The 72,089-nt window shown below is 42.9% G+C and overlaps 1 protein-coding gene and 1 long non-coding RNA gene across 3 annotated transcripts; both read left to right on the plus strand.

Moving 5' to 3' along the window:
• The first annotated feature begins 16,615 nt into the window (after nucleotides 1–16,615).
• On the plus strand, nucleotides 16,616–18,367 carry LOC129627307 (uncharacterized). Its single transcript, XR_008702540.1, has 2 exons — nucleotides 16,616–17,573; nucleotides 17,692–18,367. It is a non-coding gene; the product is annotated as an uncharacterized LOC129627307 (long non-coding RNA).
• Nucleotides 18,368–28,249: 9,882 nt separating this feature from the next.
• Nucleotides 28,250–35,978, plus strand: ZNF706 (zinc finger protein 706). Of its 2 annotated transcripts, none has more exons than XM_055546511.1 (4): nucleotides 28,250–28,316; nucleotides 32,255–32,391; nucleotides 34,890–34,997; nucleotides 35,674–35,978. In XM_055546511.1, the coding sequence occupies exons 2-3, from the start codon at nucleotides 32,257–32,259 to the stop codon at nucleotides 34,983–34,985; spliced, it is 231 nt and encodes a 76-aa protein (XP_055402486.1). In that variant the 5' UTR covers nucleotides 28,250–28,316; nucleotides 32,255–32,256; the 3' UTR covers nucleotides 34,986–34,997; nucleotides 35,674–35,978. The 2 variants fall into 2 exon arrangements, with proteins under 2 accessions (XP_055402486.1, XP_055402487.1); XM_055546512.1 differs by lacking the exon at nucleotides 28,250–28,316 and adding an exon at nucleotides 28,367–28,662.
• Nucleotides 35,979–72,089: the final 36,111 nt, after the last annotated feature.

The following is a 72,089-nucleotide window of genomic DNA, read 5'->3' on the forward strand; positions in this document are numbered from 1 at the left end:
TCAATCCCTGGTAGATGAACTCAGATCCCATAAGCTGTGCCTCATGGCCAAAAATAAAGACATTTATGCCACTGTTGGGTTTTTTTGTTGCTTTTTCTCCCCCCTGCAACTAAATGGTGGAATGCAAGAATACATCAATACCACTATGGTGTGTATAGTAAGTGCCACTGACTTGACTGGCACTAAAGCACCGGCAGTTTTACCCATCAATGTTTATGCATCATCCCTGCAAACCAAAATGAGATACTACTTCAGGACCCGAAGGATGGCTATAATCAAAAAATTGGAAAATAATAAGTATCAGTGAGAATATAGAGACACTAGAACCCTCCCACGTTGCTGGTGGAATGGTAGGTTAAGCGATTGGTTTCTAGGTGAAGTGGGGTGGGGCGAGCCATCCCAGATAAGCCAGCACTCTAACTTGGCTGTGCCAGAAACCACTTAGAGCACAAAGAGAAAAGTGGTAGATGTGTAAAACAGTTTGGCTGCTGTGGAAAACAGTTTGGCAGTTCTTCAAAAAGTTAAACACAAAATTACCACGTGACCCAGAAATCCACTCCCAATTGTATACCCCAAAGAATTGAAGAAAACAGGTGTTCAAACAAAAACTTGTACACAGATGTTCATAACTGCACTATTCACAGTTGCCAAAAGGTGGGCACCACTCAAATGTCCACCAACCAATGCATGGATAAACGACATATGGCAGGTCCATGCAATGGAATATTATCCAGCCATAAAAAGGAATGAAGTTCTGATACGTATTACAACATAAGGGAACCCTGCAAACATGTTAAAGTGAAAGAAGCCAGACACAAAAGGACGCATATTGCATGAATTCCATTCATATAAACTGTCCAGAACAGACAAACAGAAACAGAAGGCAGATGAGTGATGGTCAGGGGCTGGGGGAGGCGGAAACGGAGGCTGACTGCTTAGCAAGGACAGGATTTCCTTCAGGGATGATAAAACCTTCTGAGACTAGATAATGATGCTGACTGCACAACACTGTGAATGTACCAGAAGCCACTGAACTGTACACTTCAAAATGGTTCAATGGTGAATTTCATGTTATTTGATGTTGTGTTTTTTAACCACAATTCAAAGAAAAAAAAAGTCCTTCCTAAAGGTTGTATAATAACAAATGAGTCCCAGAGACAGTTTAGCAAGTGAACTAGCATAGGGCTGTAAGTCTATAGTCCTGTCACTATTTTAGAAAGTAACATGTCAACTACAAATTGGCACTTACCAAGAGCATTGCCAATGACCGAACAACAAAGGTGTATGCCATCTGCCTCTATGGAGACTGAACCCCACGCTGCTATAGCTGCTACCTTCAACAACCCCTGAGGGAGTTTGGGGGTGTGAGGCACTCTGCACCCCAGGGAATCTGGTGGGATAGATCTTCAGATAGGTGGACGTTTTTAGGAACAGATTTTATGATCTCAGTCCTTCAGTTCAGTTCAGTTCAGCCGCTCAGTCCTGTCTGAGTCTTTGCGACCCCATGAATCACAGCACGCCAGGCCTCCCTGTCCATCACCAACTCCCGGAGTTCACTCAGACTCATGTCCATCGAGTCAGTGATGCCATCCAGCCATCTCATCCTCTGTCGTCCCCTTCTCCTCCTGCCCCCAATCCCTCCCAGCATCAGAGTCTTTTCCAATGAGTCAACTCTTTGCATGAGGTGGCTAAAGTACTGAAGTTTCAGCTTTAGCATCATTCCTTCCAAAGAAATCCCAGGGCTGATCTCCTTCAGAATGGACTGCTTGGATCTCCTTGCAGTCCAAGGGACTCTCAAGAGTCTTCTCCAACACCACAGTTCAAAAGCATCAATTCTTCGGCACTCAGCTTTCTTCACAGTCCAACTCTCACATCCATACATGACCACTAGAAAAACCATAGCCTTGACTAGACGGACCTTTGTTGGCAAAGTAATGTCTCTGCTTTTGAATATGCTATCTAGGTTGGTCATAACTTTCCTTCCAAGGAGTAAGCGTCTTTTAATTTCATGGCTGCAATCACCATCTGCAGTGGTTTTGGAGCCCAAAAAAATAAAGTCAGCCATTAAAAAGAATACATTTGAATCAGTTCTAATGAGGTGGATGAAACTGGAGCCTATTATACAGAGTGAAGTAAGCCAGAAAGAAAAACACCAATACAGTATACTAACGCATATATATGGAGTTTAGAAAGATGGTAACAATAACCCTGTGTACGAGACAGCAAAAGAGACACTGATGTATAGAACAGTCTTATGGACTCTGTGGGAGAGGGAGAGGGTGGGAAGATTTGGGAGAATGGCATTGAAACATGTAAAATATCATGTATGAAATGAGTTGCCAGTCCAGGTTCGATGCACGATACTGGATGCTTGGGGCTGGTGCACTGGGACGACCCAGAGGGATGGAATGGGGAGGGAGGAGGGAGGAGGGTTCAGGATGGGGAACACATGTAAACCTGTGGCGGATTCATTTTGATATTTGGCAAATCTAAAACAGTTATGTAAAGTTTAAAAATAAAATAAAATTAAAAAAAAAAAAGATTAAAAAAAAAAAAAAAATAAAGTCTGACACTGTTTCCCCATCTATTTCCCATGAAGTGATGGGACCGGATGCCATGATCTTCGTTTTCTGAATGTTGAGCTTTAAGCCAACTTTTTCACTCTCCACTTTCACTTTCATCCAGAGGCTTTTGAGTTCCTCTTCACTTTCTGCCATAAGGGTGGTGTCATCTGCATATCTGAGGTTATTGATATTTCTCCCGGCAATCTTGATTCCAGCTTGTGCTTCTTCCAGCCCAGCGTTTCTCATGATGTATTCTGCATAGAAGTTAAATAAGCAGGGTGACAATATACAGCCTTGACGTACTCCTTTACCCATTTGGAACCAGTCTGTTGTTCCATGTCCAGTTCTAACTGTTGCTTCCTGACCTGCATACAGGTTTCTCAAGAGGCAGGTCAGGTGGTCTGGAATTCCCATCTCTTTGAGAATTTTCCACAGTTTATTGTGATCCACACAGTCAAAGGCTTTGGCATAGTCAATAAAGCAGAAATAGATGTTTTTCTGGAACTCTCTTGCTTTTTCCATGATCCAGTGGATGTTGGCAATTTGATCTCTGGTTCCTCTGCCATTTCTAAAACCAGCTTGAACATCAGGAAGGTCACGGTTCACATATTGCTGAAGCCTGGCTTGGAGAATTTTGAGCATTACTTTACTAGTGTGTGAGATGAGTGCAATTGTGTGGTAGTTTGAGCATTCTTTGGCATTGCCTTTCTTTGGGATTGGAATGAAAACTGACCTTTTCCAGTCCTGTGGCCACTGCTGAGTTTTCCAAATTTGCTGACATATTGAGTGCAGCACTTTCACAGCATCATCTTTCAGCATCATCTCAATCCTTGCATCTCTTCATATCTAGAGAACCACTAAATCCTGTCATGGTGATATCAGATCCTCTTGACTAACTTTTTAAAAAGCCTTTTGTAAAACGAGTGCTTCATGGTATTGAACTCCCTTTAACCAAAACCTTATATATTGTCTTTCCCCCACTGCCGCTTTGGAGCAGTCTCTCAGAGCTATCTGAAATGCTGCCTCCTGGACTGCAGTTCTCATTTTGCCCCAAATAAAACTTAACTCACAACTCTCAAGTTGTTTTTTTTTTAGTAAACAAACAAAATCCTAAAGACACTACCAGAAGTCTACTAGAGCTCATCAAGGAATTCGGAAAAGTTGCAGGATACAAAATTAATATACAGACATCTGTAGCATTTCTCTACACTAACAACGAAGTACAAGAGAAATTACAAAAATAGAAGGAAACACAGTGCACGAGGTTCGATCCCTACCAGGAAAGCAGTATACTGACAGAGCCTAGGCTTCTAATAAACTTGACTGAGAAATCCATGGGACAGAGTGACACAGCTGTCTTTGTATGCACAAACATATTGACTGAAAAAAACAAGCAACACCACGCTGGAAAAGGAGATGGAGCAAATCAAAGCACATCAAAGCACACAGATATCACAGTTAAAACACACTTTGAAAATATTCTAATTTTAGCCACTTTTTAAAAAAATGGAAGTTCCAGAAAAGTTATGACCTGCTTAAGGGAATATGGCTGGTTAGTGGAAGAACGTGGCCCCGAGAGAACAAACATCCTGTGTCTTTCCACCTCCTGATCTTCACAGTCAGGGCAAATCCTTAAATATCTTTTAGAACTGCTGTGATCTGAAAGCTTGTTAAGCCAGGGATGACGTATTTTCCCTGCATGTCCCCTCAAACCCACATTCAAAGAGAAGCGTGCTATCTACACTTTTACAGGAGCTCTTATCTTTGTGCTTTAAATGCTGGTTTGTGTCATAGCCAAGTTAGATTGCTGGCTTATCTGGGACAACTCACCCCACCCCTTACCCAGAAACCAGTCACCAAACCTAGCAATCCTCACTTTGGAATGTCTGGTGAACCTGAGTGCGCCTCTCTTCCCGTCATGATGCCTTAACCTTCCACTTGGACTACTTCGGATATCTCCTAAGTACCCAGAGTTACCTATGGCTGCATCCGACACTGACTCCAAAGACTCGTGAGACTTAGATGGGAACAGAGATTGTTTCCTTGCAAAGGGTGAAGAATCTGGGCCTGATTCCAGATTTACAGCGGCCATGAAAATAAGCTGTAAATTAGCTTAAAAGACTCTGACCCCAACAATGGCAACTATGACAAAGTCTTGATACTTTATTCCTTCAGATGCACAGAGAACAATTTCGACTTCGTGTTACAAACAACACTGAATTCTCCAGTTTCCTTGGCAACCTGCAGTTCTGCCCTCAGTAACAGTCAAAGACTAGAGGCTCCCATTTGCTTCTAGCTCTAAAAATTCTCATTCTATGAATATCTGGAGGTTTAGAGAGCCTACCAAAGGGAGACTGATGCAAAAGTCTTAAACTTAACTCTTAAGCTATTAAGCTTAAACTACTAAACTTAAACAACTAAAATAGAAGCAGGGACAAAGATGGCTGCTGCTTTGACTGGTGGAGGTAATCTCTTGGAATTCAGGGAAAAGACAGACCGTGTTTCTCCATAGGCAGAACAGGGTTATCAACAGCAATCCTAAGTTAACTGAACTTCAAATTATGCTTCACTCATTCTGTTAACTAAGGCAGAGTAATGAGTGCATATTGTTGAAAGTTTTCTTTCTAGAATGGCTGCAAACTATAAATGTCAGGAATTTGTCATGTTTCAGAGAAAACCTCCCTCTCTAGCACTGTTCTCCACTAATGCTTGATGAGCTGTTACTGTTCGAACCGTTAGGGGCACCAGCTTGAAGCACAGACATTCAGACCACAGAGCAGAGGTTCACCCTGGATCTGATCTAGCCCCATCTGGAGGGACAAGGGGAGAAGTAGGAAAAACGTCAAAGAGCAAATAACCCCAGGGGTGGAGGAGGGGAAGTTGGTAAAGCAGAAGATGTGTTGAGAACATGACTGACCATGAGCTGATAATTACTGAAGCTGCATGCTGAGTTTAGGGGTTTATTATGTTATTCTATTTCAGCATATGTTGGAAATTTTTTTCTGTTAAAAATTCTCTAGTAGCTCAGTGGTTAAGGTTCTGCTTTCCAACGCAGGGGACACAGGTTCAATCCCTGGTCGGGGAACAAAGATCCCACATGTTGAGGAGTAACTAAGTCTAGTGGAGGTAAGTAGAGAATCCAGAGTACCCCCAATGAAAACCCAGTGCAGCAAAAGATATGTGTGTGTGTGTGTGTGTGTGTGTGTGTGTGTGTATGTGTATGTGTAAGGGGTGAAGAGAACTGAGAAGTCCCTGGCTTCCCTTGTCTCTCTGCTCTCCACTGCTCCACGCTCCAGCCATAGGAATATTCAGCCCCTCAGAGCCCCATACTGAATACCCAGGCAGTCACGTGCTCAAACTTCCACTCAGAAGCCCATTTTCTCCATTCTCTCTTCCTTATCTTAGCTGACTCCCACTCAACCTTTGAGCCCAGCCGGGCTTAAACAAACAGCATTTGCTCTGGGAGGCCTTCCCTGACACCCCTAGACCAAGCCTGGGCCCTGTTTGGGGACCCCCACGGCACCTTATCATAGCACTGTTACAATCTTTTGTAATTGCTGTCCTCGTTAATTGTCTGACTTTCCTGGCTAAGCTACAAGCTCTGTGCACAGGAGTGTTTCTGTCTCTTTCCCTGTTTTATCCCCAGAGCCCAGCACACACTAGACACTCAGTAAACATTCACAGAGTTGACTCATTGGAAAAGACTCTGATGCTGGGAGGGATTGGGGGCAGGAAGAGAAGGGGACAACAGAGGATGAGATGGCTGGATGGCATCACACGACTCGATGGACATGAGTTTGAGTGAACTCCGGAGTTGGTGATGGACAGCGAGGCCTGGCGTACTGCGAGTCATGGGGTCGCAAAGAGTCAGAAATGACTGAGCGACTGAACTGAACTGAACTGAACTGAACTAAAACATTCACAGAATTAGTGAATAAAAAAAATTCTGCAGTCTCTAACAGAGCGGCTGGCACAAACGTGGCCTCATGTAGGGTCTAACGGGGCTTCCCTGGTGGCTCAGATGGTAAAGAATCTGCCTGAAATGCAGAAGACCTGGGTTCAATCCTTGGGTTGGGAAGATCCCCTAGAGGAGGGCATGGCAACGCAATCTAGTATTCTTGCCTGGAGAATTCCCATGGACAGGGGAGCCTGGCGGGCTACAGTCCATGGGGTCACAGAGTCGGACACAACTGAGCAACTAAGCATAGCACAGGGTCTAACGAGGGGAGAGGGAGAGGGAGTGGGAGGTATTAAAATATGTTAATACTGTTAAATGAAATGAGGGAAAGAAAGACCCTTCTTACCCCATGAGCTTACTCTGCAAGCACAAGAAGTTCTGAGTAATATAGGTAGCTTCAGATATAAAATGTTGGCAGCATAATCTCCTTTGATTTGTTCAGAGGAGTCCTAACCTAACCAAGGGATAGTTATTGTATATATAAAAATGGAAACATCTTTATGTACATGCCTTTGCAAATTCTTCCACAACAGCATTTTAACATTTTTTCTTCCATTTATTTTTGGCTGCACTGGTTCTCGTTGCTTTGTGAGGGCTTTCTCCAGGTGTGGCAGGTCGGGGGCTGCTATTCATTGTGGTGCTCTGTCTTCTCATTGCGGTGGTTTCTCTTGTGGAGCGCAGGCTCCGCTGCACCCCCACTTCAGTGGCTGCAGCTCCCAGGCTCTGGAGTGAGCGCTCACCAGTTGTGGCACCTGGACTTAGTTGCTCCAAGGCATGTGGGATCTTCCCGCATCAGGGATCGAAGCAGCGTCCCCAGCACTGGCAGGCAGAGTCTATCCCCTGTGCCACCAGCGAGGTCCCCAAACAGCATTTTTACAGTAGTTTTGCTGGATGGATATCCTTATTTTTGAGCATTTAAGTTAATCATAATTTTTTATTATTTTAACCACTGTTGTTATAAAAATGTCTGTATTAGCAGTTACATTTTTATGCTAAATAGTTACTTTCTTGGAATAAATTGCTTATCAATGTTTTTATATTGAAGAATATAATTATTATCAAGGCTTCTGATAGCTTTCTCAGACACTCTAGTTCCATGTTCTTAATCTGCGAAACTGAGCAAATCCTTAACTCTGTCCTGGAACTGGGGTCCTGCTCTGTGCCTTTCCCGGTAGGTGGGACCTTGCCCTTCATCTGCAAGCCTTCCAGGGGTCTACTTCCTGGCTGCCTTTATCTGTCATGACTAGAGGTCATATAGCCTGTCTGCCTGCCTGTCATGGCTCCCTTTCCAGACTACTCTGAGCCCTGGGGCAGACCATTTTTTCGGAGCCATATTAGACATTAGACATTGATATTAGACATTGCCCAGGATCACCGCTAGACTGTCTTTCCCTACTGCCCTCATTGTGGGTGAACACACAAGCCCCAAGTCGTGACAATCCTTGTAGCTGTTATGGAATATTTCCAGCTATCTCTGCAACTTACATAATACTGCTTCCTTGGTCATGTACACTGAAATGTAATTTTCAATTGTAAAGTTGTTCCTTTAATAAAACATGATCTTCTTTATAATGTTCAACTATGTGGCATGTCTTCTAGGATGCCTTGTAGGAAAAACTGCCCGAAACTACTAAAAACTCATTAAAAGACTACCAACTCTAATCATCCTAATCACAAAAAGAATGGTATTTAACTTGTTTTTTTAATGGCTTTTTAAAGTTTTATTTATTTTTTAATTGAAGGATAATTGCTTTACAGAATTTTGTTGTTTTCTGTCAAACCTCAACATGAATCAGCCATAGGTATACATATATCCCCTCCCTTTTGAACCTCCCTCCCATCTCCTTCCCCATCTCACCCCTCTAAGTTGATAGAGCCCCTGTTCAAGTTTCCTGAGCCATACAGCAAATTCCCTTTGGCTATCTATTTTACATATGGTAATGTAAGTTTCCATACTTTCAACATACATCTCACCCTCTTCTCCCCTCTCCCCATGTCCATAGGTCTGTTCTCTATGTCTGTTTCTCCATTTGCTGCCCTGCAAATAAATTCTTCAGTACCATTTTTCTAGATTCCATATATATGCGTTAATATATGATATTTATCTTTCTCTTTCTGACTTACTTCACTCTGTATAATAGGCTCTAGGTTCATCTACCTCATTAGAAATGACTCAAATGCATTTCTTTTATGGCTGAGTAATATCCCATTGTGTATATCTACCACAACTTCTTTATCCATTCATCTATTGATGGACATCTAGGTTACTTCCTTGTTCTAGCTATTGTAAATAATTCTGCAATGAACAATGGGATGCATGTGCCTTTTTCAATTTTGTTAACCTGCTTTTTTTAAACAGTTGTTTATTTTTTAATGTTTTGGTTTTTTTGGCCCTGAGGCATGTGGGACTGTAGCTCCCCAACTGGAGATCAAACCCACAACCCCTGCATTAGAAAGTGAAGTCTTAACCATTGGACCACAGGGAAGCCCCTAAAAAAGTTATATGTAGTAAAATAGATATAACACGAGGTTCACTCTCTTAATCACTTTTAAATGTTTAATTCAGTGGCATCAAGCACATTCACTGGAGAAGGGGACGACAGAGGATGAGATGGCTGGATGGCATCACCGACTCCATGGACCTGAGTTTGAGTAGACTCCGGGAGTTGGTGATGGACAGGGAGGCCTGGCGTGCTGCGATTCATGGGGTCACAAAGAGTCAGACTCAACTGAGCGACTGAACAGAACTGAACTGAAGTACATTCACAATATTGTGTAACCATGACCACTATCTATTTCCAAAACTCATCACTCCAAATAGAAACCCTATAAATATTACACAATAACTACCCATTCCCCTCTCCCAGCCCTGATAATTTCTACTTTTTATTTCTATGAACTTGTCTATTCTAGATACTTCATATAAGTGGAATCATACAATACTTGCTTTTTTGTGTCTGACTTCTCTCACTTAGTATATTTTCAAGATTCATCCATGTTGTGTCATGCATTTGAATTTCATTTTTATGGCTGAATAATATTCCACCATATGTATATGCCACAGTTTATCCATTCATCTGTTCATGAGCACTTAGGCTGTTTTCACATTTTAGCTACTGTGAATAATGCTGCTACTATTAAAATGCCTAGCAACTCTGTGCTGTGTGTGCTTAGTCATTCGTTCATGTCTGACTCTTTTCAACCCCATGGACTGTAGCCCACCAGGCTCCTCTGTCCATGGGGATTCTCCAGGCAAGAACACCGAAGTGGGTTGCCATGCCCTCCTGCAGGGGATCTTCCCAACCCAGGGATCAACCCAGGTCTCCCACATTATAGGCAGATTCTTTACTGTCTGAGCCACCAGGGAAGTCCCTAGCAACTCTAATTGTCTTAACTTAACAAAAGAATGGTATTTAATCTGATCTTATAATTCACTTTTGTCACAAACATTCCAATTTCTTATAAATATATACATGGAAATTCAGTTCAGTTCAGTTCAGTCACTCAGTCGCGTCCGACTCTTTGCGACCCCATGAATCGCAGCTCACCAGGCCTCCCTGTCCATCACTAACTCCTGGAGTTCACTCAGGCTCACTTCCATCGAGTCAGTGATGCCATCCAACCATCTCATCCTCTGTTGTCCCCTTCTCCTCCTGCCCCCAATTCCTCCCAGCATCAGTCTTTTCCAATGAGTCAACTCTTTGCATGAGGTGGCCAAAGTACTGGAGTTTCAGCTTTAGCATCATTCCTTCCAAAGAAATCCCAGGGCTCATCTCCTTCAGAATGGACTGCTTGGATCTCCTTGCAGTCCAAGGGACTCTCAAGAGTCTTCTCCAACACCACAGTTCAAAAGCATCAATTCTTCGGCGCTCAGCTTTCTTCCCAGTCCAACTCTCACATCCATACATGACCACTGGAAAAACCATAGCCTTGACTAGACAGACCTTTGTTGGCAAAGTAATGTCTCTGCTTTTGAATATGCTATCTAGGTTAGTCATAACTTTTCTTCCAAGGAGTAAGTGTCTTTTAATTTCATGGCTGCAATCACCATCTGCAGTGATTTTGGAGCCCAAAGAGATAAAGCCTGACACTGTTTCCACTGTTTCCTCATCTATTTCCCATGAAGTGATGGGACCAGATGCCATGATCTTCGTTTTCTGAATGTTGAGCTTTAAGCCAACTTTTTCACTCTCCACTTTCACTTTCATCCAGAGGCTTTTGAAAGTTCCTCTTCACTTTCTGCCATAAGGGTGGTCCCATCTGCATATTTGAGGTTATTGATATTTCTCCCGGCAATCTTGATTCCAGCTTGTGCTTCTTCTAGCCCAGTGTTTCTCATGATGTACTCTGCATAGAAGTTAAATAAGCAGGGGGACAATATACAGCCTTGAGGTACTCCTTTTCCTATTTGGAACCAGTCTGTTGTTCCATGTCCAGTTCTAACTGTTGCTTCCTGACCTGCATATAGGTTTCTCAAGAGGCAGGTCAGGTGGTCTGGTATTCCCATCTCTTTCAGAATTTTCCACAGTTTATTGTGATCCACACAGTCAAAGGCTTTGGCATAGTCAATAAAGCAGAAATAGATGTTTTTCTGGAACTCTCTTGCTTTTTCTATGATCCATTGGATGTTGGCAATTTGATCTGTGGTTCCTCTGCCTTTTCTAAAACCAGCTTGAACATCTGGAAGTTCATGGTTCACATATTGCTGAAGCCTGGCTTGGAGAATTTTGAGCATTACTTTACTAGCATGTGAGATGAGTGCAATTGTGTGGAAGTTTGAGCATTCTTTGGCATTGCCTTTCTTTGGGATTGAAATGAAAACTGACCTTTTCCAGTCCTGTGGCCATTGCTGAGTTTTCCAAATTTGCTGGCATATTGAGTGCAGCACTTTCACAGCATCATCTTTCAGGATTTGAAAGAGCTCAACTGGAATTCCATCACCTCCACTAGCTTTGTTCATAGTGATGCTTTCTAAGGCCCACTTGACTTCACATTCCAGGATGTCTGGCTCTAGGTCAGTGATCACACCATTGTGATTATCTGGATCGTGAAGATCTTTTTTGTACTGTTCTTCTGTGTATTCTTGCCATCTCTTCTTAATATCTTCTGCTTCTATTAGGTCTATACCATTTCTGTCCTTTGTCGAGCCCATCTTTGCATGAAATGTTCCCTTGGTATCTCTAATTTTCTTGAAGAGATCTCTAGTCTTTCCCATTCTGTTGTTTTCCTCTATTTCTTTGCAGTGATCGCTGAAGAAGACTTTCTTATCTCTTCTTGCTATTCTTTGGAACTCTGCATTCAGATGCTTATATATTTCCTTTTCTCCTTTGCTTTTCACTTCTCTTCTTTCACAGCTATTCTTTTTGAATAATCAGCTTTAAACAGAATATCAAGCTAGCCTAATTTTATTTTAACCTTAGTCCAGGATTTATTTGAGGGAAGTTTGCAAAATACAGAAAGATCAATATAGGTTTATTTAAAAAAAGAGGAGATTTAGAGAAAACAAGGATGGCATTGTGAAACAAAGCCAGGGGTAACACACAGAAATATAATATGCCAGAGATTATTGCAAAGTTGATAGGCCACAATTCCTAAGCTTCCCAGTGACCAAAGAATCAGTCATAAGAGTCATAGGGTCTATAAGATAAGCAAGCATTCATTAATGAGGTGCATTTCAGGGCAAGTATACTGATGTCTACAACTTAACTTAAAATTCATTAAAAAAATAAGGATGGACTAGGACTTCCCTGGTGGTCCAGAGACTAAGACTCCACTATCCGGATGCAGGGGCCATGGGTTCAATCCTGGTCAGGGAATTAGAGCCCACGTGTGGCAACTAAGGGTTCACATGCAGCAACTAAAGACCCTGAATGCCAAAACGAAGATCAGAGATCCTGTGTAGCGAAACTAAGACCCAGTTCAGGCAAAATAAACAAAAAGATAAGTACTTAAAACATAAGGATGGACAGAGGGTTAGGGGTATGCATGATATGTGACAAAGCAAGTCAAGTAACACGTGAATGGTGGAATCTCCGTGGGGATAGACAGTGATGTACTGTATAAGTCTTTCAGCTTTCCTGGCTGATTGAAAGTTTTTGCCCTTAAAAAACCCCAAAGAAGTCAGAGACTTTAACCAAGACTCTTATCCAAAGTTACAACCACCCTATTTCTGCTTAGAAACAGGCCAAAGTAAAAAAAACAAAAACAAAAACAAAACACATGTAATGATAATAATTCTTTTAAAAGAGTTTTAAAAGAGACCTGGGTATCTTTGGGATGGATTTTTATTACTAACCCATGATGGGCTCGAAAAGTGTTTATTAACAGTGTTTGTCAGTCATTTGGAAAAATTCAAATGAGATAAATCATAAAACATACACATCAGCGGACATGTTCATACTCGACACAACTACTGCAGTGTTAAGGAACATCCACCAGGGGGCAGAGAAATGGAATCATGGAAAATGTGCACGTTTCTAATTTAAGTGAATAAGGGAAAGTATCTTCTTACTTCTGTTAACAGAAAAGCTTTGCAGGCTTTTAACACGAAACTCATTCTACAAGACACAGAACTAAATGTGCAGTCTAAATCCAAACTCCAACCTATGCCTGAGGATGTTTGCTTTTTAAAAAAAATGGTTCTTATTCTAATTTGCTATGCTCATTGGCACAATTTCCCTCTCTTTCAGAGGTTATCTTTTATTTATGTGTGAGAGAATGACTATGCAGTTATCCTTTCTCACTGTTCACATGAGGAGCCAAGCGCATCCATCACCCTCGATTGGTCTCACAGCGCTTTCAGCCTCCCCGCTATCGCCAGAATTTCGGAACCTCGGAGCTTCTAAATTCTTTACCACTGTTAACAGATCTTTAAATACTCCGCCTCCCAAATGCTTAACCTGCTGTGATGATGATTTTAAAGTGCCTATATAAAGAGAAAAAGAAAAAATACTCCCCCTGGGGGAAGGGATAGCCAGGGAGTTTGGGATGACATGTACATTTAAAATGGATAACAAACAAGGACCTACCTTGTAGACCTCTACTCAGTGTTATGTGGCAACCTGGATGGGAGGGGAGTTGGGAATGGATACATGTATATGTATGTGTGTGTATATATATATATATGGCTGAGTCACTCTTCTGTACACCTGAAACCATCACAACATTGTTAATCAGCTATACTCCAATATAAAATAAAAAGTTTTTTTTAAAAATACTTTCTACATGCACTTGCAAAGAGGCTAATATGTAGACTAGACAATTTGAATTATTCATAGAATTCAACATGCATTTTATACATAAGATCAAGCTCCTGATTCCATTTGAGCAGGCCTTGACCTGTCTTCTGTAATTTTCCAGAGGGATTTTTAATTGGTCTGCACACTGAATTAAGACAATCCCTCTCCATTTCCCTCCTCTGATATATGCTTTAAGATGGCAATGAAGCAATGATGAGTTAAGAAAATATCAACAGTTGCCTAACTTATTTTTTGTCTGGAAGGAAGAAGAGGATGAATAAGAAAACAGAAATAAGATTGGGGAGCCAAGAATTCTGTTTAGCAAATAGACTGATCCTCTTTTTGGAGGATGGAAAATGACTCTTAGTAACTCTGCTGATGCATCACGTTACCAAGATGCTCAAGAGATTTTTGACATAAAGGAGTCAGTGACATGGCCTGTGGAGTATTCAGCTATGCATGCATGCTCAGTCACTCAGTCGTGTCCAACTCTTTGTGACCCCATGAAGCCTGCCAGGCTCCTCTGTCTGTGGAATTTTCCAGGCAAGAATGCTGGAGTGGGTTGCCATTTTCTCCTCCAGGGATTGAACCTGATCCAGGGATTGAACCCACATCTCCTGCATTGCAGGCAGATTCTTTACTGCTGAGCCACAGGGAAAGCCCCTGGAGTATCCAGTTTTAAGATGCAAAATATCAACCAACTGCTCTCTAAAACTAACTGCACTGATACCACCAAAACTCTGCTTTAACATTAAAATCCTATAGCCTATTTAATATTTTGTTGAAAGTACATCACAGGCTTTTTTTTTAACCTGACAAATGCCATCCTCTGGGAACAGAAGGTGAGGACATTCTCACCATCTCAGGGCTTTTGAGTCTCCGTTTGACTCGTCTAGCAAGTCGACTCATTCCTTTCCTAACTAGGCGGGAACCAGACATATTGGTGTGATTTAGAATCACACCCTGCTTCAGATGCTTATTCAGCTGCATTTCCAATATTTTGGACCTGCTACTGCCAGTCACATTTCAATACGTGTTTATGATCTGCAGTTTTAACTCTGCCACTTCTTGGTCACAGTTCAGGCTGGAAATGCTGTGCCAGCTGAAAAATACACTGTAATTACAATAATAATACAATAGCAAAAGATAGCTTGTCTGACAATTAAAAAACTTAGGATCATCATGTTATAGCAAATTTTATTGAATAGCAAGAAAAATCAGGGATTAGAATATGTAGATTTTCTCCAAAACTTTTGATCTCAAAATATGAAAAATTATCTTCCTATTTCTCTCAATTTCTTCCTCTTTCTTTCCCCATATCTTTTTTCCCCAAAACTTAAAATATTCCTTTTTCTTTTTTTTTTTAAAAAAAAGGCCAATTTTCAACTTTGTTAAATTAGGTTTTATTCTATACAACTGTTTTTTAACATTGTACTCTGTATTTCCCTCCAGTTAATTGGGTTATTTTGTAAACCAGTCAACTACTTGCAGTGAATATATACCATCAGACAAAATATCGGCTTCTGCTAAGTATCACAGAGATGTTATTATACATGCAAAAAAATGTAATAACTGGGACTTCCCTGGTGGTCCAGTGGCTAAGACTCTGAGCTCCAAAGCTGGGGGCTTAGGTTTGATCCCTGTTCAGGGAACTAGATCCCACATGCCACAACTAAGAGTTCAACTAAAGATCCTGCTTGACTCAACGAAGACCCGGCACAGTAAAATAAATTAAAAAAAAATTTTAATCTAATGACAAAACATAATGAGGTAGCATGACTTGCCCAGCTAATGGGAAAAAAAATTACATCTCCGAAACAGAGTGATAAGTAAGGATAATTGACTAGATTCTACGGCTAAGGGGACAAGGCCTTGCATCTAGTCCCCTGGAGGGCCAGATAATCATGCACTATTATGATCACAGTTTCTAGTGAGCCAACATCTGACACGTGTAAGCCATAAATCAAAAGATGGATGAGGGAAGAGAAGGATCTGTGTATATACATCCATCCCCACTGACAGCAAGAGAGCTGAAAGCTCAAGTCCTACTGAGGCCAATCGGTGGTGAAAGGACACGCTAAGGAAGGTTGATACAAATGCACGTGTACCTTGGCAATTCCAACTATGCCAACCATGATGACACGTCCTGATGACTACACTGGATGAACCCACACATCATATTGCATTTGTCCCAAGGGACACATCATTTGTTTATTAAATACATCCCTCTCTTATTTGTACTTAAAATTCCGAGCCACTAAAGATAGCTCTCTTTAAGGTTAACCGATTCATGTTCCTTGTTGCCTTTCTGAAATTATAAGATGAAAAAAAAAATTAAATGTCAGCTAAATAAAACTAACAGTTAAGTATTTGGGTACGCCAAATCTACTTTGGGAAAAAGAAGTGTATAAAATACAAATTTTCTCATACATCATACTTAAAGTTATAATCATATTTTTAAAATCCAACTGTTACTCCAAGTCCCTAATTTTTTTCAGATTAAGAAACAAGAGCCAGAGATGATAAGTGATATCCCTGTGCAATCCAGATGAGTAACAGGGTATAGTCATGATAACAGAAAGAACCGTGGTGCCCATGTTAGCCATTGCAAATCTGAGGGCTGGTATCAGCGGTTCTCAGCCAAATGGAAGAGAAATTCAGGAATCCATTCCTGAGTGGGTATGGTGTGGGGAGGCAAGGCCAAGTTTGGAATCAGATAGATATGGATTCTCAATCCTAGCTCTTTTACTTACTAGTTCTCCTTCTGTGTGATAATAATAAAATTAATTTCTTGGAGTCTCAGGTTCTTCATCAATAAATTGGGACAATCAAGGACTTCCCTGGTGGTCCAGTGGTTAAGAATCCACCTTCCAATGTAGGGGACATGGGTTCAGTCCTTGGTTGGGGAAGTAAGATCCCACATGCTGCAAAGCAACTAAGCCCATGGGATGCAAACTACAGAGTCCACGCGCTCTGGTCCCATGTGCCATAACTGGAGAGAAGCCCATGCACAACAAAGAGCCCACATGCCACAATTAAGACCTAAGGCAGCCAACAATAAAATTAAAAAAAAAAATTGGACAATCAGACATACTGTGAAGGTCTGATGTGAGGATTGGAGCCACACAGCATGAGCCCAAATTATAGCTGTTGTTATTTATTATCACTAAGAGGCTTTGAGCAATAAGAAATTTTATGTGGGAAGATGATACTGGGGACCCAGCTTCAGTAGGGCTTGTTCTATGGCTATTTGTTCCAGGAGAAACATGTCGAGCTACAGTGATTACCTGTCCTTCTCCTCCCTATCTCCACATGCCTTTGCAACTCTGTACTATGAGTCATTGTTTTGAGCATTTGGTTTTGTCTAGGAGTCTGGTGTGTGATCATGAAGCAAAGCTACACGGTCCACATAGGGACTGAGCTAGAAGTCTGGGTGATCCTTTGTAAGGTGTCCTAAGCTAGTGAACCAACCAACCAACCAGTGCTCTATGGAGCATGTGTAATAAGGAAGAACATCTTGTATTCTATTGCAAACGTTTTGTATTCTATCACAAGTTAATCACTAAAAGGATGTTGCCTGTAAGCTTAAATCATACATAATGGCCCATCTCTGGGAACTCTGCTTCCGAGGTAATAAGCATTAAGCTAAAACACCTTCCTTTAGCTCTCATGAAACATGCTGACCAGGACCACCTGTGGATGATCGCAGGCAGGAAGAAATTAACACACCTTCTGGAGGCTGATGGAAACCAGGAAGTGTTTGACTTTACTCCCTCCCTTTTTAGTATAAAAGAAGCCTGATTTCTAATTCAGGTAAGATGGTTCTTTGAGGGTCATGAGCCCATCATCTTCTCAGGTTTCCTGCTTTCTTAATAAAGTCCTTATTCGTTGCACCAACAACTGAACTTTCAATTATTCCCTGGTGGCGCAGTGGAAAAGAATATGCCTGCTAACGCAGGGGACACAGGTTCAATCTCTCATCAGGGAAGATTCCACATGCCACCGCGGAGCAACTAAGCCCATGAGCCACCACGATAAAGCCCACACTCTAGGGCCCATGAGCCGCAGCTACTGAAGCCCACACGCCCAGAGCCTGTGCTCCACAATGAGAGAAGCCACTGCAAAGAGAAGCCCACGCGCTGCAAAAAAGAACAGTCCCCTCTGGCCGCAACCGGAGAAAGCCACTGCAAAGCAATGAAGACCCACCACAGCCAAAAATAAAAAAGTAAATAATTAAAGCAGGACAAGCTTAGACTCGGTAACACGTGGAGGACGTGGACCACCTCCCTCTTCCCAGTTCACACAGACAACAAAACTGAGTGTACGTCACCATCTCATTTGTACCCGTGGGATTTTTTATTTTTTAGAATTTATATGTGAGGTTCTTTAAATCACATAACATTAAATTCCTTTGGATTTTTTTTAATGTTTTTTGATGTATTCATTTCCACCTCTGACCTAAGCGAATTCTATACTTATAAATCTATTGACCAACTTAGAACAACTAGAGTTTAATTTTTTTGAGCAAAAATACAAGAAAATCTCAGCCATTATGAAACTACAGGGAATGTCACTGAATGCATACTTTCATTAGCAATCAACAGTTAGTACTTCAAACACTAGTTTTTTCCATGGGATTGTAATTTATAGAGGTGACGGAATGAAGATATATAGAGGTCAATGCCATCAAAAGAAATGATTACTTACATAATCAGAGGACAGGGCATGCCATAGCACATGGGGCTACTTGAGGATGACTTGATTTTGGTCAGGAGGCAGAGCAGGAGCAAGGGGTGGGGGTGGCGGGTGGTGGTAGGGGAAAGCCTAGGCCAGAGCCCTCACTGGGGTTTGCGTGGGAATGGCGAGGCAGGGCAGAGGGGACATTTTAGAATTAGCCAGTATGAATGATTCCAGCAGACTTTGGGTGAGAGGCTTGGTCTCTAGTTGCCTGGTTCCTGGCCTTGGGTTGACTTAGGTTGGGGAAGTATTGGTTTGGTGTGTAATTTAGGTAAGAGAGTGGTTTAGGGTGTTGCATCCAACAGGCATTTTCCTAGGCAAGTTGTTACTATCTTTGGGAATTAGCCCTGGGATGTGCAGTCTCTAGCTGGGGCTAGAAGGCCCCCCAGGTATTAAAGCTTCATAATATACATAAAATAAAACATGATTAATACAGTCATGGAAGTTTCAAGCAAGTATTTTCCCTTTCATGCTACTTTTTACTCATCACTTAGTGCTCTCCTATGGTACTTAGAAATTACATCTTCATTTTGTATGTCAATAGCAAGCAGCCTTACTTTCAAATTTTCATCTGGATGGAATTTTAAGTGATTTTTATGTTGCCTTTCATAAAGAGTTCTTTTAAAAGACCCTGAAGTTCATGTTGAGTCCTTAAGTTCAAAAGCTAGAAGGAGTCTTAGACATCACTCAGACCAGCTCTTTCATTTTATATCTGGGGAATCAGTCATTAAAAATTCTTCTGAGTCTTAATGGCTTTACTACTATAAAATCAAATTTAGACTATAATTATCATGTAATTAAAAGCATTAGTAACCATTCTCAGCCAAAAAGTGGTTAAATTTCAGAGCGTAAGTAAATTTTTTTTTCTTTTTCTTTTCTTATCTTCTCCAAAGTGATAGTTCAAAGTGGAGACATTAGAAAAAGTATCTGCAGATCATTAAAAGTTAGGAAAAAACTACAAAAGTTATTCTTAGGACAGATTTCTCTCCATGGGATCATTCCAACTTCACTAGGGCACTCAGCAGACTTCAGACATCAAGACCATTGGCCACACCAGGAGAGCTTTACAGCTGAAACCAAAGCAAAGGCCCTCAATCAATAGGTAATGAATCTGTGTCTTCAGAAGGACTCACTCCATTCTTGACTCCTTATTTTATTTTGGTTTTCCCCCTGCGTAAGTGTAATAATGGAAAGACGGCAAGCCAGGCACATTAAATTTGGATACTCTTCCTCCTTTGCTCATTCAGCTGTTCTGTCTCATTCAGAGTCTCATGATAAGGATGGCATGCAGAGAACTAGAAAAATGAAGTGGGGCAACCTGGGGCATGTCCTCATGGGGAGAGAAAAACGGAGACTAACTGCAGGAGATGCCAAGGGTGCTTCGCATTCATTTCTTTTTCTGAAGCCCTGTGATGACAAACATACTGCCTGAAAACAAATGTGGATGGAAAAATATTTGAAATAAAAATCATTAATAGAGTTTTTGTTTTATCACAGTAATATATGCACACCACTAGTCCTACAAGACTGGTTATGAAAAACAGCACTTTCCTACCTGCCAAATTGTCTTTTCAGCCACAGGTACTTGTAATTCTTTCAGCTGATTCTCTGGGTGTTTATCTCTATATCTCTGAATATTTATACTACTATTTCTTGAAAGTTTTTTTGTTCCCAGTTTGGGGCATTATCTAGGGACTTGAGAATTTCATTCTCTTTCAGCCCGTCCCCCTACATGGCCTCACTACACAGAGCTTTCTCATTCTCTCATCTTCCCAGGAAAGTTGCATATGCATCAATAGTCGTAACTGTGATTAGTTCCATATATACGTTATTATTGTTTTTATATAAATGCTATTCATAGTTCTCTCTCTGATACTTAAGAGGGCTCCTAACAGAGTTTGGAGGGATCACCCAGGCATAGATTCATTCAACAAGTATTTATTGGATGCCTACAGCATGCCCGACACTATGCGCAATGCTGGCTGCACACGAGGTGAGGGCGGTGGGGGGATGGGGTGAAAATAACTCATGGGAAACCTGCCCTTATGCTGCAGGTCAGTGGCCCACTCTGTGTGAGGAATGGCAGGAGTCACAATCTAGTTTTTCTACTTCCTAGCTATGTAATCTCGGGTCATTTACTTAACTATTTTGAACCTTAATTACCTAAGACTTGTTGGCAGGATTAAATGAACCAATATATGTAAAGCCTATGTAAAAGTGCCTGGTAGATAGTAGGAACTATTGAATATGTAAGTATGAAATGTTTTTATTATTTTAGGAGTCACATGGAAAGGAGATATTTTACGTATATTTTATTTATATATACTCATCTCACACGCTAGTAAAATAATGCTCAAAATTCTCCAAGCCAGGCTTCAGCAATATGTGAACCGTGAACTTCCTGATGTTCAAGCTGGTTTTAGAAAAGGCAGAGGAACCAGAGATCAAATTGCCAACATCCGCTGGATCATGGAAAAAGCAAGAGAGTTCCATGAAAACATCTATTTCTGCTTTATTGACTACACCAAAGCCTTTGACTGTGTAGATCACAATAAACTGTGGAAAATTCTGAAAGAGATGGGAATACCAGACCACCTGATCTGCCTCTTGATAAATTTGTACGCAGGTCAGGAAGCAACAGTTAGAACTGGACATGGAACAACAGACTGGTTCCAAATAGGAAAAGGAGTAGGTCAAGGCTGTATATTATCACCCCGCTTATTTAACTTATATGCAGAGTACATCATGAGAAACGCTGGACTGGAAGAAGCACAAGCTGGAATCAAGATTGCTGGGAGAAATATCAATAACCTCAGATATGCAGATGACACCACCCTTATGGCAGAAAGTGAAGAGGAACTCAAAAGCCTCTGGATGAAAGTGAAAGTGGAGAGTGAAAAAGTTGGCTTAAAGCTCAACATTCAGAAAATTAAGATCATGGCATCCGGTCCCATCACTTCATGGCAAATAGATGGGGAAACAGTGGAAACAGTGTCAGACTTTATTTTGGGGGGCTCCAAAATCACTGCAGGTGGTGACTGCAGCCAGGAAATTAAAAGACGCTTACTCCTTGGAAGAAAAGTTATGACCAACCTAGATAGCATATTCAAAAGCAGAGATATTACTTTGCCAACAAAGGTCCATCTAGTCAAGGCTATGGTTTTTCCAGTGGTCATGTATGGATGTGAGAGTTGGACTGTTAAGAAAGCTGAGCGCCGAAGAATTGATGCTTTTGAACTGTGGTGTTGGAGAAGACTCTTGAGAGTCCCTTGGACTGCAAGGAGATCCAACCAATCCATTCTAAAGGAGATCAGTCCTGGGTGTTCATTGGAAGGACTGATGCTGAAGCTGAAACTCCAATACTTTGGCCACCTCATATGAAGAGTTGACTCATTGGAAAAGACCCTGATGCTGGGCGGAATTGGGGGCAGGAGGAAAAGGGGAGGATAGAGGATGAGATGGCTGGATGGCATCACTGACTCAATGGACATGAGTTTGAGTGAACTCCAAGAGTTGGTGATGGACAGGGAGGCCTGGTGTGCTGTGATTCATGGGGTCCCAAAGAGTTGGACACGACTGAGCAACTGAACTGAACTGAACTGAATTAGAATCGTGGCAGTGGAGACAGTGAACAGTGCACAGAGTCAGTGTATATTCTGGAGTAAGAGCAACATGACTTGGTGACAGATTGGAAGTGAGGGCTTAGGGACTGAGAAGTAACAACACTAAAAATGAGGCTTTCGAAATGTTTGTCCCAGTGGATGGCAGTTTGAGGTAGGATAGATAGAGGAGACAGAGAGGGCAATGGCACCCCACTCCAGTACTCTTGCCTGGAAAATCCTATGGACAGAGGAGCCTGGTAGGCTGCAGTCCATGGGGTCGCTAAGAGTCGGAGACAACTGAGCGACTTCACTTTCACTTTTCACTTTCATGCATTGGAGAAGGAAATGGCAACCCACTCCAGTGTTCTTACCTGGAGAATCCCAGGGACGGCACAGCCTGGTGGGCTGCCGTCTAATGGGTCACACAGAGTCAGACATGACTGAAGTGACTTAGCAGAAGCAGCAGCCGCAGATAGAGGAGAAGGAGATTTAGGCATGAGAATGGAAAGAATATTGGACTTTATGCTCTTTATTATTCTAAAACAAGTGGATTTTCAATATATAACACCTTTACTGAGATATAATTCACATACAAACCACTCCAAGTGTACAATCCAACGGTTTTCAGTATATTCACAGGGGTGTGCAGTCATCGTCATCTGATGGTCCAAGGACTCAGTGCTATGGGCAATCTCTGGCTGGGGAACTGAGATCCTGCTTCAAACCACTGCAGATTGAGACCACCCAAGATCACTAACCACTGGACTGCCAGGGAATTTCCAATCATAGCCATTTTAGTAGGTGTGAAGTACTATCTCAATGTTTTGATTTGCCCTTCCCTGATGGCTAATGATGGAGAGCATCTATTCTTATACATGTTGGCCATTTGTTTATCTTCTTTAAGGAAATACTTAACCTGTTTTGTTGCTCATTTTTTAACTGGGTTATGTCTTTTGTCATCAGTGCTTTAAGTGTCATATCTAAGAAGGTTTTGCTTTATCCAAGATCATGCAGACTTACTCTGATATATTTCGCTAAGGATTTTAGAGTTTTAGCATACACGGTTGGGTTTGTGATCCATTTTTGATTAACTTTTGTATATGGTACAAGGCAGTGAAACCATGCACCTATGACTGGGATTTGAACTCGTGGTCTTTTAACTAAGATCCCATACTTGGTTTCAGGACTTAATGAAGCTCAGGTTCTTGAGGTCTCTTTGCAGAAAGAATTCAGTGAGAGACACATGATAGATAAGAAGGGGATTTATTTAGAGAGAAATGGACTCCACAGAGTATGGACCATCTCAGAAGACAGCAGCCTCAAAATATGGTGTGGTTAGTTTTTATGGGCTGGGTTATTTCAAAGGTTAATGAGTGGGAGGATTATCCCAATTATTTTGAGGAAGGGGTGGGGATTTCCAGGAAATGAGCCACAGGAATTGAGTTTTGGCTTTTGATGGCTGGCCTCAGAACAGCTGAAGTGACTTAGATGCATGCACCCACGCACCAGATATGTGGGTTTTACAAACATGAAGAAATTTGGCTACATCAGATATGTGCTGTTTCTTCAGTCATGTCTGACTCTTTGTGACTCTGTGGACTATAACCCAGCAGGCTCCTCTGTCCATGGGATTCTCCAGGCAAGAATAATGGAGTGGGTTGCCATGCTCTACTCCAGGGACCTTCCTGACCCAGGGATCAAGCCCACATCTCTTATGTCTCCTGAATTGGCAGGTGGGTTCTTTACCACTAGCACTACCTGGGAAGCCCAACGTATCCAACAATGTAACTCAACTCTGACACTATCTACCTGCTTGTTACTGTTCAGCCACTCAGCTGTGTTGACTCTTTGAGACCACATGGACTGCAGCACGCCAGGCTTCCTTGTCCTTTACTGTCTCCCGGAGTTTGCTCAGACTCATGTCCATTAAGCTGATGATACCATCCAACCATCTCATCCTCAGCCTATTAAAAAGCAGAGATGTCATTTTGCCAAGAAAGGTCCATATAGTCAAAGCTATGGTTTTTTCAAGTCACATACAGATGTGAGAGTTGGACCATAAAGAAGGTTGAGCCCGGAAGGATTGATGCTTTTGAATTTTGGTGCTGGAAGAGGCTCTTGAGAGTCCCTTGGACTGCAAGGAGATCAAACTAGTCAATCCTAAGGAAATCAACCCTGAATATTCATTGGAAGGACTCATGCTGAAGCTGAAACTCCCAATACTTTGGCCACCTGATGCAAAGAGCCAACTCATTGGAAAAGACCCTGATGCAGAGAAAGACTGAGGGCAGAAGGGGATGACAGAGGATGAGATGGTTGGATGGCATCACCAACTCAATGGCATGAATTTGAGCAAACTTCAGGAGTTAATGAAGAACATGGAAACCTGGCACACTGCAGTCCATGGGGTTGTGGAGACTCAGACAGGACTCAGAGAAGGAACAACAAAATTAGCCGGGTGAACAGTTATTACGGTTATGGTGACTATTAATAAGCTACATCTTCATGATGTGTCAATAAAAGTCCTTTCAATTCCTACCATGTTTTATATGCTGCTAAGCATTGGGCATATAGTGGCACAAATGAGCTTACAATTGAATACTGGAGAAATATTGATTTGAACATGTAACTTAAAACTGCAATATGGAAGGGAGGGCGTGAAAAGGCAAGAGGAACTGAAACGAGGATGAAAAGGAAGGACTGAACAACCAGATCCTTGTCTTATGCCACCCAAATGCAATCAGCAGTTAACTCCTCCCTAAACAATTTTGTTGGCAATTTGATCTCTGGTTCCTCTGCCTTTTCTAAAACCAGCTTGAACATCTGGAAGTTCACGGTTCACGTACTGCTGAAGCCCAGCTTGGAGAATTTTGAGCATTACTTTACTAGCGTGTGAGATGAGTGCAATTGTGTGGTAGTTTGAGCATTCTTTGGCATTGCCTTTCTTTGGGATTGGAATGAAAACTGACCTTTTCCAGTCCTGTGGCCACTGCTGAGTTTTCCAAATTTGCTGGCATATTGAGTGCAGCACTTTCACAACATCATCTTTCAGGATTTGAAAGAGCTCAACTGGAATTCCATCACCTCCACTAGCTTTGTTCGTAGTGATGCTTTCTAAGGCCCGCTTGACTTCACATTCCAGGATGTCTGGCTCTAGGTCAGTGATCACACCATCGTGATTATCTGGGTCGTGAAGATCTTTTTTGTACAGTTCTTCTGTGTATTCTTGCCATCTCTTCTTAATATCTTCTGCTTCTGTTAGGTCCATACCATTTCTGTCCTTTATTGAGCCCATCTTTGCATGAAATGTTCCCTTGGTATCTCTGATTTTCTTGAAGAGATCCCTAGTCTTTCCCATTCTGTTGTTTTCCTCTATTTCTTTGCAGTGATCGCTGAGGAAGACTTTCTTATCTCTTCTTGCTATTCTTTGGAACTCTGCATTCAGATGCTTATATCTTTCCTTTTCTCCTTTGCTTTTCGCTTCTCTTCTTTTCACAGCTATTTGTAAGGCCTCCCCAGACAGCCATTTTGCTTTTTTGCATTTCTTTTCCATGGGGATGGTCTTGATCCCTGTCTCCTGTACAATGTCACCAACCTCATTCCCTAGTTCATCAGGCACTCTATCAGATCTAGTCCCCTTAAATCTATTTCTCACTTCCACTGTATAATCATAAGGGATTTGATTTAGGTCATACCTGAATGGTCTAGTGGTTTTCCCTACTTTCTTCATTTTAAGTCTGAATTTGGCAATAAGGAGCTCATGATCTGAGCCACAGGATCATCAAAAAAGCAAGAGTTCCAGAAAAACATCTATTTCTTCTTTATTGACTATGCCAAAGCTTTTGACTGTGTGGATCACAATAAACTGTGGAAAATTCTGAAAGAGTTGGGAATACCAGACCACCTAACCTGCCTCTTGAGAAACCTGAATGCAGGTCAGGAAGCAACTGTTAGAACTGGACATGGAACAGCAGCTGCTGCTGCTAAGTCGCTTCAGTCGTATCTGACTCTGTGCGACCCCATAGACGGCAGCCCACCAGGCTGTGCCGTCCCTGGGATTCTCCAGGCAAGAACACTGGAGTGGGTTGCCATTTCCTTCTCCAATGCATGAAAGTGAAAAGTGAAAGTGAAGTCGCTCAGTTGGGTCTGACTCCTAGCCACCCCACGGACTGCAGCCTATCAGACTCCTCCGTCCATGGGATTTTCCAGGCAAGAGTACTGGAGTGGGCTGCCATTAGGAGTATGTCAAGGCTGTATATTGTCACCCTGCTTATTTAACTTCTATGCAGAGTACATCATGAGAAACATTGGGCTGGAAGAAGCACAAGCTGGAATCAAGATTGCTGGGAGAAATATCAGTAACCTCAGATATGCAGATGACACCACCCTTATGGCAGAAAGTGAAGAGGAACTCAAAAGCCTCTGGATGAAAGTGAAAGTGGAGAGTGAAAAAGTTGGCTTAAAGCTCAACATTCAGAAAATGAAGATCATGGCATCCGGTCCCATCACTTCATGGCAAATAGATGGGGAAACAGTGGGAACAGTGTCAGACTTTATTTTTGGAGGCTCCAAAATCACTGCAGATGGTGACTGCAGCCATGAAATTAAAAGACGCTTACTCCTTGGAAGGAAAGTTATGACCAACCTAGATAGCATATTCAAAAGCAGAGACATTACTTTGCCAACAAAGGTTCGTCTGGTCAAGGCTATGGTTTTTCCTGTGGTCATGTATGGATGTGCGAGTTGGACTGTGAAGAAGGCTGAGTGCCGAAGAATTGATGCTTTTGAACTGTGGTGTTGGAGAAGACTCTTGAGAGTCCCTTGGACTGCAAGGAGATCCAACCAGTCCATTCTAAAGATCAGCCCTGGGTGTTCTTTGGAAGGAATGATGCTAAAGCTGAAACTCCAGTACTTTGGCCACCTCATGCGAAGAGTTGACTCATTGGAAAAGACTCTGATGCTGGGAGGGATTGGGGGCAGGAGGAAAAGGGGACGACAGAGGATGATGAGATGGCTGGATGGCATCACCGATTCGATGGACGTGAGTTTGAGTGAACTCTGGGGAGACGGTGATGGACAGGGAGGCATGGACTGCTGCTATTCATGGGGTCGCAAAGAGTTGGACAGGACTGAGCGACTGAATTGAAACAATTTTGTGATTATACATATCCCAATCCAGGTAACTTGCATTGTATTTATGTTCAACTAACATTTTCCTGTGCACAGACAAATTTGGGGGAGCGGAGGTTATGGGCAAGGTGGGGAGGTCAAATACAAGTCTTCTTTGTTGTTTTATCTGTAGTTCTAACTAGAAACCAATGTGTGTTGGGAGCTGTGGCGGGCGAGGGGGGAAAAAAGCCAATGTCTAACATGCCTTTTCCAGATAAACTTTAATCATCGTTACAAATGCCATCGCTCTTGATTCAGATATTAGAAATTACCTGATGTGGCCTGTAAATTAAGACTACCCCCCTCCCCCCGCACCCGCACCCGCTACCCAAAATCATCTCAACCATTCCCTTAAGTGTTAACAACTCAGTATATTGTTAAGTAGTCAGCCTGAAACAGTCAGGGAGGTCTAGCCGGCAGTTCTCAGTCAGACAGTCAGGCGTGAATGGTGAACTCACTAAACCCCTCAGATTGGTCAAACAACCGGGGTTTCCGTGGGAACGAGGTAAAAGGCAGCTGGTGAGAGAACAAAGGCTGCGCGTCCCAGACAAGGGCCTCCCGGCCCGCTGGCCTCTCTGGGGGCGGGGGCGGCGGTGCGCCCGGGTGGCTGGCTCCCGGGTCGGTGACCCACGCCGCCGCGGCGCTGGCGCTCCTCTCTCGGACCCCCACCACCACCAACACCACGCCTCCACCAGGCCGAGGCACAGGAGGACGCCGCCGAGACTGGAGTCTCGAGAGAAGGAAGGGGCGCGGGGGCTGAGGCCGGGCCGCCGCCAGAGTAAGTGAGCAAGCGACCTGTGAATCACACTGTAGGCCATCACCCGAAAGGACCGAGATCACGCGGCTCCCAGGGCCGGCTGAAGCCGCCTAGAAGGCAGCACGCCGGAGGGGAGGGGCGCTGGGGATAGAGCGAGACTTCCGCTGCCGTTCCGGTCTCTGAGAGGCCGCCGTCCCGGCCAGGCCCCGCCCCTCGCGCTTATGTAATAGGGGCGCGCTACCATTGGCCCGCGAGACCGGAAGAAGCGCAGGCGCGCGTGCGGGTGGGGAGGTGGGGAGGCGGGGCGGGAGGCCGGGGCAGGAAGGCGAGTGGGCGGGGGCTGCGCGGAACAGGCGGCGCTGGGGCGACTGGGAGAAGTGCGCGGCGTGCGCGAGCACGAGGCGTAGTGGCCTCCCTCAAGGCAGAGGCGGCGGGCGCGCGCGGTGGCGGCGGCGGTGGCGGCGGCGGGCGCGAGTTGCGGGCTGTTGTGCTGCCGGCTCTCGCCTTTCCCTTCCTTGGCGGGTGGAGGAGGCCGAGGCGGTGCTGGGCGCGCTCCCCTTCCTCTCCCTCCAGCCACCTCCCCCGCAAGCCCTCTCGTGCTGCGCGGTCTCTCCGACACAAGACTGTCCCGGCCCGGGTGAGCGGCTGTGGGGGCGGCGCTGACGCCGCAGGACGCCCGGGAGCCGGGGTCGGGGGCCTGCCGGCTGGGTCGGCGGGGGCCATGAGGGGGCGGGCGGGTCAGCGCGGGTCGCGAGGGGCCGCCGGCCTGCCCCGCCTCCTTGGGGGGCCGCCGAGCCTGCCCTGTCCCGGCGCGGGCCGCCGAGAAGGAGGGGAAGCTCGGGCGCCCGCCAGGCCCTGCAGGTGGCCGGCTCGAAGGCCGGCCGCGGCGGCGGCGGAGCGGTAACCTTACCCGCTGGCGGCAGCAGCTGGTCGGTTTCCCTCAGCTTGAGCTCCCGGTGGCCGAAGGGTCCAGGTTTCGGGCAGCGGAGGCCCCCGGGAGGCGTGTCTCGCGCCGGGGTCCGTGAGGAGGGGCCGGTAGGTAGGGGTTTCGGTGGCCGAAAAAGAGGAGGAATTCTCTCCCAGGCGGGAGAGGCCGGTCTGGGAAGGAAGGTGTGTCGGGCTTAACAGCCGGGCTCAGCGAAGTGCGGGCTAAAATAGACCTAACTGCCGGCCCTTTCATCCTCTCTCCTCTCCGAAAGGGACTTAGTTCACTAAAAAAGCTAGAGTCAAGTTGTTCACTGCCCGGGCCTCTTCATTTTCAGATACTTAATGGAAAATGATCCTACTTCCTGGATCCAAAAATTTTTTCTCTTACTCGTTTGTTTTGGTTTTAGGAGGCTCTTTGGGGGCAAGGCTTATACTTGGTACCTCCTGTAAGAGCCCCTCATATTGTAAGAACTCGTTATTCGCTTTACTTACTTCCCTCTTTACAGCCCCCCTCGGAAGACCATACAAAATAGTTACAAGCCAGCTTTTAGGTATTTGTAAATGACTTGCCCCTCCGTTCGCTGCATTTAATCAAGGAGAAGTTATGCTTAGTTACGCTTAAGATTTTGTAGAAAACTCAGTTGGCTTGAGAGCAAGCCCTAAGTTGAGCTGTCCAAAAGCAGGTGGTTTGTTCTTTTGCATTTCTGCTTTCAGAAAGGAAATCAATGCAAGCGTGTCGCTAGAACTTAGGGGCCTGTCTTACGCATTTAGACTGATTTCAATTTCTTTTACCTCGTGTTTTCTGTTTTAAAAATAAGAACAGCAACCACAATCTTTTCTTTATTAAAGCTGTTATGTATTTTTGTTGCTTTTGTGAGATGACAGTGAGAATGGGAAAGTGTATTGTTAATGTTGTATTTTATCAGCAATGCTAAGTCGCTTCAGTCGTGTCCGACTCTGTGCAACCCCATAGATGGCAGCCCACCAGGCTCCCCAGTCTCTGGGATTCTCCAGGCAAGAACACTGGAGTGTGTTGCCATTTCCTTCTCCAATGCATGAAAGTGAAAAGTGAAAGTGAAGTCGTTCAGTAGTGTCCGACTCTTAGCGACCCCATGGACTGCAGCCTACCAGGCTCCGCCTTCCATGGGATTCTCCAGGCAAGAGTACTGGAGTGGGGTGCCATTGCCTTCTCCCAGTTTATCAGCAGTGGTAACTGCAAAAGTTGCTTTTTTTCAGATCACTGCATGAATATTTTAGCGGAATAGCTAATAACTTCTGGATATCAAAGAAACTTCTAGAATTAGTAGCTTACCATTTTATAAGGTTTTTTTCCCCCAGTGTAAAACAGTTAAGAGGTTACCTACATAATCAGTGTATTAACATACATAGCATACATCATGTGGAAGAGTTCAGATCCATGTGAAGCCTGAAGTATTCTGACTTAGGGTACTGATACTAAGACATTGAGACACTAAGAATGTTATAAACATTGAGATGTCATAAAGATTGAGGACCTGTCATTCAAATAATGCAGAAGTGTCCAAATCTGTTTCCATGGGAATAGGTTTGTAAACTTGCCATAAATATAATTTTTGATAAAAGCATTTCGTTTGACTTGGAATTAATAAGGATTTGGTTTTTTAAAAAATAACAAAAATGGAAGTTTAATCTTGAGTGGCTAACACATCTGATTGTATATACCATTATTTGATGGGAATGGGGTTCCTGTATTAGGCTGCTGCTGCTAAGTCGCTTCCATACTGAAAAATTTTGTAATGTGTTGAAATGCTGAGCTGGATTCCTAGAAAAGGATTGACCTTCCTTTGTATTTTGACTTTTAGGTTCGATGTTTAATGCTAGTGGGAACTTGTCCTGTGGATGTGCCTTTTTTTGTTGTTGTTCCCCTTTTTCTTTTTGGGAAAAACTGGGGTGTTTCAGTGACTGTTTTGACCTCTTATCTAGTTAAGGTTCCAGTCAGAACAAGCTAACACTCTTTCCTGGTGAAGTTAATAAATGTATTTTGTGTTCATGTACTGAAATGACTTAAAAATATAAAGTTTAATTGCAGTGCTAGTCAAAACTATCCTTAGGGATTCTACTTAAATCCTATTTTAAAGTATTTAAAAACCAGCTCCAACTCATTATAGACCTTTTATGAATAGGTGTAACTTGTTGTCTTAAAGAAGTCTTTATTGAAAAAATAAAAATGTTTCCCCTAATTTTTAACCCATGTCAATTTCAGATTGCCAGTAGTAACAAGGGGTAGCTTTCATTTTTGTAAAAGTACCCTTAATGTTGACGGATATGAATTTGAGCAAGCTCTGGGAGATGGTGAAGGACAGGGAAGCCTGGCGTGCTGCAGTCAATGGGGTCGCAGAGTCGGACATGACTGAGCAACTGAACAACAACAACCCCCTTAATCTTACTTAATAACTTGTCCAGCAGTCATATGAAGACCTTTTTTTTTTTTAAAGAATAGCACAGTAATTTTATGAAACCTAAGTATTCAAGAGGATGGTTCCCACTGCTCCTGTGAATTTCTTTAGAGGCACTGGATGACAGCTTTTATTTCTCTTAAAGTTGTAAGAATCTCAGGTCAAAGGGGAAAGTACTTTTGCAAAATGATCAAGTGATTGAGGAAGGGGCTAAACTGTCTTAGGTAAACTTCTGAAGATTACATACAGGAAAGTGTATAGTTAAGTGAATTTTTACAAGTGAACACACTTGTATAACCATTACCTGGATCAAGACACAGAACATTATCGGCACCCCAAAAATCTCCTTCATGTCCTTTGTTCCCATTGTTACTTCCTGAATTAGTTTTGACTGTTTTAAACTTTATGCAACACAGGTTCTTTGTATCTGGCTTCTTTTCCTTTAACAGTGAGATATAACCATGTTGTTGCTTGTAATAATAGTTCCTTCCCTTTGAGTGTTGCATAGTAGTCCATTGTAGAAGTCTGCCACACATTATGTATCTGCTTTACCATTAATAAGCATTTGGATTCTTTCCAGTTTTGGAAACAGATGCACTGAGCATTCTTGAACTTTTGTACCTTTTGCTGTACAAAAATGTATTTGCATTTCTGTTGAATATATACCAAGAGTGGAATTGTGAGATTATAGCATAGGTGACTAGTTTTCTACAGTGGTTATATCAGTTTATCCTCTAGTAGCCTTGTATGCGAGAATTTGAAAATCCATACGTTTTGATTGACTAGTATTTCTGTAAAACAGCTGTCCAGTTCTTGGGGTGTTACCATACTAAGATTTCACTCTAATGTCTCAACTTCTGTTTTCAGATATGGCTCGTGGACAGCAGAAGATTCAGTCTCAGCAGAAAAATGCCAAAAAGCAAGCTGGACAAAAGAAGAAACAAGGACATGACCAGAAGGCTGCTGCCAAAGCTGCCTTAATATATACCTGCACTGTCTGTAGGGTAAGGGGAATTGAAAGACATAGCTTCCTACAGCCATACCACCCTGAACGTGCCCAGTCTTATCTGAAAGACATAGCTCTCTCATGGACAGTTCTTTCATTAGGGATTGGTTTGTATAGGTTAAAATTTTGCAAACATAGCAAGGTAAATGCTTTACTTGAAATAGGAGATTTGAGAGGTGATTGTGTTAGGAACCCATCTTCATTCCTCTATTCAATGATTATATATATGTGTGTGTGTGTGTGTGTTTTGTCTGTGCCTTGAGACACATACAAATCTTAGTTCCCTGACTAGGTTTTGAATCTATGTTCCCTGTAGTAGAAGCACAGAGTCCTCTAACCACTGAACCGCCCTAAAACTCCCAACAATTATATTTTTGGAATAGCTCCTCTGGCCAGACACAGTTCTCTTGGTGTTATTGAGAAGGAATGAACAAAGCAAAAACCCTTTCCTTGTGGAGAAAAAAGATGTCTTCTTAAGGGCAAATAATACACTTTGAACTTCATAAGAAAAGTCAGATTTACATTCTTAATTTAGAGCTATGTAAGACACCTCTGGTTATATACTTGGCTTTTTTTTTTTCCTTTGCTAAATTTGTAGTTATGTCTACAAGTAGAGTATATTCACGTTGAGGGCTTTTACTAGCATTAATGTGCTTTATTAGATTGAAGAATAATCATAACAGTTGCTATTGAGTGCTTATGAGGTGCCAGATACTGAGCCACATGTTTTACATGTATGCGCCCATTAGTCACACAACTCCTCTATGGCATAAAGTCTTTCATTCTTATTTTTCAGAAGAGTAAATTGAGTCATGGGAAGTTAAATAACTTGTGCTGGGTCACCCAGCTAGTATGTTGGAGAGCTGGGATCTGAACCCTGGAGGTCCACCTCTGGAGCCCACCTTCTGGACCACTGTACCACACTGCCACGAAGAAGTTGCCAGGGTCTTTTTTTTTCTTTTTTTTTTTTTTTGCCTGTTTAAACTCACTACTTTTTTTTCTTCTTAGTATTTTTATTTTTGGCTGCACGGGGTCTTTGCTGCTACTAGTGGACTTTCTCTAGTTGCGGTGATGGGGCTACTCTGCAGGCTTCTCATCGTGGTGGCTTTTCTTGTTGGGGAGCACGGGTTCTAGGGCACAGGGGCTTCAGTAGTCACAGCACTCAGGCTTAGGAGTCGTGGGTTGCAGGCCCTTGTGTGTGCATGTTCAGTACGTGAGATTCATGGGCTCTAGAGCTTGGGCTCAGTTGCTCCACGGCATGTGGAATCTTTCCAGACCAGGGATTAAACCTGTGTCCCCTGTATTGGCAGGTGGATTCTTATCCACTGTGCCACCAGGAAAGTCCCCTAAGGTCACCACCCTTGAAGTTAGTAAATAAAAGTGCCAAAGGAAAAGTGCATGGTGAGGTTGTTCAGTTAAAACAGACTTTTTTTTTCTGTATGTCTGGGTAGAATTGGTAGTATGGATGGGAAGTGGCTCAGATGCTCAGTCGTATCTGACTCTGCAACCCGATGGAGTGTAGCTTGCTAGGCCTCTGTGTCCATGGGATTCTGCAGGCAAGAATACTGGAGAGGGGGTGCCATTTCCTCCACCAGGGGATTTTCCCAACCCAGGGATCAAACCCATGTCTCTTACATCTCCTGCGTTGGCAGGCAGATTCTTTACCACTGCACCACCTGGGAAGCCCATGGTTGGGAAGGGATATTGAGAAGACTTGATTGATTCCTGGACTAAAGTTAATCTTTTATTGAAGTCATTACCGATGAAAGAATTCCTAACTCCTTAAAAGTTCTCATTAAGAGAAGAAATCTATTACATTAAATAACTTGTTTTTATTGAGCTTTGATATACACAAAATAATGAGATTGAGTGGGCTTCAGATTCTGTTTGGAAAGAGACAAGGTAAAAGTAAATTTCACCAAATTGCTAACGAAAAAATACTTTGACCTAAAAATACTAGAGTATCTCATATAGAACTCATAACAACAAAAAATGTTTATTTAATGTTTTATCTAATGTAATGTGCTTAAAGAATAAATAATTGAATGTCCTTGCGTAGTTAAGTCAGTATAGTGTAGTATTTGAGGTCTGAAGTACCTAGTACTAAGTTAAACACAGGTACTGGACAAATTAAACTGTAGGTTTTAGTTTCCTTAGCACATAAAATGCAGATAGTAAAAACTGATTTAAGATTACTGGAAGATTCTGTGAAAAGTTTGGTAACAATGCTTAACATGTCCAGTAAATGTTATCTATTGTTTGCTGTTAATCAGGTAATATTCTATGTGACCCATCCCTTTTTTATATGTGAAATGTGGGCTATGCTACGAATTTCTTTACTACAAAGTCCTTTTCATGTGTCAGCCAGTAAGTTAAAGGAATTTAAAAGTGTTTTGCAGTAGTTGTTGATCATGAGCAGGCTTAGGATTTTAAAAGCACACTTTTGTTTCATGAATCAGGTCTAACTCTTCTTTTTTGCACAATTTTAAAAATTAGACACAAATGCCAGACCCTAAGACCTTCAAGCAGCACTTTGAGAGCAAGCATCCTAAGACTCCACTTCCTCCAGAATTAGCTGATGTCCAGGCATAAAGTTGTTTACAGGTAATTGACATTTTCTTTTGTTAATGTCAGGTTGTATACAAGAGCAGAATTATTTTTTGTAATTGTAAAATTGATTTCTGTCTTCTAGCTGAGACTTCATTACTGCCCTCTTTTAAGTTAACATTTAACTTTGCAATTGTTAGAAGTCCATTTCCCCAGACCATATCCTTTCAATGCCTTTGAAACATCTAAGTTTTTACCACTGTAGCCAAAAATGGGATGAGGTGATGCTGGCCAACTCTGGTCCAAGAATGGAAGAGTTTTCAGCTTAAAGAAAATAACCATTATAAAAGTATTTGAGGATCTTGCTCCCAGAAATGATGCAGACCATAGTCTGTGAGTGCTTTTTTGTTGGTATTTGACTTAGAGTGCTTAGCAGAGTACATTAAAATATAAGGTAGGATGTAGGCATTCACTATAAACGGGACAGACACTTGAAAATAATCAGTTTGTATTTTCTGTGTGGTTGGATTTTTTTCCTAAATGGTGATGGTATATGTATGAGAATTATTTCTTTTTATATTCATCAAAGATCTGTTTATAAAACTTAGTTGACAGATCTATCAGGCTAACTTCATAGCTTAGGCATGTTTTGCTTTTTTTTAAAGACACTTGAAATACATATAAATCATATTTATGTAATGCTTACATTCACTGAACATCTTTTGTTTTGTAGATGAATACGTGACGACTTTGATTCTTCTACTGTCTCAGACCTTAGGTAACAAACCTGCAGCTGCTTTTCTAACAAACTGTTGATCAGCAAAAATAAAGGGGCTACAGAAACACTCATTTTTATGCTGTTCCCTTTTGGGCTTCATGCAAAGACAATTCTGTGTAAATGTACAGTTGACTCTGATTTGGAAATCTGAAAATCAGTCCATCCTTGTTATAAAAAATTTTTTTACAATTGTAATTATATTGATGTTCATATTGTGTAAAATAACTCATTTAATAAAGTAGTACTTTGATTTTACAACATCACAGGATAAATGGTTTTAGAAATTCTGTTCTTTCTACATTATTTGCCTTATAAAAATCTAATGAATTCATCAGCTAAAATTGCAAGCGCAGTTCTTAGGTCCTTTTCTCAGTTCAGGGGCAGGTTCATAGTTAAACCAGATCAGACTCATTCACTAATTTGTGCACAGGATTTTATTGGCCGTTGCTGACCTAGGTGAAGAATGACTTACCTGCTGCCTTAGTATATTGCAATCGTGTCATTTTTCCCTCTTCCTGTGATTGAGGTTGGACTATTTCAGCTTGCTATGTGACCTGGCTATACCTGCCAGCCAGGTACAGCCTGTAGATAACTGATATATTCTTCAGATTGGTTGGATTTTCAGTGAGCCCTTCTGAAAAATTATGTTCTAAAGTATATGCCACAATGAAATAACCAGCCTGTCGTGTAATATAAAATATGATGTAACATATGTGAACTGGTAAAGCACTATCTTTTATAAATTATACTTGATTCTTTGAAAATTGTTTAAGTTCTTTGATTTGAAATTGAAGTTCGTAATTTTGGAAGGGGTTTTTGGAAGTTAACATTTTGGCCAATTTATGAATGGATTTTGCAGTAACGGAAGGATTGGAATGACTTGTGGCTGAGTTAATTCCCAGAACCGTCTCCTTTCTTTCCTTTTTAAGTTAATAGTTGATTTTAGGAGTTTACTTTGTGCTGGTTCCTAAAATCAAAGACTGTGTATAGTATGACTTCCATGTGAACTAGAAAAGTATTAAAATAGGCCAATATCCACATTTTTTTTTGACTCTTAAGGATGGGGAAGTGGGTTGGTTCCGATAAATGCGGTAATTCCTACCCAATTAAAAAAGACTAATTTTAGATTTCTTCTAATTTGCTTTTGCCAACTGTTAATACTAAGTGAAACCGCTGTAACTCAGTTTAAATTTTAAAGTTGATTTAATAGGAAGAACATGCAAATATTTACTGGTATTGCTTAGAGCCGCAAATCTGATCCTGTGGATTGATTACAAAATGCATTCCCTCTTTCTGCTGTAACTCATCACTGCATTTGTTTTATAGCTGTGCATTTTCTGCCCACCTTGTTTGTCTTCAGTGTAAGTTTAAAATAAGATATTTCCAAGGAAAAGCTTCAGTGGTGATAGTTTCTTAGCAACTTCTATTATACTCTTACTTTAAAATAGTCATTTTTTCCATGTACTTAATTTCCTCAGTTTCAGATTTATTATCTGTTAATTCCAAATATGTTGGTTACCAGAACATTAGAATTTGCCTAATTGCTTACAGTGGGTATTACAGAAGTTACAGTTAAATTACAATTTAAAAGTTCTTAAAAGTGCTTTGAGCATATGTATGTTTATGTTAGTAACAGATCATTTACAGACCTTTTACAAGTTTTGGGTTTGTTTTTTTTTAATTTGCTTTATTGACTGTAATTCAGAATAAAAGTGTTATGTTCTTATGTTTAACCCTTTTTTATAAGCAGCTGAAGACACCATATTTAACTAGATCTCAGTGATAGGGAAATGGCTCCATTGATGTTGATAAGACATTCTTATACTTCATGTGAGGATTATTAGTGCAGTCCCCTTTTTTTGTGTTTGGCTTAAATCTACTAGAAGGGGGTAGATTTTTAACATCTCCATTATTTAATTTGAAGATTCTTTAATAGCTTAGTTCGTTATAAAACTGTTATGGTGTCTTCAAAGACTTGATAAAATACACAGAATTGCTCCTGTTGTATTCTGTATTACCGTTAGTTGCCAAAAGGAATGGGGTTAAGATTAAACTTGTTTCCATTCTCTTTCTTATGGATCTACATCCCCATGTTTAACTGACACATTGGGGGCTCAGTTGTGTGCTGTAATGTCTTATTAAAGAAGATATTAAAGAAAACTAAACTAGTCTAATTTCTTCTACATTTTAGGAGGTTTTTACATTGCCTCTTCCCAGTTTAAAAAATTTTTTTTTTCAATTCAGAATTGCCTCTTGAGTGTAGAATTGGTAGTTCTAAGGGTGACAGGAGATTTCTTTCATTTTTAGTGTTTTCCCTTTATCTGTTTGGGATCTATAGGATACTTAAGAAGAAAAGGAAAAAACCTTGCTTAGAACCTTGCTGTGTTGAATTAGTGGAGGAAATCATTGACTATTAATCTAAAACTAATACTAAAAAAATGCTTAGATCAGTTAATTAAATTGGATAAGTCCTTAAAGACATAGATTTGAGATAACACTTTTTATATTAAGCTACTGTATAGCTGATTAATCACATCATAATTAAAACCTGAGATGTATGTATCATGAATAAGGTAGACTTTACCAGCATTACCATTTTGCCCCTCCAAAACCTTTGTCTTTCATTTTTTAAGTATGTGGATTGTACTGTACCTATTTTAAAATATGGTTAATATAGAGGCCTTTTTCTATAATACAGTGACCCACCCACCACAGTCCAAACTATAACTGAAATATATTTAAACCTCTGTTTCTACATTAACTCATTTGTGCTAGAATTTTCATTTTGGGGCCAGTTTTTGGTATGGTTTAGTTTTGGTCAGAGAATATGCTTTTTAGAGTGTTTCACAATGAGGACCAACACTAGGGGGTTGTATTTACTGTGACTTTACATTCTGAGATCTTTCCAGCTAGCTTAATTTTATCTGTTAAAGTTTCAGAAAACTCTACTCCCAGTGTAAAGATTTAATAAAACATCTGTTTGGCTGAGAAAATAGATGTTTTATTAATGAAAATACAACTTGTCTTTATTAAATGTGGATTACCATATAAAACTGAAAATTAAATGTCTTCTATTTTAAATGTTCTTTGGCTATGCTGTTTACTAAGTTACCATCTTTTGGGAGTTTTTTTAACCATTGTTTAGCTCCAATTTTTTGTATATAATACAGCTCCAAATTTAAAATCTACTCATGGACAGACTTCAGTCATTTATTTAGATCCATAAGGGTATGTCTGTATTGTGAAGTAATTCTGTTAAAATCATATTCCTTTCTAGTCATTTTTTAATTTATACAGTATCATTGTTTCTTACATGATATTAATAATAACAACGTAGGGTTTGGTAGACAGAAGTATTTCACTTTATCACCACTTGTGTTGTAAAATTCAGAATGGGACCTGCATTTTGGATTCTAATGTATTAAAATTTTAATTAGGAAATAGGCCATCATAATATTTCCTCTAACAATGTTAAATGTTTCTCAGAATGAGATCTATAGCTAAGGTGACCATCTCTGGTTTGCCCAAGACACCACTTTGGCTTAAATTTTGATTTCATATTAATTGATATTTAAGATCAAAGTAATATTGTATGTAATCTACTTCAAAATCTCAATATTGCCTCCTTCACTCATAGCAGTTTCTAAGGTCACTGGCCACGCCCCTGCAGCTTGTGGCGTCTTGGTTACCTTGACCCGGGCACTGAACCTGGCCCACAGCAGTGAAAGCCCTGAGTCCTAACCACTGCACCACCAGGGAATTCCCTGAAGTGCTTTTTGTAAATGTTAAGTTTGTTTTATTTTTTAAATGACTATGGTACCCAGAAATTCTTAAATGGGAATGTGTGATACTGGCAAGGTTTGTCTTTCAAAGGCCTTGAATCTGTTTTATTTAATCATTTTAATATAGCCTAGTGAGACTTAAATATCTGGTAAAATTAACTAGCTTTTAAAACTCCGAAATGCCTTTATTCACAGACATTCATATAAACTTTATATTGTTTGTACTGTATTATTCAGACTTTTGATTCCTGCTCATCCTTTTATCCAGAGGACTTAGGAGAAGTGGTCAGATGGGTTAAGAGGTACTGCCTGTTAGAATAGAACACTTGTACTGAGGAAGGAAGGGAAGTCTGTAGCATTGACTGCAAGTCAGACATCCTCTGGGCTAACCGTATTGAACTCTTAATTTGGGGATACTTGAGAATTTGTAAAGGTAGTACTGGAAAGTTCTTCTATCCCTACACCCAATTTCACTTTACCCTAATATTATAATCTTACATTATTCTCTCTATCAGAACTAAGAAACCATCACTGGTGTGTTATCAGCTGCAGTTTATCTGTAATACCCTTTTTGTGTTCCAAGATCCAGTCCAGAATACCACACTGTATTTAGTTACTTCGTCTTTTTTGGTCTCTTGTGGCCTGTGATTGTTTCTCAGTCTTTGCTGGATTCTTTATGAACTTCACAGTTTTGAGGTGCATGCAGGTATATTATAGAATGTCTCTCAGGTTGAATTCGTCTTTTTTCTCATGGTTACGTTGGGGTAACAGGTGTTTGGGAAGAAAACCACAAAGGTGAAGTGCCCTTCACCTATCATCTTGGAGATGAATGATCCCCACGTGACATCACTGGTGATGTTAACCTCTGTCCCTTGGTTAAAGTGCTGTGTGTCAGGTTTCTCCACTGGAAAATCACCATTTTTTCCTTTCCATATGCTGTCTTTTTAAAGTACTGGGATGTCCAGCCCTTACTCAAGGGGAATGGGGATTTAGCTCCACCTGCTGGAGGGGAAAATATGTACATTATTTGAAATTTCTTCTATAAGGAGGATTTGTTCTCCACCTTCATTCATTCAGTCATTTATTTATATCCATATGGACTCAGTACTCTTATTTTGCTATTCAGATTATTCTGGCTTTGGCCATCGGGAGCTCTTTGACATTGTCTCACATGTCCCTTTGATATGCCCCATTCTTTTTTGAGCATTTCCTTATTACTGTGGGAAGCTCTGAGCTAATCTGTGTGTTCCCTACACCAGCCCTGGAAGGAGCTATTTCTCCAAAGAGACCTGATTTCTTTTATTGGAGAATGGTATTTAGAAACCAAGATCTGGGCACTGGGTATGCGGGGTTTTGTTTTTATTTATGAAATGTTGAACTGTTTTCTACCATTAATATTATCTGTGGGTTGTGGGGAAGAAAAGTACTGTTCTCCCAGATCTTTAGGCAGTAGACTGTGAATGAGTAGTTTTCAAAACTGTACATCATTACTGAAGCGTGCTCTTCAAAAAATTTTTGTGGTTTTATTTTTTTACTTTTGTTTCTTAAAGCATTCTGTTACTGACATTTGTTGAGAATAATATATGTGAAGTTGTTCTATAAACTGTAAAGTGTTAGTCACTCAGTTGTGTCCAATTCTTTGCGACCCCGTGGACTGTAGCCTGCCAGGCTCCTCTGTCATGGGATTCTCCAGGCAAGAATACTGTAGTGGGTTGCCATTCCCTTCTCCGTACAAATTGTAAAGCATTATATAAAAGCGATGAATTATTATAGAAAATGGAACAAAGTTCCCTAATCTTTAGAAATTAAAATTTGTTTTAAGGGATATCATATTTATATAATTTTAGGCTATATTAAGTGCTTTGCATATCTTAGAGACAGTAATGTCGACAGGAATATACAGGAAGAAGATGGTGTCTGGGTTGGAGAGGTTGGTCTGTACTGGGGAGGAGCAGTGCATGGGGGAAGCAAAGTGAGGGTGGCTGAGTGAGCTCAGGCAAGTACATAAAGTTTCTCTGACAGAAAGAGAGTAGGCAGCCAGAGCACCAGGCTCGTGAATGAGAGCCTTTGAGTCCACGGCTCAGAGTGGGGAGCAGGCATTTGAAGAGGAGCAGATTGTGCGATGCGCATACCCTGCTGTGAATAGTTCATTTTACTCCCAACACCATGGGGGCCCTTTCAGGGTTTGGGGACAGGGAAGTGACATGTTACTAAGATTAATATTCAACAGTGAGATATGGTGTTGGTATTGTTTTGATAGAGCTCTTTTTACAACCTCTTGCACTTTCCCTGTCCATAATTGAACTTGGGATTATTCAGTGTCATTAAGAATGCAGATTTACAGGTAGACTTTTGCTCTGCTATAGTGCAATGGTACTGTGAGGATCCAAAAACCCGTGTTTAGGGAGGTTTGCCTCTGCTCTAAATGGTCCCAGACTACAGCAAGTCTGTTATATTGGGGTCAGGAAGATCCCTGGAGAGCACAGTGGCAACCCACTCCAGTATCCTTGCCTAGAGAATCCCATGGATGGAGGAGCCTGATAGGCTACAGTCCATGGGGTCGCAAAGAGTTGGACACGACTGAGTGACTTCACTTTCACTATAAAAGTAATACATTTTCATTATCTATTGAATTCTGGGGAATATAGTAAAGTTGAATATTAAAACATCATAACAGAAACTTTTTGGTGAATATTCTGTCTCACATACACACATATGTACCTGTGCATACATGGCAAATATATTTAAGTTAATACACACTTGCATGTGATTCGTTGCATATTATGTTTTTGTGCTGTGCCATTTCACTAACGTTATAACAAGTGGAGTTTTCTTCATATAAACTTTGTAAGTGAATTTTTGTGGAGTCGGTCGCTAGGTTCGAAAGACCCCCTGGAGGAGGGCATGGCAACCCACTCCAGTATTCTTGCCTGGATAGTTCCATGGGGCAGAGGAGCCTGGCAGGCCACAGCCCATGGGATCGCAAAGAGTCGGACATGACTGAGGGACTGAGCACACAGTGTAATGATCCATAGGGTAGGTTTGCTATAGGTTTTTTTGGTCGTATAATAATTCCCCTGTTGTTGATCATTTAGATTTTCTCAAATTTATGCAGAAGGCTTTGTTTCTACATTTAGAATTCAGCATTATAAACTTTAAAGCTCATGCAAGGAGGTAGGTCATGATTTTGAAGAATGTGTTGTACTTTATTAAAATAGAAGATGAGAAAGAACCTGAGCAGAAGGCTGGTAGCATAGGGGAGCAGGAGCATGCTATACTTGACTTTGAATATTATTGCATCCCCTTCTTGGATACTAGCACTCTTCCTTGAATTTGGTAGCTTAGGCATGGTGTATTGTATTTCCTTAATTTGTAGTGGAGCTTGGGCATCTTAATTATATGAAGTACAAAAGTTATAGGATCTGTCCACATTACTTGCTGGACATCTTAACAGATAAAGTGTAAAACCACAGTTTGCATATAAGGCATATTTTTTATTCAAGGGTGATGAAATTTGCTTGATTTATTGATATCTGCCTGTTACAAAGAAAAGGGCAGTAATTTTTATTATGTGAGCTCAATTTACAGTAACAGAATAGGCTTTTGTGTTTCTAGATCTTTTTAGATTTCTATAAAAATAGAGAAATAGATTTCTCAACCAAATAGACTGTATTTAAGCCTGGGTTTGAGTAGCCAGTATTTCTGATAGGAACAGAGTTCCTTAAATAGAATAGGAGGTTGTTTAAAGCTATACTTGAATGACCCAGTGAGAAAAAGTACAACATCCAGGTTCAAATTTGGCTCTGCTTTTCCCTAGCTGAGTGAACTTGGACAGGTCACTTCACCTTTCTGAGCTATGGAATCTTCAGTCTCCTTACAAAATGTAGAAACCTAATAACTGACCTCAGAGGATTGTTCTGACTTAAGCAGTGAGTGACATCTTCAATATGAGTCCCTTCCAGTCCCTGGTGCTGAGCACTGGTGCTCAGTAACTTAGCTTTCCTCCCCCTCTCCCTTTTCCCTGCCCTTCTACTGAAATACAGTACATAATGTGTCTCATACATACCTTTCTTGTTTTTTTTCCTGTTTCTTGAGCTTTTTCTCACTGAAATGCTTTCTTTTCTCTTCATCTAAGCCCAGGCTTGTGTGGATGTAATATCCATTCTTCAGGACTCAACTCAGATGCTGATTTTTTTTTTCCTTGAAGATCAGCATTTTTTAAAAATGTGCTAAATGTGGAAATGAGGAATACATAATAAACATGAAACATGCCTCAGTTCAGTTCAGTCGCTCAGTCGTGTCCAACTCTGCGACCCCATGAATCGCAGCACGCCAGGCCTCCCTGTCCTTCACCACCTCCGGAGTTCACTCAAACTCATGTCCATCGAGTCAGTGATGCCACCCAGGCATCTCATCCTCTGTCATCCCCTTCTCCTCCTGCCCCCAATCCCTCCCAGCATCAGAGTCTTTTCCAATGAGTCAACTCTTCACATGAGGTGGCCAAACTATTGGAGTTTCAGCTTTAGCATCATTCCTTCCAAAGAACACCCGGGACTGATCTCCTTTAGAATGGACTGGGTGGATCTCCTTGCAGTCCAAGGGACTCTCAAGAGTCTTCTCCAACACCACAGTTCAAAAGCATCAATTCTTCGGCGCTCAGCCTTCTTCACAGTCCCAACTCTCACATCCGTACATGACCACTGGAAAAACCATAGCCTTGACTAGATGGACCTTTGTTAGCAAAGTAATATGTTTGCTTTTTAATATACTATCTAGGTTGGTCATAACTCTCTTTCCAAGGAGTAAGAGTCTTTTCATTTCATGGCTGCAGTCACCATCTGCAGTGATTTTGGAGCCCCAAAAAATAAAGTCTGACACTGTTTCCCCATGTAATTCCCATGAAGTGATGGGACCAGATGCCATGATCTTAGTTTTCTGAATGTTGAGCTTTAAGCCACCTTTTTCACTCTCCGCTTTCACTTTCATCAAGAGGCTTTTTAGTTCCTCTTCCCTTTCTGCCATAAGGGTGGTGCCATCTGCATATCTGAGGTTATTGATACTTCTGGCATTCTTGATTCCAGCTTGTGCTTCTTCCAGCCCAGCGTTTCTCATGATGTATTCTGCATAGAAGTTAAATAAGCAGGGTGACAATATACAGCCTTGACATACTCCTTTTCCTATTTGGAACCAGTCTGTTGTTCCATGTCCAGTTCTAACTGTTGCTTCCTGACCTGCATATAGGTTTCTCAAGAGGCAGGTCAGGTGGTCTGGTATTCCCATCTCTTTGAGAATTTTCCACAGTTTATTGTGATCCACACAGTCAAAGGCTTTGGCATAGTCAATAAAGCAGAAATAGATGTTTTTCTGGAACTCTCTTGCTTTTTCCATGATCCAGCGGATGTTGGCAATTTGATCTCTGGTTCCTCTGCCTTTTCTAAAACCAGCTTGAACATCAGGAAGTTCACGGTTCAAGTATTGCTAAAGCCTGACTTGGAGAATTTTGAGCATTACTTTACTAGCGTGTGAGATGAGTGCAATTGAGCGGTAGTTTGAGCATTCTTTGGCATTGCCTACAAACTATTAAAAATAATGTTAAGGAGACTAAATTTTACAAGGGCAAAGTTCCTGAAAAGCAGTAAATAAAAATAATTTACTTGTTTCAGTTAAGTCATGATAACAAGGAATGGGTGTCGGGTAGTGCTGCCTTAGCAAGTCCTATTGATATGCCATGTATTTTGTGAAAGTCTCACTAGAAATAAACCCATGATAATGAAATACTAGAGGGACATGTGATCTCACTGAATGTTAAATTTGGCCTAGATTATAATCACAACTCAGCTGTATAAATTTACAGAATTTGATACTCTTAAATCTGACTTGTCGTTCTAGGATGAGATGCTACCCGGATGAGAAGCTGCCCAGAGGCTAGAGATAGATAATTTGTGTCTTGATTTTCAGAAAACACAAGAGAGAATGTTAAACTGCAGGATGGGAAATGTGCTCTTAGTCTCTAGGTAAACGTATACATTATCTTTTTACTGTGACCCTCCCTTTTCCTCGCTTGGACTAATGCCCTGTGTAGTTCCAGTCACATCCCCTTCTTCTGAAGCTGTTAGGTAGGGTCTCCATTGCCCAGCAGGTGAACACACACACCTGGGCTGTGGCTGAGTCCTGTATCTGAGGCTCCAGCGTGTGCTCAGAGCCTGCCCCTTCCACTGCTGTATTTGATGCCATGCTCCTACTGTGTGAATTACTTGCTGTTCCTGAGTGACTCGCAGTACCCCTTTCTTGCCTCCACACAGTTTTTTCTGCCTTGTAATTAGGGTGTCAGCTTTCTTCTCCTGTTTTTTGAGGCCTATCTCTGACATCCTGATGTGTTCCAGTTCTCTCCTAGCCACCTGGAGTAGTCTTTTACTGTTGTAGCATTATGTATACTATTCTTAGGATTCTTAAGGAATTGGCTTATTTTTGTGTCTACCTGAATGTTAATGGCCGAGCGTGCAGCTGTTTTCCAATGGAGCATTCCCTAAATTGCCAGAAGCCATTCTCAATGCTTTTGTAGATTATTTTTTTTTAAAACTTCTTTGGGTTTACTTTTTTTTTTTTTGGATTTACTTTTTTTGGGTGACTTAGCCCATAAAGAGTACTTGTTACAGGCAATGCTATCCATGTAGAATACTTTATAGTTTACAAAATATTTGTCCTTCTATGAGATGTATGTAAAAATATACTTGAGATTAAGGGGCAACTTGATAATATGTCTTAATTTCAACAAGGCAGAGTAATTTATTGTAATCAGGATAGCAAGATTTCATACAGGTAGTAGTACGTTTGAGTGGACTTTAATTGTGAACTTTTGTATTGATGGGATTAATAGATATGTGTCAACATGTCAAATTCCATAAAGCCCTGTGCTGTCCAATGTAACCTGTGTGTGTGTGTTACACGCACATGTATATGCATGTGGTCAGTTTACAGAGGATGCAGTTTGGACGAAACTAAAAGAAAGGTCTTAGGCTGAAACACAAGTCAAACCAAGAAGAGGCAGTTTAAGTGGGAGACGTGTACATCTAGTTAGGATTTATAGAAATTGCCTTTGCAGGTCCAGAATTGGCACAGGAGTCTGTCTTGGCATTTTTTTTTCATGTGAGAACCAGTGTGTCAGTTTATTGTAGGTTTTTTAGGAGTCAAGCATGATTTATCTGCCTTAAAAGATAGGAATGCAACTTTTGTTGTTGTTGCTCAGTCATGTTCAACTCTTTGCAACCCCATGCACTGTAGCCAGCCAGGCTCCCGTCTGTTCATGGGGATTTCCTAGAGGAGCCTGTCGAAGGCAGTCCATGGGGTTTCCTAGGCAAGAATGCTGGAGTGGGTTGCCATTCCCTTCTCCAGGGGATCTTCCCGACCCAGGGATCAAACCCGCATCTCCTACATTGCAGGTGGATTCTTTACTGCCAAGCCATCAGGGAAGTCTGAGCACATTAATCACGCAAGGCCATCTTTGTTCATTGACAGCCGGTTGTCATTTTAAAATTATTTTTGGCTGTGCTGGGTCTTCACTGCTGCATATGGGCTTTCTGTAGTGGCAGCGATCTGGGACTACTCTCAGTTGAGGTATACAGGCTTCTCAGTGCCGTGGCTTCTCTCATCGCAGAGCGCGGGCTCAGTGGTTGTGGCCTGCAGACTCTATAACTGGTGGGCTTCAGTAGTTTAGCCACACACGCTCAGTAATTGTGGGCCATTGGGTGTATTTGCACTGTGGCATGTGTAATCTTCCCAGACCAGGGATCAAACCCACGTCTCCTGCATTATCAGGCAGATTCTTCATCCGCTGCACCACCAGAGAAGTCCAGGAACGTTATCTTCTAAGGAGTTGTGACCCTGCTCTCAGGATTTAATGAAGGTCAGGTTCTTGATGTCTCATTGCAAAAAGAATTGAGTGAAAGACAAAGTGATTGGTAATAAGTGGATTTATTTAGAGAGAAACACTCTCCCCAGAGAGAGAATGGCCCATCTCAGAAGGCAAGAGGCTTTGTTGTTTTTAAGTGAAGCATTCCATTCAGTGAAAGAAGAGGTCTGAGATGGAGAGTAGACAGTTGACTGCTTAGCAACCTTCAGGGGTCTCCCTTGCAGTGAGGGGGTAGATCTGAAGCCTCGAGTGAGATGACCTCATTGTAAGAACAATCATTGCAGTGCCTGGATCTATACAGTAGATTATGGCTTAGATAATGGATAAGATAATGGCTTGCTTTCTGGAATGCCATGGAATGAGCATCTCTTCCCCAAAGTTCTTAGCAAAGAGGTTGCCCAGTCATGTCTGGGCAGTGCAACAAGATTTTCCAGCACTTGGAAAATCTATCTACTTTCCCTCCTGCTCTTGTATTTTGATCAAGTTTCGTCACGAGGAAAATAGAAAACGTAGTGGAAAGAATTGCTCTTATTATTTTAACATAAGTGCTTGATCTTTAGTTGTCCTCATCTTTCTCAGATACAAGTTTTAAATAGGGGGGAGTATTGAGTCAGGATAGGAGACAGAATACCTTGATCACATCTGACAACAGGGTGTATTTATGGTCAGTATTCTAATACGTTCCTAGATGTCACACTTAGTGTTTCTTTTTATCACAAATAGTATTGTAATACTGTAAATATTGTTTGTCAAGAACATTCTTCTTGTCAGTGGACTCCACATTTAAATTACAAGTTCTCTTTAAAAAAATCTATATGCTACTAATGTATTTATTATCACATGCATGTACTTAGTAAATTATCTTACATTAGCACCTGAAATATACATGCCTCACTTTGGAAACCATTGCTGTTTGGCATAGAAGTTGGGATCTTGATTTCCTATTTGTTACTAAGCTGAAGAGTTTCTGGCAACTTTCAGGTGCATAGATCTATGTAAGTTTGTAAAAGGATATAAAATGTAAAAGGGGGCCAAGCCATGTCTAAAATGTTTTACAAACCATGTGAAAGAGTGTTAGATACGCCCTTGAAAAGTGGACTGGTAAGGGGTGGATGGCACCTTCTTTTGAGTATTTAGTACATATAGTTTGGAACATGATGCTGGCCTTAGAGAAAGTCAGAGAGATTTGCATTAATATGTATAAAGGTGACCTTTGAAACCTTAGAAATAGATCATATCTTTGAGGCAGTATATAGTCAAAAGAGCAAGCAACTGAGTATAAAACTTGGGAGAGTTTAGAGGATGGGTAGAGAAGGAGCTGGAAACAGTAACTCAAAGAGTAGTCGAAGGGGTCCTCGGAGATACAGGCTTGAGGAAGAGAAGAAGAGCGAAGGCTGGGTGGTCAGGGCTGTGTACTACCAGTAATTTCATGAGTGCCGCTTTGCGCCAGTCAGCATGTTCTTGGAGTCAGCACGTTCTTGACCTTGGAGTTCATCTTCCAGATGCTTCCCTGGGGTTGAGGGAGTACGGTTTCAGGACCTGGAAGGGATGGAAGCTGAATGGCAAGGAAGGGGCAGGTGTAGACCACCGACTGGGAAAGTGAGGCAGTGTCATATGGCCGGTGTCCATCCAGGCAATCAGGGCCTTTCTCTGAGCAGACTAAAGCACTGACAGCCTGGGAAACCTGTTTGTAGCTGCCAGAGAAAAGTGCCAACCATTTAAAAGGAACTGTGAGGACATTCAGTTTTTAGGCCTAATCAGCTTAATTTGTAATTAAAATGTTGATGTAAAATATTTAGAACTAGCCTCTGAACACATGCTCTTGGATGTTTCTGCCTTTGGGGATGTGTACACTGTACTAGGCTTCATTGGTGACATGAAAATAGAGTAACCTCAACTCAGCTACCCCTTGTTGGTTGAACAAGGTAATGCAGACCTTGTGATATCCTCTCTGGCCACAGTTTAACCCCTGAGATCCATTTTACTCTTTTATTTACTTTTGGCTGCACTGGCTCTTCGTTGCTGCACTCGGGCTTGCTGTAGCTGCAGTGCATGGGCTTCTTATGGCAGTGGCTTTTCTTGCTGGGGAGCACGGGCTCTGGGCACATGGGCTCCAGTAGTTGTGACTTGCTGGCTCTCGGGCACACGGGCTCCAGTAGTTGTGACTTGCTGGCTCTCGGGCACACGGGCTCCAGTAGTTGTGACTTGCTGGCTCTCGGGCACACGGGCTTCAGTAGTTGTGACTTGCTGGCTCTCGGGCACACGGGCTTCAGTAGTTGTAACTTGCTGGCTCTCGGGCACACGGGCTTCAGTAGTTGCAGCACAGGGGCTCATTAGTTGTGGCTCAAGGGTTCTAGAGCACAGGTTTAGTAGTTGTGGCACTTGGGCTTAGCTGCTCCACAGCATGTAGAATCTTCCCGGACCAGGGATCGAACCTATGTCCCCTGCATTGGCAGGTGGATTCTTATCCACTGCTTCCCCAGGGAAGTCCCCATTTTACTCCCGTAAGTTATAAAATGTAGCAGTGGTTATTTTCTTGAAAAACTCCTGAAAGTAGAATTTTCAAAGCACACACACTAGCTCTCCATCAACATCAGTTACAAGGTCATGTGTCCACAACATTTGCCTGGGGAAGTGGTGGAGGGGCTGTGTGGAAGCTCTTGGCAGCACTGGGAAGAGTTTGTTTTTTTTTAAAGTAGATTGAAGTGTTTTTGTTTAGGTGTAGAGCCCTGAATGGTGGGTGGTGTGCAGTGTACTAATGTGTGGTTTCCAGCTGTGAGAAGCTAGTTATTAACTAGTGGTCCTGTTACATACCAAAATTTGTAGACTGTTTATGAATTAGGATGGGTTCAATCAGGACCATCCCCCACAAGAACCCCACTTAGTTGTATTTCAGTGTGTGCTCTCCAGAGGGAAAGAAAGCCACCAAGTCAAGAGTCATATGTGTCAGACATGTGAATGTCAAATGGCATGTGTCTAGTAGCAGGAAGGAAATACTTTGGAGTCACTGATCTCAGCCTAGAGGTAAACCTGGGTTAAAATCCATCACTGTCATTTAGAATCTAAGTGTCTTTAGTAAACTCAAGTCATGTCCCTGAATCCTCGCAGTCCACCTCTCTAAAATAGGGTGAGTTGGGTAGTGAGCACTGAACATAGTAGAAATTAAAACAGAAGCATTTCTTGTTAGCCACCCACAGGCAGCACTCCCTGGGAAGGCAGTTGAGCAAGTGCGTTGCTGGACGAGGCCATCCAGTCTGGATGGGTGTGGGTGTTGGACATGTTTGAAGATTGTAATATTTTGAATGAATAGCAGTGGGAAAATTCCTTAACTCTTAAATGCTTTGGAATTTTTCTTCAAAGTCATCTAATTTTTTCTTAATCTTGTTGGGGATAAGTTTTAGTTCTTCATGGTAAACAGGTCAACCAATACATACAGATATAAAAATAAGTAAAATTCCTTATTTTTTAATTTATGCAAATTATGCAAATGGTTTGCCTTTTGTTCTGGTTTTGTTGACTGGTGGGTTGATTAGTTTGTGTTTTGCTTTTCAGATTCTAAATGGTACTGTTATTTTTAATGATTTGTTTGCATTGTGTATGGCTAGAAATGACCAGTGGTCAACTTATTGACAGAGATGACAAAGACTCTGCTCCTCAACGAATCTGGGTCACTGTGACATAAAACACCTTGCAAGCTCTGACTGCGAAGCCCACCAACTCCATGTAAAACCAGACTTGGCTTGTTCTGAAAGGCTCTAATAAGAGAGACTTCCACTTTAGCAAAACACCACCAAGTGCTGGTGTGAGCAGAAGCTGCAGTGTGAGGGAGACCTGCAGCATGACGTCACAGCCCAGCCTTCACTGCCGTTGCTGTGAGAATGCCAGCGTGACCATAGAGAGCGAAATTCACTAGTATTTTTCATTTGGTTCTTGAAAATCTTCTAAGTATAGGCCTAAGAGAATAAATCTTGTTGTGGGCTGTTGTGACTACCATCAGATTTCTGGGAGAAGACAAATTAAAAGGAAAATGCATTTCAAAGACTTCTGTGCATCAAGACAATGAAGTGATCTTCAAGCCCAAGTACAGCGGTTTTGCGCACTCATATTCTAAGCTGGTTCTTCATTAAAATAATTTAAACTAAAAAAAGGAAAAAGTCCAGTATCAGACATTGCCACTTAAAGGGTTCAAACTAGTTGGCGCCCAATTAACCTGTTTCCAGAACTGATTTTTAGCTGTACCAACCAGTATGGCCCTGCCAGTTAACCAGTTAGGGATAACCACTGGCCTGTGATGCCCACTGCTTCAGCCATCCTGTCCCTCAGCCCCCACCAGCCTCCTCACGATGCAGCAGTTGGAGGGGTGGCATCTGACCCAGATGGGGCTTGTTGGACCGCATGCCAGCACCGGCCCGGGATCTGGTCTGATTAGCTGTTACATCCCCTACTAGTTGTTACATACCCTACTTGGAATGTTCATCCCTTTCTGTGTCAAGGATGCCTGAATGGCACAGCAGTGGGTAATCCAAAACCCTCCGTTTGGCAAGTTTTTTGTTAGCACTGAATACAGAAATGTGATGTATGATTGAAATGGTCAAGTGCAAAACTGCTGGGCACACCGAACCTCAGGCAAAACATGGCATGCTTGCTTAACTCTCAGCTGTTCTGTCCTACCTGTTCTCTCTTAAACACACAATTTTTTTCCCCACTGCATCCTGAGAGGACACCGCTCGATTTGTCTTCTTACCATGCGATCTTGACGTGGGTACCTTAAGTCATGCGGTGTCAGCGTCAACAGAATACTGTCCGTGAAAGGATCGCTGTCAGCTTTGATTTTCCCAAGCTGCCGTCTTAACACTGACATCCATTCACTTTTAAGGAAAGGTAAAATGTAACTGCCCTGTGGTTTACTGCTTCTATCAAACCTTTTTCACTGGTCTCCCAAAGATGCAGCAATCTATTGTTAAAAATTCTGACCATTTGGGTGAGGGGCGGGGCAGAGATTGTTGTCATTGGGCATGAAGCAGTTTGGTGTGAGAATTTAGAACATGGGCTCTGAACTCACCTGTGTTTGAGTTTCAGCCTGCCCCTTTCATGTGTGACCTTAGGTAAGTCTCTCAACCTAGCCATAAAATAAGGATGATAATATTGTACCGAGTTAATTGCCTCTTAAAATGTGATAGAAATGTTAAGAGCAGTGTGCGTGCCCTCAGTCACGCCCAACTCTGCGACTGCAGGGACCGCAGCCCGCCAGGCTTCTCTGTCCCTGAGCTGCTTCAGGCAAGAATACTGGAGTGGGTTGCCATTTCCTGCTCCCGGGGATCTTCCTGACCCATGGACCGAATCTGTGAATCCTGCATTTGAAGGCAGATTTTTTTTTTTTACCACAGAGTCACCTGGGAAGCCCGTAGAGCAGAGTATTTGATAAATGTGAGGCCAAGCACAATAAGCAACCTAATTATCTGACCCCATATAAACTGTTTGAATATTTGGTGTCTGAATTGTTGGAGAGTATCAGATGACTTTGGGGCCTCTTGATCCTTCTGAGTTTCAGTAAAATGCGGATAATACCTCCCTGCCAGTGTCGTTTTGAGGCTTAAATGGGATATCCCACATAAATGGGATAATGTGAAAGAACTTATGGTACAGTTTACTCAACAAATAATTACTGAGTGCCTTTATGCGGTACAACATTGAAGTAAATAGTTTTGGTATCCATGGAGTTTGCACACAATAAGACTAGATTTTAATTTTTCAATCAGTGAAGGCAGAGAAATGCCACTTAGACACTTGTATATACTTGGAAAGTGTTAGTCGCTTAGTCACATCCGACCAACTGTGACCCAGTGGACTGCAGCCCACCAGGTTCCTCTGTCCCTGGGATTCTCCAGGCATGAATACTGGAGTGGATTGCCATACAGGTTATAAAATCACATATGCTTCTCCTTCCTGAGGAGAGCAGGTTTCATTCTCACCAAATTACTGAAGCTTTCTAGTCACCAGCTGCTACAAAGATTATGTTACTAGAACCAAAAGAAGGGGCAAGAGTGGTGACTGAGGGACTCATAGATGCCTGAGCAAGGGCCTGAGTTGTGCCAGTCGATCATGTCTGCAACTCCTATGGAGACAAATGTCAAATGAAATCCAGACTGTACAGCCAGTGATCCGGAGCCCTGGAGATGGTAAACCCAAGGCTCCAGGGCACAGCTGGTATTTTTTAATCTCTCCTAGTTGAAGGTCATGCCTGGAAAGGGTACGGGAAGTGAACAGATGGTTTTATACATATTGTCAAATAAGAGTGTTTTTTTCTGGACCTTGGTTTATAGTATCAGTAGTTTAGGGTTCTGAAGGGGCCCCTGGGAAAGTGTTGCCAAAACAGGATTGGAACTTTTGTAACAGGTCAGGATGAGAGCCTGTGAAGAATAAAAGGAGAAGGGCAGGAACAGGTTATGAAAGCCTTCAGACCATAATGTGGTTCTCACACCCATGAGGGGAGGAAGGGGAAGAATTAGGTAGAAAACTCCTCAGATTGCAGTCAGTTCTGAGAAAGCTTCTCCCAGACTGATGACGTGCCCCCAAAAATTGCCCAGGAGAGGAATTGTGTGCAGGGCAGGGGTGATCCAGCTTTGTACTCTTGCTGAGCTATCAGGGCGGGGGTCGGGGTGGGGGGACAGCCTCAGTGTGAAGACATTATGGGTCAGAACAGTCCATAGCTGGGGCTGCCACTCAGCTAGACTTCCCCGTAGCTGGTTGGTTGTCTTGAAGCAGAGTTTAGCAGCACAATTGCAGGGATGCTACAGACCCTAAATTGCATACCATTTTTGGGGAACTGTGGCAGGTGAAGGTTGGCCCTTAAGAATCCTATAGGTGAAAGGGCCCACATCTAGATCATTGTTAAATTTTGATTGCCTACATATCAGACACTGGGGGTGCCAGCCTGAGTGTGAGAGCAGGGCCTCTACCTTCATGCCATTTGTAATCTGCTGGGCAGGTCTGTGGATGCTGTGAGGGTATCACAGGTATGTGCTCCTCTCCATAGGGTGGTCACCAGATTCCTCTCTGGAGGCAAGCACAGGGGCCCTGAGGCAGGGAAAAACGTATTCTAGAAGTGGGAAGAGGTTTATAGGCTGGAGTGAAGCGAACGCTCCAGGGATGGGATGGCATGGGCTGGGGCGAAGAAGCAGTCAGGAGGCAAGGCTTTTGTGCGCTGTGGTGAGGCTTTGAGACTTTATTTCAAATGCAAATGGAAGAACCGAAGATGTTCAGAGAGGGAGAGTGACATGTTAGGACTTACATCTTCTCAAGAGTGTTCTTCCTGCCTTGTGGACGATCATTTGGAAGGTGGCCAGTGTGATCATGGAGACAGATTAGAGCCTATGATTGTAAACCAGATGAGTTGTTGGAGACTTGGACCTGAGTGCAGGCACTAGAGAAGGGGGCCAGCGTAAAAAGGTATTCTAGAGGTAGGACCATCTGAGCCTGCTGATGGCTTCTCTGGACGGAAGAAAAGGAGGAATCCAAGATGACTGTCAGATTCCTGGCTTAATCAGCTGAGTAGATGGTGATGCCATGTACTGAGATGGTAGAGAATATGAAAGAAGGAACAGATTTGGGAGGAGTTCCCCCTCAGCTGGGGACACGTTTGGCTGATGCACATAATCCAAGTGGGAACATCACATATACTTGAAGCTTATATGTTAAGGTGGCCATATGATTCTGGGGGAGAAGTTGGGCAGGAGACATAAATTCCAGAGTTCTCAACCTGTGGAAGGTGTTTAAAGCTATAGGATTGGATGAAGTCACTGAGGGAAAAAGGTCATAGGCCCAAGCCCTGGGGAACCCCAACATTCAGAGGTTAGGTAGAGGAATTAGAACCAGGAAAGGAGAGAAGGATCGGGGAGAAGGGGTCCAGCAGATCAGAGAGGAGGGTCCTTCAAAGAGGGGACACTGGCTGTCCTGTGCCTCAGAGGCCAAGGCCTGCAAAATGAAACGTGAAACCTTCTGGCAATACCAGTGCATGTCGGCAGTCTTAACACATTCTTCACACAGGCATTTTCAAGCGAGTGGTGAGGACAGAAGCGGCTAAGAAAGAGTCTTCACGCCACTTTGCCAGGATTAGATTCGCAGACAAAAAGAACAAAAGCCGCCACCAGCCACGGGGTGGCGTGGCCCGGGTCCGCAGGGGCTCCGCTGGCTGGTCTCCGAGGGACTGGGCGGCGGGTTTCCTGACTGCAGGGAACCAGTGTCCAGGAGTCCTAGGACGTTGGTCTGAGCGTTGCCCTCTGCTGTCCCTGACCAGCTCCATGGTGGTCAATCTGAGGCCCTAAGAATGTTGACTAATAGTCTGGCTTCTGAGGACTGGAATAGAGGAGGAACAAGAGGCCTCCTCCCATTTAGCAAGTGTGAGCAGCAGCTGCAGGAAGGACACGGTCAGCTAGCACCAGGGCCTCGAGAACGTTAAGACTGGCACTGATACCAGCAGCAAGGTCTGGCCCTGAGATCCAGCTACCCCGAGGGCCTCCTGGACACGGGGCAGAAAGCTCCACTGCAGGTCAGCACAGTGAGGCGGGAGCCCAGACCATCTCTTGTCATCTTTTTTGTAAGGGTTTCCCAAACTCTTGATTGCCTTTGGCAAGGAGATAACCTGAGAAACAAGTGTCATGCCAGAATGAGGGACTCCTGGCAGGGACCAGGATTCTCCCTGTGAAGGTCAGGGAAGACTTGTCAGAGATGCAGTAACTTCACCAAGAAGACTTAAGCTGAAATTTGAGAAGGTGGGAAAACCACTCAGGTGAAGCTATAGCCTTGGCTATTTATTCATCAGAAAAGAGGCGTGACATAGCAAGCAACCCCTTAATTTGCATGGAAAAAGTAGGAAAAGGACGATTTCAAGTTAGGAGATTGTATATTAAGCAAAGGGAATTTGGGATGCTAACACCTGGAAGAAATCAGTATTTCCCAAATACTGAAACAGAGGGCTCAGACTGCAATATGGAAGCCCTGAAATAAAAGAAGGCAGAAGGGCAGGGAATGTCAAGAAATGCTAAAAGTTCCGAGAAAGCCAGAACCCTGCATGAAGTGCAATGGGGAGTATTTGGGTGGAGATGAAAGGAGAGAGGATCAGGAGTGATCTCACCGTGGGGGCTCTATAAAACTCACACCACAGGCCAGTACCAGTGTCTGTGGGCCTTGGCTTCCTCCTCCTGAATCTGAACGGGGTCCAAGATGTGGTAAAAATAAAAATGTATTTCAGTTCTTGAAACCCTTACTAGAATGTTCAAAAGAGTGCATTTGCTAGATTTTTGAAATGTTGTTGGTTTCATCTTTGAGAAGACGAGTGAAAAATGAGGGTCAACTGTCTAGATACACTTCTCATCAAGAAGACAAAAATGCATCATTGTCTAATTCACAATGACATGTAGAAAGGCACTGGGACCAACAGTGTGAAAACTTCTGTTTTTTGAAAACAAACAAAAAAAGAACAAAAGCTGTGCCCAGCTTCTTCTGGGGAGAGCCTGGATACACAGAGACCAAGCTCCAGCTCAAGATGGCATCCAGCTCTGTGGTCTAGAAGCTTGCCTTTCACTGAGTGTCAATTACAAAGCATTTGGAAAACTAGAGGTAGGACTTCATAGCCCAGAATGGAAAGGATGCCAGAGAGATGGAGCCCCGAAGAAGGCAGTTCTGTCACACAAGCACATGACTGAGAAGAGGAGAAAGTGACTCAGGTGCCTCAGGCCCTGGGGCAGTGATGGAGCTTCCAGCAGACGGAACCAAGCCAGTGAGGCTGAGACTTCCCCGGCGGTCCAGTGACTGCGCGCCCGGTGCGGGCTGGGGGTGTGGGGGCGGTTGATCCTGGTCAGGGAACTAAATCTCACATACCTCAGGCTAAAAGATCCCCCATGGCACAGCAGATACCCAAGATCTCGTGTGCTGCAGCTCAGTAAAGAAAGAACATAGCAGTCCAGCTGTCCAAAAGGTTAACTCATGGGCAACACAAGCCAATGAGTTTGAATCTGTTTCCTGGAAAAATTGCAGAATGCTTAACTGAAGAGACAATTTATGAAACTTTAAAAAGGAATCAGTAAGGAAGGGTAGACTATTCCTATTTGGGTCCATTGGGGGTGCTGGTGTTGGAGGTTATCCCTACATCTGACAAGGTTATTCAGAATATCCTCACTATGGGATGGAGAAATGTAGATTGAGTTAGTATGCACTTTGTGTGAATTCACAGCTGCTTGAACAACCATTTCCAAAGGGGTCAGTCATCCTCCTAAGATTCTTTGAAAGCTATATAGTTATTAAACTCTTTATTATGTAAATAAATTTTAATGTGAAGACTATTGTCCAAAGTGATATACTCTAAACTAAAATACATATATATATATATTTATTTATGTATATATATGTATGTGTGATTGCTAAGTTGTTTTAATTGTGTCCAACTCTTTGTAACCCCATGGACTGTAACCAGCCAGGCTCCTCTGTCCATGGAATTCTCCAGGCAAGAATACTGGAATGGGTAGCCGTTCCTTTCTCCAGGGTATATTTCCCACCCAGGGACTGAACCTGGGTCTCCTGCATTGCAGGCAGATTCTTTACCATCTGAGCCACCAGGAAGCCCCATATATATGTTTGTGTTTATGCACGCTAAGTCGCTTTAGTCATGTCTGACTCTGCGACCCTATGGACTGTAGCCCACCAGGCTCCTCTGTCCATGGGATTCTCCAGGCAAAAATGCTGGAGTAGGTAGCCATTCCCTTCTCCAGGGGATTTTTCCCACCTAGGCATCAAACTCGAGTCTCCTGCATTGCAGGCAGATTCTTTACTGTCTGAGCCACCAGGGAAGCCTCATATATATGTATATGCATGTCTATATGTATATAGACATGCATATATATACATTCGTATACATATATAATATGCACACACACACATATATATGCGTATATGGTGGGAGCTTAGCCCAATACCTGTTCTACTTTGCTCCTTTCCGAAACCTCTCCCTCTCTCTATAACACTGTGAAATAATATATAACAGACTTGGCTTTGGCTTATTAGTCCCACCTCAGCTGTTGTTTTTCAGCTTTAACTTTTGGTGTCTCACTTGTGCTCTTATCCAGATACTGTGGAGAGCCGTTTCAGCTCCACCGAGCTGAACTCCCTTCCCCTAGGGTATTCAGGGCCCAGCCCGCTATCACGCATGTGCTTCCACATTCTCCATCGCTGCACAGACTCACCCACTCGTCACTGAGCAGACCGGCTCCAAGCGCATTCTGCAGATGTGTGTAGCTTAGATGTTTTGGAGATGTTTGCTTCCCAGTCTCCAGTGGAAAACACCATTTTTATCCCCTCTTAAGTAGCCCAATTTTCCAGTCACGTGAATTTGCTGGAATGTTTTTGGAGGAAACCAGATTTATTGATGAGCTGCTGGGTTCTTAAAAAATGTCTTTACCCCAGATGTAGACAAAGTTAAGTGAATTTTCTGAATATAAATCATCAGAGTAAGAAGGTGAAGCTGAAGAAGGTGCATTTGTTAGACTACTGGTTCAGCCGCCTTGAACAGAGACCTACTGTTTCAATAGCTTAAACAATATGGAGGTTTACTGTTATCTTACTAATGGTCTGAAGATTGGCCACCTAGGACTCATGTGGTGGCTGCAGATGTCAAGAGACCCAGGCTCCCCTTGTCTTGCTGCTTCATCATTCTAGGGGATAGTCCTCACCTGCTTGGTCCAGATGGCCACATCCTCGGCCCAGGCAGGAGAGAGAGGCAGGGCATGCCCCTTCCCAGAAGATATGCCTGGCACTTCCACACCAGCCACAAGGAAAGCTGGGAGATGTTGTCTTTATTTTGGGCAACCAGTAAAAACAGATCATATTAAGAGGGAGAAAGAGAACAGACATTGGGGAACAACAAGTAGATATTCCTGGAAAATAGAGCATTTCAGAAGGGGGAGTGGGCGGGCCAGGGAGGGAGGAATAATTACCTCATCCAAGGAATGACATCTGGCTTCCAGTATCTAAGTCACCATCAGAAAGGCTGTGCTCCCTTGCTTTTCCTTTTGAGGGGGAACTCTTCCCTATCACAGGAGCTCTTCCTCCTGGGGACTCTGGCCCAGTTACTGACCCACCCCGGATCAGCCAGCCCGAGGACCCCCTTAGGACATGACAAGGACCACAAATAAGGTTCGGCTGGCTGAATGATCAGGAGCTTGAAAGAGGAGATTGTCCCAGCAGCAAAGCTAATTAAAAGGAGAAGCCTGTTTTCTGTGAGCGTGTCTTCAGTATGCCTGCATTCTGCCCTCTCATTACCTGCCTCGCGTGTTACCAAGGCATTTGCAGCCCACTCCTGGGGGTTTTGCTTCCACCTTTAGACGCTGCACATCCTTTCCTCGGCGCTCCTCCCTTTATTCCTCCAGCTGCTTAAACCATCTTCTCGAGCATTTGAACAAACCTATGTACACTCCCCTTCCCTCACTATTCTTTTTTAAACAAAGAGAATTCTGCTTTCTGTTACAAAAAAACAAAAAAACCAAAGCCAGAGACAGTTCTGTCCTTTAGGTCCACAAGGCGAATGCTTTTCTACCTGTGTGGAACTTTAATTAGTTTGGGTGGGAGGTCTGTGCCAAGAAGCGGCACTGTATCGCTGTTGCATTGGGCAGAACAGATTCTTTTTCCTCTTAATACTGCTATTTCAAACTGAATCCTGATTGCAGTTTTGATACCGACAATGTGTGTTACTAGACAATAGCTCCTAGTCCTTTCTAGGCTGGTAGCAAGACCATAAGCTGACGGATTCCACCCACACCGGGACAGCCCTGTATGTGAAGTGCTGCATGGTTTACAGAGCATTTCATATGCATGGTCTCATGCCAGCCTCATGCTCACCCTGGCAGTAAATAAGTAACATCACCCCCATTTTGGTGATGGAAAAGAACCGAGGCTGGGAACAGTTAAGTGACCGAAAATGAGCTAAAACTGGGTCCAATCTCTCTGTGTTGCTCATGTAAGATGTTGCAGAGCTGCCTATGGTTAAAAGAGAAGGAATATCTATTTTTAACAATGTTCTTTTCTTCTTGCCACAGTTCAAGATTGTCCCAAACTTTGATTTGATAGAAGCATTTTCCACAATCCTCTAAGTCAGGCTTTGAAATTCTTTTCTGCCTCTGGTCTTGTTTTGCTTTGAGGTGAGAATGGCAAGCACGGATGTTTCTTACATAATCTCTAGGCCTTATATTGTAGTTCTCTACCTGAAAATTTGTAACGCCACTTTGATTCTACCACAAAAAGGAAAGCAACCTCTTATTTCTGCTATTTAAAAATTAGATATCTAAGATTAAAGGAACTATGTATAAACATGGCTTATCTAGAAGCTTTTTGAATATATCCTGTCTAATGGAAATGCTGGATGTTTTTAAGCAACATTATCTCTTACGAAACAATTTGAAAAGGAGAAAAACCACACAAGGATAACAAAAACTATTTTTTTATTAAAAGACAGTTTTCACAAAATGTATTGCTTTCAGTTTTTAAGGCTGCTAGAAAATGAATTTTGTATTAAAAATAGCCAAGAGCATAGTCATTGTTTTGAAGACGTGTTAGGATGGGAGTAAATGTTCAGTAATTTTTTTTAACATGTATTGACATGTATCTTGAGCTTTTTAAAAGAAAAATCACGTTTTATAAAATCTAAGAAATTTTAAAACTGTGTCATTTATAATGTAAAATTAATGTGGTTGAAATTCACTGGTTGACTCATAGCTCCCACATTCATCTTCAGTTCTCTTTAGCTCATATGGTTTTCTTTAAAAATTAGTGATATCAGCTAAATGGGACTATTTTCCACTCCTACCCACAGAGAAAAGTGCTTTTGTGAACATGTCAGCTCTTTCCCATTATTACATGGCATCATGGAGTGCAACAGAAGCAGGCTGGCTGTTCTCATCACCAATATTAGTACAGGTTCAGGAGCAAAATCCAAATAAGATAAACTTAAAGTTTCTATTTGTTTATTGTATGCACATACGCCACATTTTTAGTACCAAGAAGTTTTCTATCTAGACTGTACCTCTCGAGTCTTCCAATCTAGCTTCTTCATTTTGGATCTGAGGCAGCCAAGGCACAGAGAGGCTCAGCAACTGGCCCAACAGCTGAGCTTAGAACCCAGGCCTGTGTGACCACAGAGCCTTTGCTCCTGCTACAGTGCTTTACAGAGAGGATTTGCCCCAATCATTTGGCCATGACCTTGCCACAGCCCACACCCTTGCCACTCAACAGCACCCCCCCCCCATTGGTACATTGCTAATTAAGAGGCAATTTCACAAGTGTTCTGTAAAAGCCCTCAAGATCTGTGAAGATGTGAAGATGGCCACCAATCTCCCCAGAAATCTTCGCAACTCTGCTCCTTGCAATCAGTTCAGGTTTCTCCAGACTAAGCAGTTCTATTGGGCTTCCCTTATAGCTCAGTTGGGAAAGAATCTGCCTGCAATGCAGGAGACCTGGGTTTGATTCCTGGGTCTGGAAGATCCCCTGGAGAAGGAAATGGCACCCCATTCCAGTATTCTTGCCTGGAGAATCTCATGGACAAAGGAACCTGGCAAGCTACAGTCAATGGGGTTGCAAGAGTCGGACACAACTTAGTGACTAAACCACCACCACCACCATCCAGTTCTATCATACCTTCCTGAGATTCTCTTTCTAGTTACTATCTTCTGGACACATTCCAGTTTTATTAAGATGAAAGTGTTAGTCCCTCACTCGTGTCCAACTCTTTGCAACCCCATGGACTGTAGTCCACCAGGCTCCTTTGTCCATGGAATTCTCCAGGCAAGAATACTGGAGTGGGTAGCCATTCCCTTCTCCAGGGGATCTTCCCGACCCAGGGATTGAACCCAGGTTTCCTGCATTGCAGGCAGATTATTTACTGTCTGAACCACCAGGGAAGCCCTTTATTAAGGTGGGATCCACCCAAAATGGGACTCCTCCAACTTGTTCCTCCTCGTGTTTCCAGCGTCCATGAATCCCACTGCCGTCATCTCTGTGTCCCCGTCCTTAAAATGCAATAGCTTTGCCTCTCCTCCTTCCCTCCCAACCCCCAACATCCAAGCAATTTCTCCCCGTCCTGGATTCTGGCTCTGCAGTCCCTATGTGGCTTTGGGTTCATGATTTACACCTTTGGCCTCCATTTCTCTACTATAAAATGAAGATGTTGAACATGACAGGCTCTAAAGAGATGCCTCCCTTTCTTATCTGCTGTGTATCTCTCTCCCCACTCCAATCTGCTTAACAGACTGCTCCAAAGAAATCTTCCTAAAATACTAATCTTTTCTTTTTTTCCTGCAGAATCCTTCAGTTGCCCCCTCCTTTCACATAAATCCCAATCTCCTTAGCCTGGCACAGAGGGAACATTGCAGATTGGTACCCAGCTCCTCCCTTAGCGCGCTGTGCTCTTCACGAGCCCACACTCAAGCTAAACTCAGCTACTCCCCTTTCGTCAAACTTGTACCAGCTCCCACCTCTTTGCTCCTGCAGCAGCAAATGCTTTCTACCTAGTGCTGTGGGTGGGACACGTGCCACATCTTTGTAAGCTCCTCGCAAGCAGGGGCCACCCCTTCCTCATCCTCAATCTCCCACACAACACCTTGTGCTTAGTAGGCAGTCAATAAGCGCCTACTAAGTTCTTGAGTAAATTTATTCAGCCCGGAGTTGCTCTAAAAATTTTTGGCCTTCGCATCATCTTCTTGACTCATACTGGGCTTCCAGTCAAATAAAATCCTTAAGCCTTTAAAAAATACAATTATTAATTAAGCTAGTTTTCTCCCATTCTTCCCTTTTACCCATTTTCAGACTGATAATTCAGAGCCTCATGTGTTAAAGTTTAATTTTCATCCATTATTCTTTTCCGCACAAATCTTTTTGATTCTTGATTCCTTTGTCTACTTTATTGGCTTCCCATTGTGTTATCCACAGGTGTGATGGGTATGCTGACTGTTTCATTGCAGTTGTTGATACAAATGTTGGACGGGATGAAGACCAGTAGGTTGCCAGCTTGGCACCTCGTTCTCTAGCATGACAGTGACATCTTATCTCACTGTCTTTGGATATGGTTATTAAATCTCTATATATAAGTATGACTATATTTGGTTGTAATACATCATGCACATAGACACTGAAGAACAGTCTGTGCTTTCATTTGATTCGTTTTTTTGACAACCAGGTGAAGGCAGTGTGCTAGGCTTTGTAGTATATAATATAAAGGGATGATTAGGATTTGGCCCTTTGTTCTCTTTGAGCTTCAGAAACCAATGCAGTACAAGATAGAGTGTAGGGCCCAACACAAGAGATAAAAGGCTTTGGGGTCATAGGATGCACAGGCACGTTCCTGGCTGAGAAATGAATAGGATTGCCTTAAATGGAGATGAGGAGATTAAGGCATGGCTTGTTGTTCAGTTGCTCAGTCATATCTGACTCTTTGCGACCCCACGAACTGCAGCACGCCAGGCTTCCCTGTCCTTCACCATCCCCTGGAGTTTGCTCAGATTCATGTCCATTGAGTCAATGATGCTATCTAACCATTTTATCCTCTGCTGCCACCTTCTTTTGCCTTCAGTCTTTCCCAGTTTCAGGGTCTTTTCCAGTGAGTCTGGCAACCCACTCCAGTACTCTTGCCTGGAAAATCCATGGACAGAGGAGCCTGGTAGGCTGCAGTCCATGGGGTCGCTAAGAGTCGGACATGACTGAGCGACTTCACTTTCACTTTTCACTTTCATGCATTGGAGAAGGAAATGGCAACCCACTCCAGTGTTCTTGCCTGGAGAATCCCAGGGATGGGAGAGCCTGGTGGGCTGCCATCTATGGGGTCGCACAGAGTCAGACACGACTGATGCGACTTAGCAGCAGCAGTAGCAGCTGCTCTTTGCATCAGGTGGCCGAAGTATTGGAGATTCAGCATCAGTCCTTCCAATGAATATTCAGGGTTGATTTCCTTTAGGATTGACTGGTTTGATCTTGCTGTCAAGAGTCTTCTCCAGCACCACAATTCGAAAGCATCAATTCTTGGGCACTCAGCCTTCTTTATGGTCCAACACTCACATCCATACATGACTACTGGAAAAACCAAAGCTTTGACTAGATGGACTCCTAACAGCAAAGGTATGTTTTTTAATATGCTGTCTAGGTGTGTCATCAGTACTCTTGCCTGGAAAATCCCATGGAGAGAGGAGCCTGGTAGGCTGCAGTCCATGGGATCGCGAAGAGTCAGACACAACTGAGTGACTTCACTTTCCTTTTTCACTTCCATGCATTGGAGAAGGAAATGGCAACCCACTCCAGTGTTGTTGCCTGGAGAATCCCAGGGACTGGGGAGCCTGGTGGGCTGCCGTCTATGGGGTCGCACAGAGTCGGACACGACTGAAGCGACTTAGCAGCAGCAGCAGGCGTGTCATAACTTTCCTTCCAAGGAGCAGGTGTCTTTTAATTTCATGGCTGCAGTCACCATCCACAGTGAGCCCAAGAAAATCTGCCACTGCTTCGACTTTTTTCCCATCTATTTGCCATGAAGTGATGGGACCAGATGCCATCATCTTAGTTTTTTGAATGTTGAATACAGGCTAAGCTGCTCTAACTGAGTCCAGAATACAGAGGCTTTACCACAGTGATAGTTCATTTCTCTCTATATACTTGAGGTGGCAAGTGGTTCAACCCACGTCACACTGTCCTCAACAGGAGGCTTCCACTTGTAGGTCCATGGTGACTGCCCCAGGCTCCTCATTCCCAGCCAGAAGGAAGGAAGACAGAGGCCAAGATGTACCAGTCAGTCACTTTAAGGACCTTACAGGAAGTTGCTTATATGGCTTCTGTTCATATCACTCTGGTCTGCACTCGGTCACTTGACCACACCCAGCTTAAAGGGAGTCTGTGAAATGTATTCTTTCACTGGCTGCCTCATGCCCAGCTAAGACCATTACTTTTGAAGGAGAAAATAGATATTGGGAAGACAATTAACAATCTATAAGAGAAAAAGAAGAATTCCATATGAGGAGAAAAACTCTCAAAGAGGAAGTCAGTTGATTAATTCTATTTCAGCTGATTGAAACTTATCAGAAACATCGATTTGGATTTAGAAGAAAAAACTAAAGCTCTTAAAGAAGGAACGGGCCGTCTTAAGAGAGTTCTCCACCTCTGAAAATGGTCAAGAAAAACGGTCAGAAGAATTAACACTTAGAGGAGGATGGATGAAAAGGTCAGCCTTTAAGACTCAGTAGCTATGGCACCCCACTCCAGTACTCTTGCCTGGAAAATCCCATGGACGGAGGAGCCTGGTGGGCTGCTGTCTATGGGGTCGCACAGAGTCAGACACAACTGAAGCGACTTAGCAGCAGCAGTAGCAGCAGCTGTGTCATTATAGCCAAGATGGAGAGGAAAGTTTCCTATAAACTCAGAAAACTGCAACACTAGCCCCGGCGTGGGAAAAGAAGGGTGGGAGCAATGAGGATGCACTGGAAGGGACAGATGTTAAGAGAAAACAAATAGAGCTTGGCTGTCCACGTGTGCGCCTCTCGGAAGGCGGCTGGGGGCAAGGATGGACAGATGTGGGGAGCACATGAGCTCGGCCACCTTAGGGATGCCGAAGGGTGGGCTCTGGAAAGCCCTTGCTTTCCCTGCCAGGCGTGGATAGCGCTGCCTCTTCCCAAGCCCACGAAATAGAGCCCGGTTCTTCCTCCATGAAACAATGAGCATCACCATAGGCTCTGCTCCCAAGAAGGCATTTTCTTCATGAACGTGTTTTTCTTTTCTTCCTCATCCTGTCCTAATTTTCATTTCTGTTTAAAATCAGTAAAAGCACTACCAAATTCTAAAATAATGTGCTTTGTTTTCCCCAGTCGCCCACCCCCGCTCCACTCATTTCATCAAAGTTATCTAATCTGTTTGTTTTGAAAACGCAACTGTTCTTTGGATGTTTATGTGCTCCGATAGGAAATGATTTGTGTAACAATAAAAAGCATTCCCTTTGGTGGACACCTGTTGTTGCTTTGTGTTCTGTCAGAGAAAGACATTTCACATCTGCTAAATTACTAGCACTTCCCCCAACTAAGCAGAGTCCACTGGTGGCCAGTTAGTATTGCAAGCCAAGGGAGTCCACACCTTTGTTCTCTATATCTGTGTCTCTATTTCTCCTTTGCAAATAAGTTCATCTGTATGGTTTTTCTTTCTTTTTTTAAACAATTTTTATTTATTTGTTTATTGGCTGTGCTGGGTCTCTGTAGCTGCGTAGAGACTTTCTCTAGTTGCAGTGAGCTGGGACTACTCTCTGGTTGCAGGGCTCGGTTCTCACTGCAGTGGCTTCTCTTGTTGCAGAGCAAAGGCTCGAGGGCACCCAGGCTTCAGGTTGTAGCACTCAGGCTAAGTAGTGTGGCACGTGGGCTTAGTTGCTCTGCAGCATGTGGAATCCTCCCAGACCAGGGATCCACCCCATGTTCCCTGCATTGCCAGGCAGATTCTTAACCCCTGGACCACCAGGGACATCCTACATCATTTTCTGGATTCTACATATAAACAATATGATACTGATACAATATTTGTTTTTCTCTTTCTGACTTACTTAACTCTGTATGACAGACTCTGGGTCTATCCACATCGCTGCAAATGGCACAATTTTGTTCCTTTTTATGACTGAGTAATATTCCATTGAATATATGTACCACATCTTTCTTTATCCATTCCTCTGTTGATGGACATTTAGATTACTTCCATGACCTGAACCTAATCTTAACCTATACAACATGAAAAACAAAGGGATGTCTGGTGCATAATAAGCATTGTGTTAAGTATTATTATTATTATTTTGTGTTAAATAATGGATGAGGTGAGGCCACATTATACTGCTGCTGCTGCTGCTAAGTTGCTTCAGTCGTGTCCGACTCTGTGCGACCCCATAGACGGCAGCCCATCAGGCTCCCCCATCCCTGGGATTCTCCAGGCAACAACACTGGAGTGGGTTGCCATTTCCTTCTCCAATGAAAGTGAAAAGTGAAAGTGAAGTCGTTCAGTCGTGTCCGACTCGTAGCAACCCCATGGAATGCAGCCCACCAGGTTCCTCCGTCCATGGGATTTTCCAGGCAGGAGTACTGGAGTGGGGTGCCATTGCCTTCTCTGGAGGCCACATTATAGCAGGGCTTAAAAAATCAAGGAGAGAAGTTTGACCTTAATGTGAAGAGAAGTTTATATTTATTACTTCTAAAAAATGACTTGAGAAGAATTAAACTAAAATGACCCATGATCCCTGGGACCATCCCATAAAGATAAAAGATAAGAGCTATGGAAATCAGGGGAGAGAACTCTACCAGAGCCCTAGGCTAAATCTGGTTATTAAAACGCCACCAGGTTTAGCTCTGAGTTGCCGGACTGCTTCCGCTCTGAAAAACAACAAGCCTCTGCAGGAAGCCAAGGATTAAGTGATGAAGGATAGTGGAGTGAGAACCTGGAAACAAATCTGGAAGATGACTCAAAGAAGCCTATAAGGGCTGGCAAGGAATAGCTGTGAGGATAAAGGAAATACCAATGTGGGAGGTGACTAAAGGTACATCTGAGCCATTAGACTAGTCAGGCCTCTGCTGCTAAAATGCTGTGTAACAAATGGTCCCCTAATCTCAGTGCAATTAAACAGAAAGCATTTATCTATCGCTTACGGATGTGTAGACTGGCTGCGACTCTCTTGCATGGCTGCAACTGAATAAACTCTGCTCCAAACTGCCAGTTGGGTGCAGGTCTGTTCCAAGTATCTCCTCATTCTGGGATCAGAGGCTAAGTAGGCAGATTTGTCTTGCGGCAGATGGCAGAAGTGCTGGAGACCAAGCCAAGCCATAAAAGCATGTTTCAAGTCCTGCTCACATTACCCCCACTAATGTTTCTGTTCACCCAGGCATGTCATGTGGCCAAGTCCCAAAACAATGGGGCATGGAAGTTGGCCAGCTCTACCAGGAGGCCCTGTGACATCACACAGCAGTGCCTTAGGTTGTGGCTCAGTGGGGAAGGTTGGGTGCTGGTGGACATCCTACATCATTTTCTGTCAGCTTCTGTCAGCTTTCCATGCCCCGGACACGGAAATTGGGAGTGGGACGTTGGGTTTCTTAAAGCAAGATACACCTGGGATGTGAGAGCCATGTGTCTGGTGCAGAGGGGTTCTGACAACTGCCGTCAGGAGATCTGGGTTCCAGATCCTTCTCTGGTGCATCCTCAGCCTTTCTCTCTTGCTGTGCTCTGCCATAGATGTCAACACTAGACCATTTTTGCCCTTGCATCTATCATCCTTGTCCCTTCCCAGGTGGCACTATTGATGAAGAACCCACCTGCCAAAGCAGGAGACCTAAGAGACGTAGGTTCAGTCCTGGATCAGGAAGATCTCCTGGAGGAGGGCTTGGCAACCCACTCCAGTATTCTTGCCTGGAGAATTTCATAGATGGAGGAGCCTGGTGGGCTTCAGTCCATAGGGTCACAAAGAGTCAGACACGACTGAAGCGACCTTAGCATGCACACATTGTGCGTAGGATCCTGTTGTACAGTTACTCCGGAAACAGCCTAGCAACTGGCTTTAGTGGATTGTCCATAAATACAGCTCTCAAAAACTGGCCCTGCTCCTAGATACAGAGACTAGAAAGAAGTATTCCAAAATGGTCCTCCTGGGGATGAGGCTTCAGGCTATTTTAAGTCTTTGTGTATTTTCCAAAGGTTCTCCAATGAGCATATATAAATTTTATGATATCAAGGAATTTTATAATGATTTTTTAAAAATCTCTTGTCACTGGCTCAACTCTATTTCATTCATCCTTTACCCATAAAAGTCTACCTGAAGCTTTAGCACAGGACCTGCCAAGCTGTGCTTCTTTGAAGGAACACACTCCTCAGCTAACACAGGGCAGTGACTATCCCTGTGATATGAATTCATTTCCCAGACATGGTTTGGGTTGTTTTTGTTTCCCCTGAATTTGATGGTGGGGGGGCCGGGGTGGGGATAGGGGTGGGGGAGTGGATTCAGAGGGGATTTTAAATCTGAATATACAAGAACAAATTGAGTTTTCCCTCTTTTTCTTCACTTAGTTGTCCTTTTGGTTTGGGGCCTGCCCAGAATCAAGTCAGGCCAGAAGTAGGCACAAGAAATCCACCGGCTTTTGTTCTTCTGTCAGCTTTCCAAACGCCCTCAGCCCCTCTCACTCAGAGGGGCATCTGACTGCAGGCAGAGCCCCCAACTTGAATATTCTTTGTGCCGGGGCTCTCCTCACCAGTCAGACCCCCATTCTCCCTGGGCACAGGAAAGCAGATTTTCGTTTGTTTGCTTTTAAATATTTATTTATTTATTTGGCTGCACCGGGTCTGAGTTAGGAACGTGGGATCTGGTTCCCTGATCAGGGGTGGAACCCAGGCTCCCTGCTTTGGGAGCACAGTGTCTTAGCCACCGGACCACCAGAAAGTCCCAGAAAGGCAGATTTTGAAGGGAGCATGGTCTCTGGGTTGGCTAATCCTGATTGAAGCTGCTAAAATCACCCCTCCCTTGACCCTGCCCCTCCTATCTAGTTTCCAGATCTAGTTTCTCATTTAAAACCTCCCAGAGCACCGCCTCCTCTCCCTCAGCCCCAGGTGCTCTGCACCTCACACGGCTGCTGGCTTCTGTCTTACTCTCCCTCCAAGGACACCACCCCATAGATCATCAGCAGTCTACTGGTCAAGTCAAAGTTCAGCCCCTTGTTTTCTTTGGTCCCCTGCTTGTATGTGAAATTTTCAAGTGTTCATTCTTTAAACGCATATTCCTTTGGTCTCTATGAAATCACACTCTCCTGGGCTCTCTCTGACCATTTAAATTCTTGTTTCTTCCTCTCCCAGCCTTTACTTCTTGTTCTCCTGGATGTCACCCTCTGCCCACCTGTATTCTTGCCCCTACACTCTCTCAGTGGTCTGATTCATTCCTAGTCACAATTATGATTCATATGCTGATAACCCCAGCCCAGAACTTTCCCTTCTGATTCACATTTCCTGGAGGTGCTGGTCTTCACGTGGCGGTCACATGGGCATAAAAACCCATGGTGTCCAGAGCTGAATTAATCTCTCCTTAGTGCTCTTTGGTTATAAGCAACAGGGAGTGATCCTGACTAGCCTATGCATAGAAAAGATTAATTGGAAGCATTGCAAGGTAACTCCTAGAGTCAGAGGAATCACTGAACAACCCAGTGTCTGGAGGCGAGAACCAGGTCACTGCATAGATTCAAGTTTCCAGGAATGAACTTGACACAGCTAGCTTAGATCATAGCTCTCTACTTCTTGGATTTGTTATTGTATTAACACGGAGCAAGAAATACAAAGGGGCTAGACAAACAAGACAATAGCAATCATGTCTCTGCCTCCCGAATCAGCTTTTTCTTCTGCATTCTCCATGTCAATTGGTAGCCCAGCCATCCATCCACCAACCACCTAGACTGGGGAGAAGGCCCCCTCTTCCTCATTTGTATCACAAAGCCAATTGCTCACTGCATTTTGACACTACCTTTTAAAGTAGCTCTCCAAACCGTTGCCTCCTCTCCATCGCTTGGACCTTTGACCTCCTTTGGGTCTTACCATGTCTTGCCTTGATGACATTTAAGCTTCTTGAAAAGTCTCTCTTTCTACTCCCATTCCTGTCCACTTCAAATTTATCCTCTACTTAATAACCAGAGTGATCCATCTAACACCCAGATCTGACCATGTTACTCCTCTGTTTGAACTCTTTACCTGAAAGGTGAGGTATAAGACTTGCAGTCTACGTTTCTTGATACAAAATAAGATTCCACCAGAGCCTTGGCCCTGCCTACAACTCTCCATCCACAGTCCTTGCTCTGTAGTCTGTTTTTCTTTTTTTTTTTTCCACTGGCACCCCTTCTGCCCAAGAGCCCCTGTTCTCTCTTACCTCCAGCTTGGCTATTAGCAACTCTAAAACTCAGTTGAGGCCTTCCCTTCCCTAAGTCTTTCCCAACATCTCTTGTCAGGTTGAAGTTCCCCTCATCCCATGCTCCCTTTTTGCCCTGAATACATCACTGTCACTATACATGACCCAGTGTTTGATAAATATCTCTCTGCATACCTCTCTCTCCCACTATCTGTAAATTCAGGGGCAGGCAGGTGCTTTTTTCGAATGGTTGTTGACCTTGGTAAATCAAATAAACTCTTTGGATTTCAGCTTCCTCATTGCAGAAAAAGGATAACTCTACCCTTTGTTGTGTAATTAAATGAGATGATGCGAATGAAATGCCTCACCCAGTCCCTGGCACAGTGTTCAACTGACAGTCACTTCCTTCATCACCATTCCTCCTCCTGCCACAAAAGTTTTTTGTTTTCTGTTTTTTTGTGGGTTTTTTTTTTTGGTGGTGGGGGGAGTAGCCACACTACATGGCAAACAGGATCTTAATACCCCAGCTAGCTCTCTTACGGACTTCCCTGGTGGCTCAGACAGTAAAGCGTCTGTCTACAATGCGGGAGACCGGGGTTTGATCCCTGGGTGGGGAAGATCCTCTGGAGAAGGAAATGGCAATCCACTCCAGTACTATTGCCTGGAAAATCCCATGGACAGAGGAGCCAGGTAGGCAACAGTCCATGGGGTCGCAAAGAGTCCGACACGACTGAGCAACTTCACTTCAGCTCTCTTACAGTGGAGGTGC

This window comes from Bubalus kerabau, chromosome 14 (genome assembly GCF_029407905.1).
Source record: "Bubalus kerabau isolate K-KA32 ecotype Philippines breed swamp buffalo chromosome 14, PCC_UOA_SB_1v2, whole genome shotgun sequence".
Taxonomy (NCBI): Eukaryota; Metazoa; Chordata; class Mammalia; order Artiodactyla; family Bovidae; genus Bubalus; species Bubalus kerabau.

Excerpts from the sequence above, each read along its gene's own strand:
- ZNF706 (XM_055546511.1), top strand. The coding sequence starts at position 32,257 with ATGGCTCGTGGACAGCAGAAGATTCAGTCTCAGCAGAAAAATGCCAAA. Across the intron at positions 32,392-34,889 it reads ATACCTGCACTGTCTGTAGG|ACACAAATGCCAGACCCTAA; the intron begins GTAAGGGGAATT and ends TTTAAAAATTAG.